Raw genomic sequence first — 71,331 nt, 5'->3', positions numbered from 1 at the left:
GGCACAGCCGGGGGGGTCGGGCTGTGCCCCAGGGAACAGGGACAGGAGCAGAGGGAACGGCCTCAGGCTGGGCCAGGGCAGGCTCAGGGTAAAACTGGAAAAATTCATCCTGGAAAGGGCTGTGCAGGCAGGATAGTGGTGGAGCCCCCATTCCCGGAGTGATTTAAAAGGATGGATGTGGCAGTTGGGGACATGGGTTAGGGGTGGTTTTGTCAGTGCTGGGTTACAGGTTGGATTCCTTGATCTTGGAGGGTCTTTCCAACATTATTGACTCTGTAATTCCATGAAAAATGTCCCTCCCAGCAGCAGGGCTGTAGCCAGGCATTCCTGTAGGGATTGCAGAGCAGGAGCAGATGGAGTCTCCTGGAAAACAAAGCCCTGTGAGGACCCACGGAGAGGACACCCAGGGACAGAGCAGGAGCTCAGCTCCTGCATGGAGGCGGCTGGAACCAGCCCAGGGCTCCAACCCAGCCCAGCTCCGAGCCAGGAACATTTTTAGAGAGCCCTGTGTGAGCTGCTCCCACTCTGTGAGCTGCAGATAAGAGGAGTGAGATGGGCCGTGGTTGTTTGGCTGTGCAAACGCTCCGCTGCCAGCCCTGGCTCCTGTGGGTGCAGCCCATCCCAGCCCTCCCCACAGCCCTGCAGGTCCAGCAGCCTGGAATGCAGCAGGAGCTGGGTCCCACCGGCCTCTCCCCACCCTCACTGCAGTCAGCACTGATAACAAACACTCTCTAAATATTTTTTTTTCCTTCCCTGCACTGCTCTAATCCACAGAGGCCCCTCAGCTTGGATGTGCTGCCTGTTGCTCTCTGCAGCCTCTTCCTCTCTCTCTTTTTTCTCTCTGCAGACAAATTAAACCTTTTCCAGCCACACTGCAGAGGATTATTTCAATAGAGAGACTCAGGGCTGCACTCCCAAAGCAGGAATTACTGCTCACTCTGGGCAGGGGGGCCAGCTCAAGCCCCAGTTTGTAGAATTTCCACCTGTGCCAAGCCAGTCTGGCAGGACCTGATCCCTCAGTCCCTCCCAGAGTCAGTTCCACACTGTCCTGACACCAGGGTCAGAGTTACTGGGGAAAATATCCTGAGTTTTAACTGTTGGCAGAGAGATGAACAAAATCACACAACATTTACAGTGATTTCCCCAGGTTTCAGTTGGTTCATGGAATTGTTTCAGGTTTTGGCCTTTCCCAACCTTGTCATTCTGTGAAAAGCTGCTTAAAACCTAATCCAGATGTTAGCCCCGAACAGTATTGGGGTGTGTATATATCCATAGATATAGACATATAAATATAAGAGAGATATAGATATAGATATAGATATAGATATAGATATAGATATAGATATAGATATAGATATAGATATAGATACAGATATAGATACATTTATAGATAGATATAGATATATAGATCTAGAGACAGATACAGATATAGATGTGTATCTATAGATGTATATCTATATCTATATAGATGATAGATATAGATATAGATATAGATAGATATATAGATATAGATGATATAGATAAACCACTTGCAACAAAAGACTGCTCAACCCACAAGCCCATCCTGAAATATCCATGATGGAAATTCCTCTTTCCCAGCCCCCTGTTCCAGTGTCTGTGAACAAATTGTTTGGTCATGAATTCCCATCCACTGCTGTCTGCTTTGCACAAGATGGACAAAGAGGTGAGATTGTTCCTCCTTCCACAGAGGCCTCTCCAGCTGAAACAGCTCCAGTCCAGCTAATTCCGAGTTTTTCCAGGCCCGGCTGCATCCGTCCCCTCTGTATTCTTTAGTAAGAAAGCAGATTATGTTTCCCAGCACAACAATGAGCGTTTCTGTCACAGTGAGCACTTCCAAAAGGAAAACAAGGCCCGTGCTGACAATGGCTCTGTTTCATTCATCAGCGCTCCCAGTCCAGAGGCTCCCTCCCAACAAAACCCAGGCAGAAACAAAAGGCAGGGCTTGTTTTAGGCCAGGCTGGGCTCAGGCACCCCTCCAGCAGCCCCAGCTCATCACCAGACAACAGACACTGAGACTGGAAAAGGGAATTGAGTGAGGAAAGGAGAGGAGTACAAAGGATTCAGATGAGCAAGGAGAGACAGGAGCATCTGGTGTGTTACAGCTGTTGGAGGGAAAAGTGTTTTCTAACTCCCTAAAAACATCAAAATACATCTAAATGTTGTTGGGTTTTTTTTATTTCTTTCTCCAAACTTGAAATAAGAAAAAAACCCCACAAACCCACCCAGCCAAAAAAAAAAAAAAACCCTGCCTGCTTTTCCCATTGGACTAGAGCCAAGTCGGAGGGAGGCAGCAAATGAGGAGGATATGCGAAGCATCAAAATGTTCAGTGATCAAAATGGGAGATATTTTAACCCAAACAACAGCTTTCTGCTGAAATTCTCACTCTGCCTAAAAAGCTGTTCCATGATCAAAAACACACAGAGCAGGAGAGAGGGATTTTAACTAAAATGACTTGAACCAGCTCAGTGTTTTCTCCTGCTGGTGACTTCCAGGCTTCAAGAATTTGGAGAAAGATTAAAAAAAAAACCCACAACTCCAAAGGAATGTGAGGATCAGATGGAGTGGTTGTTATTTGCTGTTATTTGGTTACTGTGAAAGATCAAGAAATAATCCTGGCTGAGAGCCCCCTGCAGCATGAAATGGCTCCTGAGCCCTCTGTCCAAAGCACCTGCTGGTACCTGAACCCCTTTTGGGGGGAAAAGTCCTTCTTGCAAGCAGAGGAGGTGTTATCGTCCACTACAAATGCATTTCCTGGCACATTTCTACTTCCAAACCTTCCCATTTTCCCACAGGAATAAAGTTCCTCCAACAATTCCCACCAAGTGCCACCTCATTTCCTCCCAGGGCTCCTCCTGCCCAGCACTGCTGGGCACAGGCAGTTCTGACATCTCCCCATTTAATGAGAATTTTCTTGGCTGTCAAACAGAAAGAACCCCCAAAGCATTTCCATCAGCAGTGCTGGGGGTTGCTGTGGGTGCTGCATTGGGGGGAAAAGCAGCAGAAATGGTGAAATTGTTCCCTGCCTGCAGAGCAAGGCATTACCTGGATTTTCCAGGTGTTTATTCAAAGGGCTCTCCAACACTTCCCGGGTGTTTGCTCTCCTTTCTGCATCTCAAGTGTTGTACACGAGCGATGAGAGGCAAGGGCGAGACCTGAATGTTCTACTGGAAAAACCATTTAGCTGGGAATTTGATTTCCTTCAATTTTCTGATTTTTTTTCCCCACTAGGGAGCAACAACCATATTGTAACTGAACTGACAATCACAGTGTCTTACTTCAAATGAAATTGTCAAAATATTGTGTCAGGAATCCTGTATGAAGTGATTTCTTTGGCTGTCACTCACATTTGCCATCCTAAAGAGTCTGGTTTCTATTAACAAAGACACTCAACACATAAATAATCTCAAAACCCAGATACAGCTGAATTAGGAGCACCCAGAAATATTAACAGTAACAATAATCTAACCTCTGAGAAGGTGCTAAGGGGAGAAAAAGCAAGGAAATCCAAATTAAAGAAGAATGAAAAAGCCAAGTCCATTGAAACATCTGAAATTTGATACAATCAGTTAGCAAATGCCATTAACTTACTCCTCACTCCCCACTTAATGATGTGTTTGCTCTGTGCAAATAATGATGACAGTGGAGTGATTCCCATTTATTCCTGTTTTTGTGGGGTATAAAATCATTCCAGGAATCACAGCCTTTGAGCAAAATGAGATCTTTGATGTCTGAGTCAGGGGCTGGGACACACCTGGGAGGGGATTGAGGGGCTGGGACACACCTGGGACACTGAACTGCCCAGGGTGGGATGATAGGGGTGTCTGGGTTGGGCCAGGGTTGGATCCATGATCCCTGGGCGTCCCTTCCAGCTCAGGACATTGTGGGATTCTGTGATCTGTGAGTCTAAGGATGAAAACTCTAAAAGGAGAGAAATTTAGGTACCACTTGGACAGGTGTAGCCCCCTGGGAGGCTGCCCTGGGCTGAGGCTCTGAGAGCCTTTAGGAGCTGCCAGGTTGAGCCTTTGTCCATGCAAAGCAACAGAACCTCAAGCAGCACCAGGGCAGCTCAGGGTGGGCACAGCAGGAATTTCCCCATGCAAAGGGGGCTCAGGCCTTGCCAGGGGCTGCCCAGGGAGCTCTGCAGTGCCCATCCCTGCAGGTGCCCCAGCAATTCCTGGAGGTGGCACTCAGAGCTCTGGGCTGGGGACAAGGTGGGATCAGCTGGGACTCGATGTCCTTGGAGCTCTTTTCCCACCTCATCTCTGCATCCTGAACACCAGAATCCCAAAGGCTTTTCCCACAAGGGAATATCCATCCAATGCAAGCCCAGCAGCAGAGGTGTCCCTGCCCCAGCCCCTTCTGGCAGGGAACATTTCCTGTTCCCCACAGCTCCAAACCCCTCACACCAACAACAGAAAGTCCTTAAAATCCCATTTTTGCATACTGGGGGAAAATTTCTCCATGGAAAGGGTGCTCAGGGCTTGTCAGGGGCTGCCCAGGGAGCTTTGCAGTGCCCATCCCTGCAGGTGCCCAAGGAAGGGCTCATGTGGCACTCAGAGCTCTGGTGGGCATCAGGCACAGCTCAGACTCGATGATCCAGGAGATCTTTTCCAACCTCAGTGAAAATAAAAAAATCCTCCATAATAAAAAACCCCAAAGCACAGCGAGGTGTAACCCACGCCACAGCAGCCCTCCCTTGTCACACAGCTGCCAGGCTGTCCCTGAGGCCAGCAGGGCTCCCCAGCCCTCCCCGTGAGCAGCCAGGGCCCTTCTGCTGCCCAGGCAGTGCCCCAGTCTGCACAGGGCTGGGGAACAAAGGAATCGCTGTTCCTGCTGCGGTGGGAACTGCACAGGCTCGGGTTGCAGACAAGTGCATTAATCTTTTCAGCTTTCCTGGAATGAAACATCAGAGGTTTAACCTGTTCTTTATTGCTATTCCAATGCCCTGGGTGGTACTTTTAAAAATAAACTCCTGAAAGGCAGCAGGAGGGAGAAGGGGAAGGAGCCTGAGAGCTTCTCACTCACTGTGCAAGCGCTAACTGCTGAAAATAGAGAAAATGTAAAAATTCGGACTGTTTGATTAAAAGACTGGTAATATTCAATATTCTGGAAGCTCTGAGTTCCACACTCAGGGGTAAAAGAGATTTCAGCTTCTTATTTTAAAGAAAAAATAAGGGTTTGGACTCTCAGGACTGAGGAATGAGATGAAGCAGCACAGGAAGGCCCAGGAACCTGCTGGAAAGGCAAAACTGAGCCTCACTATTGATTGGTATTTATGAAATCTTACTATTTTTAAAGCACATTTGGGGACCTAAAGGTTCCTGAAGTATCCAGATGGATATTTCCAAGAAAACTCTGCTAGGACAGAAACCTAATACCCAATTTTCTCATTATTTTGGCTGTGTTTACCTCTGCTGCTCCTCCTGTTAGTTCCAATGGAGAGAATATAAAATACATTTGTGGGTACCTACGGGAAAAAGTGATTTATCCGCATGCCTGAATTAATTTTGTGAGTTCTGACAATTTTAGGGTGAATTTTAGGGTCACTAATGAGGTGAAGATGAGGGAAGGGAAGGGAAGGGAAGGGAAGGGAAGGGAAGGGAAGGGAAGGGAAGGGAAGGGAAGGGAAGGGAAGGGAAGGGAAGGGAAGGGAAGGGAAGGGAAGGGAAGGGAAGGGAAGGGAAGGGAAGGGAAGGGAAGGGAAGGGAAGGGAAGGGAAGGGAAGGGAAGGGAAGGGAAGGGAAGGGAAGGGAAGGGAAGGGAAGGGAAGGGAAGGGAAGGGAAGGGAAGGGAAGGGAAGGGAAGGGAAGGGAAGGGAAGGGAAGGGAGGAAGGGAGGAAGGGAGGAAGGGAAGGGAAGGGAGGAAGGGAGGAAGGGAGGAAGGGAGGAAGGGAGGAAGGGAAGGAAGGAAGGAGGGAAGGAAGGAAGGAAAAGCCTCTGAGTAGCTCCTGCAGACCCCTCCCAACAAAGTCTTTCTAAAGCGAGCTGAAAAGAGTTAAATAAGGTAAATCTTTGTTTCAGCATCTCCCAGGAGAAGCCGAGGTCCCCTGGAGCCTGCTGTGATTATGGGGAGGGAAATTTGCACTGCAGTGAGGTAATTGCTTCTCCTGTTCCAGCAGTGTTTTGGGGAAGTTTGGGATAATCAGGGTGATTTTGTGCAAATGGCCGGGAGGATGCAGCAGGATCCAAGTGATGCAGGCAGGGAGCTCGGTGGGTTTGGCTGCAGGCACTACTCAGGTGCCCTGTGAAGCAGGAGAGGCTGGCAGTGCCAGGCAGGGCAGCTCTGCCAGCATTCAGGTGTTTGGTTTCACCACCAGCTCCTGCAGCTGATTTTCTCTGCCCAGACTCAAAGGCTGACAGTTCCTCTGCCTTGGGCCTTCCCATGGCAGGCTCCTGCTCCGGTGTTCCCCTGGAACAACTAAACCCAGCAGGAATGGCGCTTGTGCTGCTGCTGCGGTGAAAGGGACGGGTTGGAAGTGAGGGCAGACTAAAAACAAAGGATTATTCTCATCTCTGAGTCTCTAGGGAGGGTGAATTGTGCTCTCAGTAAGATCCCAGCCTGAACAGAGCCTTCTGTTCCTGCCTGCTGCTCTCTGGGATGTCACCTCACACCCCAGCCCTGGCACCATGGCTGTGCACAGGGAGAAAGGGGTTCCATTTGGGAAAGCCAATGGAATAAAGGGTGGGAGCAAGGATGCGGCTGGGCCAGGACATTCTGTGTTCATAAAAGGCAGAATTCAGCTCCATGCTGTCAGGAAAATGAATCCACAAACACCAGAGCTTTATGTCCAAAAAGGAGACAAAGCAGTCCTGTAACTTTATTCCAGTAAAGGGAGAGGCCATGGGGCATCCCCTGGGGTCTCTCCAGTTTTTAGAGGACGCAGCCTCCATTTATATCCCAATTTCCCAGCTGCATTTCCCTTCTCTCTTTCCCCATTTCTGAGGTACTTGAGAGGTTCAGACTTCCCAGAACACCTGATCCCAAAAATTTCCCTCTAATGTATAACCCTCCCTTTTAATTTTTAATTCTTATGGAATTCAGGGTTTTTCTTCCCCATTGTTTCTTTCATCTTTCAACGTCTAATTTCATTTACCAGCAAACCTACAGTTTATTTGTAAAAGCAAATCTCTTTTTCCATTCATCACCCAGTGGAATCCTTCCCATTTTTTCTTTTATCTCCCAGCAGACCCACAGCTGGTTTGGAAAGACAAATCCACCATTCCTCTCAATGCAGAGAACAAATGAATGCAGAGAGCCTGGAGCTGACACATTCCTGGGAGCTGCTGAGCCAGGACAGGCCAGGGGCCTCCCTGGGAACTCTCTCTTGGTTTCCCTGCATTTCATGGAGTTGACAACATTTCCTTGGCAATGAGATGGAAAAGAGCACCCAGCCAGCTCATTTCTGTGTCTGTCTCGGAGGTCAGGAACTCACTAAGCCATGGCAACTCCAGGATTTGATTCCCAGCCACCATTTCTTGTGCAGGGAATTCAGCCAGTTCCTTCTGTAAAAGCTGGTGAATGAAGCAGTCCTGCAGCCACACTTTGAATATTGGTTGGGTTTCCCATCTGGCAGCATCAAGGTTTCCACAAGCAGGAAAAATGGCTCAGTCACTGCTTTTATAGCAGCTGGAAGAGAAATAAATGAGCAGGGGGGCTGTGGGAGAGGGAGCTGTGCAGCCCTGGCAGCAGGAATGGGCCTGCTGGGCTGCAGGAACATCACACTGCTTTTATAAATCTCTCTCTCACACAGAAACAAACAAAACATCTCTCCCCAAACCCACCAGCTTTGGAAAGATTTTGCTCCCAAGCATTGTTTGACTGTGCTGCAGAGCAGCTGATGCTCAGTCTCAGCTGTTACTGAGCTTGCAAGGGTCTTCAGGGTGAAGAGAGATGAGATTGTTGACCTCATGTTCAGAAGGCTTGATTTATTATTTTATGATATATATATTACATTATGACTATACTAAAAAGAATAGAGAGAGAGTTCTCAGAAGCTAGCTAAGCTGAGAATAGAAAAGGAATTAATAACAAAGATCTGTGTCTCAGCAGAGAGTGAGAGCAGCTCTGCCGTGAGTGGTCAGTAAACCCAAACATCCACAGGAGATCAATCACGGATCCACCTGTTGCATTCCACAGCAGCAGATAACCATTGTTTACATTTTTTTGCTGAGGCCACAGCTTCTCAGAAGGGGGAAAAATCCTAAAGAAAGGATTTTTTATGAAAAGATGTCTGTGACACTCAGCCTCAGAGAGCAGCAGTGCCTTCCTTGGGGCTCTCCCCTCATTCCCAGGGGGTTCCAGCTCACAGACATCTCCCACAGCTCCAGCTCTTCCACTGCTCCCAGTGCTGTCAGCAGGAGCTGGTGCAGGTGGGATCTGAGCTCTGGGCAGGGCCCAGCCCCAGTCATGTCCCAAGGGCTCTGCAGTGTTTAATACAACACCAAATGAATTACACTCACGCTGAGATGTCCAAGGCAAAAAAGGCACGTTTATTTCTGGACTTCAATACTTACAGAATTCTAAAAGTGACCATAGATTGGAGGATGAAATTGCTACCTCTCCAACCACGCTGGTCAAACCAACAGTCTATAATTTTTAATTCTTCCAGAAATGAATAAATCATTATTTACATGAAAAGTGAGTGAGAAACTCCATTACAAAAATGTAAACATCAGAAGGCTTAGAAGAACTTCAGAAGAACAGGGAGACACTGCAGGACTGGCAGCCGCTGTCCCAGCTGGAATTTTTCACTCTTTCCCCATTTCTCAGTGCCCTGCAATCCTTCAGGGCATCCATCCCAAGGGCATTGCTGTGCCAGGGGAAGGACCTGGGCTCCTTCTACAGACACAGATGAATTTGTGTCTTCTGGAGCTTCCTCCTCTCCACAGGCACACGGTGGGAAGGGACAGCTGGCCCAGAGCTGCAGCCAGACCTGCAGTGCTGTATGGAACACCTGCAAGAGTGCATTGAACACCTGCAGGAGTGCATTGAACACCTGCAGGGGTGCATCAAACACCTGCAGCAGTGCATAGAACACCTGCAAGGGTGCATGGAACACCTGCAGTGGTGCATGGAACCCCTGCAATATGCATGGAACACCTGCAGTGGTGCATGGAACACCTGCAGCGGTGCATGGAACACCTGCAAGGGTGCATGGAACCCCTGCAATATGCATGGAACACCTGCAATGCTGCATGGAACACCTGCAGTGGTGCATGGAACACCTGCAGGAATGCATGGAACACCTGCACTGGTGCATGGAACACATGCAGGGGTGCATGGAACGCCTGCACTGGTGCATGGAACACCTGCAGTGGTGCATGGAACACCTGCAGGGGTGCATGGAACACCTGCAGGAATGCATGGAACACCAGCACTGGTGCATGGAACCCCTGCAGTGATGCATAGAACACCTGCAGCAGTGCATGGAACAGCTGCAGGAATGCATTGAACACCTGCAGCGGTGCATGGAATACCTGCAGCAGTGCATGGAACACCTGCAGGAATGCATGGAACACCTGCAGGGGTGCATGGAACACCTGCAGTGGTGCATGGAACACCTGCAGGGGTGCATGGAATGCCTGCAGCGGTGCATGGAACACCTGCAGCGGTGCATGGAACACCTGCAGGAATGCATGGAACACCTGCAGTGGTGCATGGAACACCTGCAGTGCTGTATGGAACACCTGCAGGAGTGCATGGAACACCTGCAGGGGTGCATCAAACAACTGCAGCAGTGCATGGAACACCTGCAGTGCTGTATGGAACACCTGCAGGAGTGCATGGAACACCTGCAGGGGTGCATCAAACAACTGCAGCAGTGCATGGAACACCTGCAATGCTGCATGGAACACCTGCAGTGGTGCATGGAACCCCTGCAATATGCATGGAACACCTGCAATGCTGCATGGAACACCTGCAGTGGTGCATGGAACACATGCAGGAATGCATGGAACACCTGCACTGGTGCATGGAACACCTGCAGCAGTGCATGGAACACATGCAGGAATGCATGGAACACCTACACTGGTGCATGGAACACCTTCAGGGGTGCATGGAATGCCTGCACTGGTGCATGGAACACCTGCAGGAATGCATGGAACAGCTGCACTGGTGCATGGAACACCTGCAGCGGTGCATGGAACACCTGCAGCGGTGCACGGAACGCCTGCAGGAATGCATGTAACACCTGCAGTGGTGCATGGAACACCTGCCGGAATGCATGGAACACCTGCAGTGGTGCATGGAACACCTGCAGGGGTGCATGGAACACCTGCAAGGGTGCATGGAACACCTGCAGGGGTGCATGGAACACCTGCAGAGGCCTGGACACCACTCCAGGGGTGCACAGGGATGGGGTTTTGGGGTGTCTGAGCAGGGCCAGCAGCTGGATCAATGATCCCTCTGGGTCCCTCCCACTCAGGACATTCAGTGATTCCATGAGTTCATGTTCCGCGACCTGAATCTGGGCAGAAGGGCAGAGCTCAGAAGGAAGCCCAGTGGATTTAAGAGAATTTCTGCACTTTGTGTCTTCCTGCAATGCCTAAAATTCCCAAAAATTTTGATATCCCTGCACTCCTCCTTCATGGGTGCAGACAGAGCAGCAGGGGTGGAGCACAAAGGAACCACCCATGTCTGAAACCCAACCTGAGCCCCCTTCCCTGGGCTGTGCCACTGCAGGGAACAGCCCCCAAAGGGCTGCAGCTCATCAAGAGACAGAGACATCTTTTAAGTCAAATATTTGTCATGGCAGTGGGAAATTAATTGCTATTTTACATAATTAGCTCCCTAGCAGCCTGCATAGCTCCAAACAAAATGACCGGAGGGACAGCAGCAAATTCTCAAATTTTAAGCAAATAAGTGATTCCAGTTAAGGAGATCAATGAGATGCAATTATTCATTAAGGATCTCTTTGCCAGGTTTTTGAGGAACACTTGCTGCAGAAACCTGAGTAATTAAGGGGGTTGGGCTAATTTGGAAAGGGTTGGCAGCAAACCCATGCACACCCTGCAGTGGGTCCTACAAATCCATTTTTCCTGTTCATGTGTGGAGCATTAGGAAGAGGTTGGGGAGTAGGAGAGACCACCTGGGCCATGGAAACTTTCCTGCTCCTTGCAGATGGGATCTTGGGAATCAGAGGAGGAACTCCAAGCCCTGGGAGCCAGCACAGGGCACATGCCTTGGGTTGGCAGCTGCAAGAGAATCTTGGATAATAAAGTGAATTTTCTAAATGTCACTTAGGAACTAAACTGTGCAAAACCTTCTGGAAGTCTCACTTACAATCACTGAGTGCTGGCAGTGAGGCCTAGGGCTCAAACTGAGCTTGGACTGGCTCTGAGGAAATAGATTTAAGCGGATGGAGAGCAGGTTACCATTGGATATTGGGGATAAACTCTCCCCTGTGAGGGTGGACAGGCCCTGGCACACGGTGCCCAGAGCAGCTGTGGCTGCCCCTGGAGCCCTGGCAGTGCCCAGGGCCAGACTGGACATTGGGGCTGGCAGCACCTGGCACAGTGGCAGGTGTCCCTGCCATGGCAGGGCTGGCACTGGATGAGCTTTAAGGTCCTTTCTAGCCCAAACCATTCTGGGACACAGTGTTCCTCAAAACCAGATTTTGCAGATGTAATGAAGGAGAATTTGTGGCCCTCGAAATTACAGGTTCAATATTCTCACCTTGAAAGCAGAGCCTGGCTCAGTAATCAGAGAGAGAAAACGAGCAGAGAGCCCACGGGTGCCAAGCTCACGGTCACTTGCTTTGGCTTCATTTGGAAAAGAAATATTCCAAGAATCCTTTAATGAACTGAGCTCAAAGCTTGCAGAGGAACAATCATGTTCCCAGCAGTTCCTTTCCTGTGTCCAGCTGCTGGCAGAGCTCTCCCTCTCCTCATCTCCAACCCCGTGCAGGGTCCCAGAGAACCCCCCTGGTTCCCCCAGTCCATCCTGATTTCCCCATCCCATCCTGATTCCCCCATCCCATCCTGATTTTCCCATCCCATCCTGATTCCCCCATCCCATCCTGATTTTCCCATCCCATCCTGATTCCCCCATCCCATCCTGATCTCCCCATGCCATCCTGATTTCCCTGTCCCATCCTGATTTCCCCATCCCATCCTGATTTCCCCATCCCATCCTGATTTCCCCTGCCCATCCTGATTTCCACAGCCCATCCTGATTTTCCCATCCCATCCTGATTTCCCCAGCCCATCCTGATTCCCCTGTCCCATCCTGATTCCCCCATCCCATCCTGATTCCCCCATCCCATCCTGATTTCCCCAGCCCATCCTGATTTCCAGCAAAGCTCCACCTTCCCAAACACCCTTTTTCCCCCCTGAGAGCCACTGGTGGAGTTCTGCTGCCAGGCTGGCCTGGTCTGGAGCAGGAGGATTGATGGCTGCAGTGAGATGCCCCTCTGTGCTCCTGCAGTGGGGAATAAAGCAGCAACAAATGGGTATGTTCAGATAACCTGGCACTGATGAATTGCTGCTCAGCAGACACCCCAAATAAAATGTGCTTTAGCATCCCTGATTTATCCTGGGAAGGGGAAGCAGCTCCCTCCTTCATGGAACAGAGTTCCAGGGGAGGGAAGCACCAAAAACAAAAGGGAGAAGTGCAGATCTGGGATTGCAGCACCAGCCCTTGCAGAGGGGCACTGAGCTCTGCTGGTGAAGCTGGAGCAGTGGCAGTGCTCCTGCAGGAAAGGTGATCTCAGTTTGCATGGAATCATCCAGGCTGCAAAAGAGCTCCGGGATCACCAAGTCCCAGCTGTGCCCAATCTCTGCATTGTCTCAGTGCCACATCCAGGCCTTCCTTGGGCACCCCCAGGGATGGGCACTCCAGACCTCCCTGGGCACTTCCAAGGCCTGAGCTCCCATCAGGAAGGTACCTGTGAGAAACAGCTGCTCACGTTGAAAATTTCAAAAGGTTTATTAAAGCTTGACAAAAATACAACAAAATTACTGTATAAGGAAAAATTCACAGTGCTGGGAGCTGCCCCTTGTGGATACCACATGGCTGGTTTGTCTTCAAGATGGATGCTCAGGCTTTTATACCCCTGGGGTTGCATCAGCCAGCCCTGGCCCCTCCCAGAGTCTGACAGTCAGCTCTTCTGTGCCATTTATCAGTGCAAACTGCTTTGTAAATGGAATGGAGCTCAGGTTTTGCCATGCCCACCCCCTGAGCACCCCCAAGCTTTTCCATTCCCACCTGCCCCATGCCAGGGACAGCTGTGCAGCTTCTTTGTACCTGTCCTGGACAGCCCAGGCTGTCTGATGGCAACAATACAGGGGAAAAGGGAACTGTGGGGAGAACAGAGGACATCTAAACCACAATAAATAACTATACACCACTAAAGCTTTTCTTAATATCCACACAATAGTCATCCCTTAATTTTGAGAGCAAATCACCTCATTATCCATCTATAACAGCGCCCACAGAGTCGTGGTGAATGCACAAGCCCAGCCCTGTTCACCCTCCTGCACTTCAGGGCAGGATCAGGGCAGGATCATCTCCTACCTCCAGGGAGCTCCTGGTGCACCCTGAGCCACGCTGGGACATGGAATGCACAGCAGCAATAACCTGGGAATGATCATTCCCTGGGAGGTGGCTGAGGAAAATCTGCCAAGAGCTGACACGGTGTGCAAGGGAAACCTGCACCAGAGCCAAGGGAGCTGCCTAATTACAGCAGGCTAATTAGATAGGCAGAGGGATGGCTTTCCTCCCTGCAGCCTTGGACATTCCCCCTGGAAGGCAGCTCGGGGAGAGAGTGAGGCAGGAGCTGCCAGAGGGAGCCCGTCCACCACCCTGGGCCCTCCCAGGCTGCTGCAGCTGCCAGGACACAGCTCCCATGGCCAGGGGCCCGGCTCTGAAACAGATGGATGGGTGCTCAGGAGGCCAGGACTGTCCCTCTCCCAGGACTGTCTCTGTCCCAGGACTGTCCATATCCCATATCCCACATCCCATATCCCACATCCCACATCCCATATCCCATATCCCACATCCCATATCCCAAATCCCATATCCCACATCCCATATCCCATATCCCACATCCCACACCCCACATCTCACATCCCACATCCCACATCCCACATCCCATATCCCACATCCCACATCCCATATCCCATATCCCACATCCCACACCCCACATCTCACATCCCACATCCCACATCCCACATCCCATATCCCACATCCCACATCCCATATCCCATATCCCACATCCCATATCCCAAATCCCATATCCCACATCCCATATCCCATATCCCACATCCCATATCCCACATCCCACATCCCACATCCCACATCCCACATCCCATATCCCATATCCCATATCCTACACCCCACATCCCATATCCCATATCCATATCCCACATCCCATATCCCACATCCCACATCCATATCCCACATCCCATATCCATATCCCACATCCCACATCCCACATACCATATCCCACATCCCATATCCCACATCCCACATCCCACATCCCATATCCCATATCCCACATCCCACATCCCATATCCTCATATCCCACACCCCATATCCCATATCCCACATCCCATACCCCATATTCCACATCCCACATCCCATACCCCACACCCCACACCCCATTTGCTCTGCAGGCAGGCCAGGATCTCCCGCAGCATCAGGCAGGGCTCCCAGTGCTGGGGCTCTCTGGGCAGGGCTGGGTGCATCCCCTGATGGATCCACACATGGACAGGAGCTGGGGAAGGTGCTGGCCATGAAGCCAACCCAGCTCTCCCCTGGACTCACCAGGGCCCCTCTCCAGGCCTGGAGGGTCTGGCTCAGCTGCTCAGAACCCAGGCTGGGCTGAGCTGCTGGACCTGGGGCAGATCCAGCTCCTCTGGAACTCTGTGGCACTTGAAAGCACAGGGAAAGGGAGCGCTGGTGCTCGGGCTCCAGGAGAGGTCAGCTGGGACGGCAGCCTCAAATGAGTTCATCATTTACTGAGCACACAGCAGGGAGGAGAGTCACACCCTCGGAGCTCTGTGCAGGCAGAGCCACAAACCCCTCCTGCTCCAGCTGCTTTCATGTCAGTCCTGGCAGGGAGCAGCAGGTGCTGCCCAGCCCCTCTCTGATCGCCCTCGGGGCAGGCTTCCACCGCCAGCTCTGACAATTTGTCTGTAATAAAGACCCAGCACTTCACATTCCTGCTTTACTGTAGCCTGGTGTGTGGCAGCCTGGAATTCTAATCGCCCTGGCTGTGTTTAAAGCCGGTTCACAATGCAGCTCATTTCCACACTAACAGAGAGGGCTCCCCTTGCCCAGAGCCTGGGGCTCAGCTCTGCAGTTGGGTTCATTGCGCCAGGATCTGGCATCGCTCTCACTCCAGTCGTTTCAGCCTCCCTCCCATGGACCTGGTGCTTCCAAAATGAAACAGAATAGAAAAAGGTAAAAGGAGAGGGACAGGAATCATGAATTTTGCCCAGAAGAATACATCACTAAGCAGTTTGTTCCCTTCCCAAAGCACTCTGCTCTGTGCCAGAGGGATGGTGCTGCTCTCCTGCACCTCCTGTCCCTGCCAGCACCTGCAGCAAAGCCTTGGTGTGGCCATTCCCTCAATTCCTTCTTCCCTCCAGCTGTTCTGTATCCCATAGAAACACAGAACCACGGAATGGTGTGGGCTGAGAGGGACCTCGATCCCCTCCAGTGCCACCCTCAGCCATGGCAGGGACACCTGCCACTGTGCCAGGTGCTGCCAGCCCCAATGTCCAGCCTGGCCTTGGGCACTGCCAGGGCTCCAGGGGCAGCCACAGCTGCTCTGGCAATTCCAGCCCAGCCCCTGCCCACCCTGCCAGGGAACAATTCCCAATTGCCAAGATCCCATCCAGCCCTGCCCTCTGGCACTGGCAGCCATTCCCTGCCTCCTGTCCCTCCATCCTTGTCCCCAGTCCCTCTGCAGCTCTCCTGGAGCCCCTTCAGCCTCTGGAAAGCTGCTCAGCACCTTTCTCTGGCAAGGGCAGTGATTACATCGATATTTCTCCTGTCACTGCTGCCAGTGCTGCTGAGCTGACCCAGCCCCTGGTCCTGACCCAGCCCCAGCCCCTGGTTTGTGTTTAGGCTGCCCAGAGCAGGGAGCAGAGCCCTTGCCCAGCCCCAGGGTGGCTCAGCCCCCTCCCAGCTCAGCATTTCCAGCAGCATCCCCCCAGCAGCTGCATCCCCTCTCCCCATCCTCATCCCTGTCCCCACCCCATCCCATCCCATCCCATCCCATCCCATCCCATCCCATCCCATCTCCATGCCAGCCCACCCTGTGCCCCCCTCGGGCTCAGCCCAGCCTGTGCCACTCTGGGAATCTCCCCCTGCCCGAGCACAGCAGGGATGGGAGGAATAACAATAACTTTTAGTCAGGGTTTAATGGGGACCCGAGACTGCCTCCCTCTCTGAAGGATCCTTTAAACGTTCCCTTGCTCTTTATCTTTTGCTTCCTTTAAACTGTGATTGAATTTAGGGCTAATGAAAATGTGAGTCTGAGAGCATTTCCTGGAAGGCAGCTGCTCACTGTTTCATCTCTCCCTCTCTGCTGCTCTGTCTGATGAGCTCCTTTGCCATGTCCACCCAGACAAACGCATTTCTCCAGGGGAGGTTCTGCATAATCAGGGTTTGAGCAGCTCTGGGTCGTTCATCTTCATGTGGACAAGGTCATCAAGTGGGCACTGCTCCCCTATTTTCCTCCCTAATATCTTTTCTCTGCAGCAAATGGCATCTTAATAAAAGGAAAGCTTTTCTTCCCATCTTTTTCAGAGGGAGAAAGGAGGGGTTAGGAAGGGTTGGTGGGAAATCAGAGCCTCGATGGTTTGCCTTTTCTGCACCTGGCAAATCGACCTTTGGCTTTTCTTCTATCTGTGGATGGAACCTGAGACTAAAGAGGGCTCAGACCTCTCATTGTGGTTTTGATTGCTGGGCCTTTAGAGAGCTGCTCACATGTGGGGAAAACAATGACACAAATCTTCATAACGGAGGGGAAATGGAGCCATTTTTCCTTGGCAATCCATCAGAAATTCACTGTGATGGGGGGAATTCCAGCAGGTTGCCCTGTGTTGGTTGATGGGTTTTGTTTTATTGCCCTTCCACAGGACAGGAGTGTCAGGGTCCCACTCCAGGGGACCCTCCTGGTCCTGATTTACATCACCCCAATGCCCCCTCAGGTGCATTTGGCCCAGCCCTGCAGTGCTCAGCCACTGAGCCCCTCCCCAGCACAGGCCCGTGTTTTCCACAGCCTCCCTGGGGTTCAGAAGAGCTGGGCTTGCAGTCCTGCTGGCAAAGAGCTCCCAAAGCTCTTGGCAAGCCCTGGCACCTGCCAGCCAAAGGATCCTCAAGGCTGCACTGGTTTGATAGACCCAAGTGGCCACCAAAAGCTCTGGGGCCACCAGCCCCATCCCTGATCCCTCAGCCCCATCCCTGACCCACCAGCCCCATCCCTGATCCCTCAGCCTCATCCCTGACCCACCAGCCCCATCCCTGACCCATCAGCTCCATCCCTGACCCATCACCCCCATCCCTGACCCACCAGCCCCATCCCTGACCCACCAGCCCCATCCCTGACCTCTCAGCCCCATTGCTGACCCACCAGCCCTGTTCCTGACCCATCAATCCCATCCCTGACCCCTCAGCCCCATTGCTGACCCACCAGCCCTGTTCCTGACCCATCAATCCCATCCCTGACCCCTCAGCCCCATCCCTGACCCACCAGCCCCATCCCTGGTCTATCAGCCCCGTTCCTGATCCCTCAGCCCCAATCCTGGACCACCAGCCCCATCCCTCATCCCTCACCCCACTGCCTGCTGGCATTCCTGTAGTTTCCAAGGAAACCTGGTGCTTCTGGAGCTTTGCATGGGTGGTGTCTGACACAGGAGTCTGGTGCTGATCCATTTTCCATGGTTATTGTTGCCTCCTTGGCCTCTCTGAGCATTCCTGCCTCACATGAGAACAGCAGGAAGGCCCTGGTGTGCCCTGGCTGCCCTTCCTTCCCTGTCCCTGCAGGGAACCCAACCACAGCCCGAGGAACCGCTGCTGTCTGGGGCTGCTCCTCCAGAGGAGCTTCCTCCTCCCAAAGCACCGCCATGGCCACACGTTCCCCGTTCAGGAGCACTTTTGAGGGAACACACAGTGTCCTCTGAGCCCTGACAGCCTCCCCTGCTCCCAGCACAGAGCAGCAACAGGGATTTAGGAGCTGGGTTCAAATCCTGGATGGCTCAGGAAGCTCCTGCTCATCCCTTCTCAGGGAATTCTCCAGGTCAGGAACCTTTCCTGGGAGAGAAGGGATCCTTTGAGTGCTCTGCCCTCCTGGTTCTGCAGGGGTTAATCCATGACAGACCCAGGGGAGCAGCAGGGAGGGTTCAGGGTGTCTGCACTGAGGCTGGGGCTGCTCCCTGGATGCAGGAAGCACCCTGGTGGCCCGTGCTGTTCCAGCTGCAGGAGGAACATCCAGCCCTGCACAATCCCCATGGAGAGTCACCCCCAGCTGCAGGGAGCTCAGTCCCAGCAAGGCGTGGGGGATTCACTTCCATGCAATGTGGGGTCAGGACACCAGGCAGTGGCCCCAAAGAGCACCTGGGGGGTCACAGGATCAGGGAACGGTTTGGGCTGGGAGGGATTTCTGCCCCCTGATGTGGGCAGGAGTCGGTTTCTCGGCTGTTTCAATGACCTGGGAAGGCCCGGGGTGGCCTTGGGCAGCCCGCGCTCCAAAGGACGAGAAGAGGCTTCAGGTTTTTTCTCGGTCTCGGTGTTTATTAATTGTTTATCTAAAAGATTTTCTCTCGGCCCGACAGAGGTCTGCACAGCAGCCAGCCATGAGCACACTGAGAGCCCCCAGGGCGGTCACCTATCTTTATACCCGCAGTTACGTATACAATATTTATCATTTTTCCCCAATACCTTTTACCCTTATTGACCAGTGCACTTTTAGTAATAACCAATCCCAAAGTGCCAACATCACCACAGAAGATGGAGGCCAAGAAGAAGAAGAAGAAGGACAGGACACGCCCCAATTCCTCCATCTTACTTCTTTAGACCCCCCTGTACAGAAATCCTAAACCCTGTGTCTTACACTCTAATTAACTTATCCCTTCACCATTCACCCAGTGAAATCCTCCCATCCTCATACAGGTGTCGTCTCCTGTGTAGGATCAAAGTGCAGCCACCAGACACTTCTGGCAACATTCCAGGACTCCCGAGCCCCCCAAGGGTGGTCTCGGTCACTCTGCACATCAGTCCTGAGGTGCTGAGATCCCACAGGCAGGGACTTCTGCACCCAGCCCAGGGTGCTCAGTAGCCTGGAAGTGGAAAAGATGTCCCAAAGAATCCCAATTTCCTTGCAGGACACAGGCCTGTCCGTGACCCTAGATGGTCCAAGCAGGCTGGTGGCCCATGGGATGCCATCCCAGCATGTCCTTGTTTTGCACAGAAAGGAAAAGGAATTCGTATAAATCTCACTGTAGCGTCCAATTTTCAGATTTTCCTTTGTTCCTTCTCTTCCTTAAAAAAACGTTTTTCCAAAGTGACTTGGAAGCCTCAATTCTGCCCTTTTTCAGGAACATCAATGGCACAGGAACCATTGCAAATATCTCCAGTTGCAGCTTCAGGGCAACTGTGGGGTCAAGATTTAGGGAATGCAGGCCCTGGATTCCTTTGAGGGGGGATCTTCAGCTCATTTGAAGCCCTGGATCTGGAATGAGAGTGAGCTGTTGGAGGGTGCCTGGGCACCATTAGGGTTTTTATTGTTGGGGTTGGTGGCTGGGGCTGGATTCCAGCAGCATTTCCTGGTCCCCCGTTGCAGCCTCCTCACATTACCTGAACGCAAAATGGGAATTTTATTCTGAAAACAGCAGCTCCAGTGCAGAGCAGGGGTCAGAGCAGGCTGTGGGATCAGAGGGGTCCCTCAGCTGTGAATTCCTGGCTGAGCAGCTGATAACAGCCCTCAGCAGGGCAGGTGAGCCCTGGCCCCACCTGAGGAGGGCCAGGACCTCTTATCTCAGCAGCCCAGCCAGGACAGGGGCATTGAACCTCTGGCCCTTCTCAGGGACAGGGCAGGATTACAGAACACCTCTCTGGAGATGGGATTTTGTCAGATGCAGACCGGAGGGGTGGGTGTGCAAGAAAGGTGTGATCAGATAATGCGAGTCTCAGGTTCAGGAGATACCACCACAAAGGTGTCCTCACAGCAGGTCAGGCACTGACAAAGAGCTTGATAAAGATCCCTGCAAGTGTCCAGGGCCAGGCTGGACAGGGAATAGTTAACCCTGGAATAGTTAAACCCGTGCCAGGGGTTTGCTGGGCTCTGGGATCCATTCCAGCCCAAACCCTTCTGGGGTTCAGTGATACCAAGATGAGGCCTGTGGGCTCCTGGTGATGCCTGACCTTGGCTCTGCCAGGCAGCAGCTCTGGGAGGTTTTGCAGCCCACACCAGGTGAATTTCTCCTCCTCCCCTCAATCCCCGTGGGCTGCTGCAGCTCCCCAGCTCTGTGCTCTGGGGACAGCTTTCCCTGGGATGGAATATCTTCCCTTGGTGCTGGGGGTTCATGTCCTGGGGAAGAGGCGAACACAGAGCGGTCCTGAGTGTGGGAAATGATCCTCACTTCCAAAGATGTAAAAGGTTTATTGAAACCTTATCAAAAACACAACAGCAGACTGAATAGAGAAAATATCCCAGTGCCAGGAGCAGAGGATATTCCCCACCATGTGCTCACCCACACCATGGAGGTTTCCCCTTTTAACCCTTTGGCCCCCCAAAGTTCTGTCCATGGACTCCTCCTTCCCTGCCCAGGGGTGGAGATCCCTGCCTGGCACCTGGATTGGGGGGCAGCTGTTGCCATGGGAACGAGTGACCCTCCCAAATGTCCCAAACCCACCCAGGGCACCCCTGAGAACAACACGAGGGGGTAAAACACAACTATAAATCTATAAAACTGCTCCTGACACAGATACAGGATATTTGCCTTTTAATTGTGAGAGTCAGCCATGGCATTGCTCATCTGTCGCATGAGCTTAGCAGAGGAGATGTGTGGGGATGTGAATTCTGGATGTCACTGAAACGAATGAGGGATTTGTCTTTCCAAACTGTGGGTCTGCTGATAGATAAAGCCAGATACTGAGAGGTGAAAGAAGCAATGGGAGAAACAAAAAATTCCATGGGAAATCCACTGGTTGACACAAGAAAAAGAAAAGAGGGGTTGTCTAGGTTTGGAAAGCCAGGTGCCTGCTAAGGAGGGCAGGAGCCTCCCCTGAAATGAAGAATGCAAACTCCCTCCTTCCAAATTGCTGTAAATTTTAAATTAAGGGGGTTTTAGGCAAAAATATGGGAGCAGGAAATAACAGTTCTTTAATAGGGATGAAAATAAAGAGATAAAATAAACAATGCAGTGAACTAAACCAACACTGGCAGAGTCAGAACCCAACCTGACACCCTGTGGGTCAGGCTGGTGGCAGCAGTGCCATTGGAATTGTGGCTCAGCCCTCCTGCAGTGTCAGGGCTGGTTCTGCTGGAGCAGGGATCCTGGAGAAAGGTGCAGTCTCTGCCTCTGAAGATCCAGGGGCAGAGGCAGCTGCTGTTCCTCTGGGCAATCCAGTGCAGAAGCCGTGCTGGTGTTGCAGAATCTCCAGATTCTATCCGGGTAGGAATGCTTGGCTCCTCCCTCTGGGCTCCCATCTCCCAATGGGATGCTGTAGTTCTTATCAGCCATGCAGGGACATTCAATAGCTGTTATCAGCAGGTGTCTGCCTGGAGGGAGGAGTGGGTGTGGAAGAGATAAGGCAAAACTGCCCATGAACAGAAGGTAACTGCCATGCAGATGGCAAATAGAATACAATTTGCTTGGCAATGCAGGACAGGGGTTATACTTCAGAAGGGAGTCTGTATTAGGTGATTTGGGAATTCTGTACCTCTGAAGTACCTCAGCCAATGGGCAAAGAGAGAGGGAAATGCAGAAGGGAGACAAGATAAAAAGGAGGCTGCATCCTCTAAAAATGTGAGAGACCCCATGGGAAATTCCCCGTGACCTCTCCCTTTATGTGAATAAAGTTCCAGGACTCCTCTGTTTCCCTTTTGGACACAAACCTCTGGTGTTTGTGGATTAATTTTCCTGACATCACTTATCTCCAAACACTCCCTGTTTTCATCTCCCTGTCCCTGGGAGTGCCACAGCACTGGCACGGAGCAGCTCTTCCCTCTGATCCCCTCAAAGGCTGATGGTGCCACAGAGCAGAGGAGCGAGGCAGGAGCCGCCTTCCCAGGCAGGGGCTCTGTCACATCTCCTCCCGACTGACTCTCGTTTCATGTGTCTCATAAATGGTGTTTACCAGAATCAAAGGCCTCAGAGCTTCTGTTCTTGGTGAGGAACACAAGGAATATGAGGCTTTTTTCGCTGTGAAAGGCTGAGCTATGGGGACAGCTTTCTCACCCACGTGGTTATCCTGGGATGGATGCAGGGATCTCTGCAAGGAAAATCAGCATCTGCAGCCAGCACGCGGCTGTCACCAGAGCTGGAGGAGGGGAAGTGCAGTGGGGTCCCAGAGCCCCTTGTGGGATGCTCTGAAAGGTTTTCAGTGCAGCTCAGATGGGGTTTCAGAGGTGCCAGCCCAGGTCTGCCGACTATTTTCTGTTGATTACAGTTGAGTGTTTAATTTAATGATGTCTGGAAATTTCAGTGCCACCCCTTTGGCCCTTGTCCTGTTGCAGTGAGACATCCAAAGCTGAGGAGGGAAGGGACATCAGAGCTCCTGGAGTCTGCTCAGGGTGATGAGAATCTCTAGAAACCCCAATTTTCTTAGTACAGCTCCACCCCTAGCTCAGCTGCAAAACTCAGCCATGTGTCTAAAATGCACTAAACCTCACTGAGGAGAAGGAAAGTTTTAGGCATTCCAGTATTTCTCATTTGCTCCAAAATTAACTTTGGTTCATTTATTCTAAATTTAATTTTACAGCTGTGAAGCGGTTGGGTTTCTCAATAGACAGATGAACACTGGATGGTGTTTTGCAGAACCTTCTCGGTGCATAAATTATTTCCCAGAGAACCAGAATTGGTTTAAAACAAAAAGATTTAAAACAGTTAAAACAAAAAGAAGGAGGTGAAGGATTGGTATTGGCTCCTCTGCAGCTCTTGTTTGTGTTCTTGTGCTGAGGGTTTTGTCTGTTGCTCTTCCCACTGCCTCCAAGCACAAAAGCATTAAGGAGTGAGGCTCCCTCTTAATCACCCTGCAGAATTGTTCTGCAAATAAACCCAAATAACGTTGGCCTGACAGGTTGGGATTGGGCTGGTGATGAAGGCAGAGGATGAGAGTGATTCCTGGGATGTGCCCCAGCTTCAGTCTGAGACAGCAGCTGGAAAAAGAGTCATAAATATCTTCTGGAGTCATAAATATCCCCTCTCCTTTCACACTCTGCAGTTATAAACATGAGCTCCAGACTCTGCATCATGGCCCAATGGAGTCACTGATCCCCGAGCTCTGCCTTGTGGGGCGGCATCACAAATCTCAGCTGGTTTTTACAATTCATTTCTATTGGGGAGTTTCACTCCCCAGCCCATGAGCGCTCTGCTCGTTCCATCCTGGGCTGGTTTTTGTGGCCAGCACTGAAAGGGAGCTTGGCTTGGCCAACCAGGCAGCGTCAGGAGTGAAATGGTCAGAACAGGAGGGAAGGGGGAGGAAAACTCAGCCTGTGGAGGTCAGCACTGCTTGAGAGCTGCTCCCCCAGGCCTGGAGCTGCTCTTCACACTGGCAAGAATCAGGGGAAATGTTTGGAGCAACAACCAGCCGGGGTCTACAGAGCTCCTTCACAGCACAGCCAGCAGAGCTGGCTGGAATCCCAGCCCTGGGAATCCTGGAATGGCTTGGGCTGGAAACTTTAAACATCATCCAGTGCCACCCCTGTCATGGCAGGGACACCTCCCACTGTCCCAGGCTGCTCCAGCCTGGCCTTGGGCACTGCCAGGAATCCAGGGGCAGCCACAGCTGCTCTGGGCACCCTGTGCCAGGGCCTGCCCACCATCACTGTAAAAAAACTTCTCCTTTCCACCTAAATTGACTCTTGTCAGATTAAAACCATCACAGGGGAAATGGAAGCAATTGGAATTCTGGCCCTTCCTGTGGCCAGAATTCATCCAGACAGACCTGCAGGAAAGGCTGGGGCAGGATGGTGCTGACGGGCTGAAGAGAAAGAGATCAGAGCACTAGAATCTCCAGGAGATCCTTCAAAAACAAACAGAGAACAAATCCTCACAAGAACTGTGACACAGACGGCTGCTCCACTGAATATCTCAATTTTTGAGAGCTTCCCTTTCTTCCCAACTCCCTGTTGGCACCTGAAGGAAGGGGAGAAGGAAGGCAGGGAATGTAGGGAAGGATGGAATGCAGGGAACTCAAAGGATGGGAGGGTTGTTCCAGGTTGCAAGGCAGGATGTATTCTATTTGCCATCTGCATGGCAATTGTCCTTTGTCAAGTGGGCAGTTTGCCTTATCTCTCTCTCTGGGTGACCACACCCCCTCCTCCCTCCAGGCAGACACCTGCTGATAACAGCTATTGAATGTCCCTGCATGGCTGATAAGAACTACAGCATCCCATTGGGAGATGGGAGCCCAGAGGGAGGAGCCAAGCATTCCTACCCGGATAGAATCTGGAGATTCTGGAACACCAGCACGGCTTCTGCACTGGATTGCCCAGAGGAACAGCAGCTGCCTCTGCCCCTGGATCTTCAGAGGCAGAGACTGCACCTTTCTCCAGGATCCCTGCTCCAGCAGAACCAGCCCTGACACTGCAGGAGGGCTGAGCCACAATTCCAATGGCACTGCTGCCAACAGCCTGACCCACAGGGTGTCAGGTTGGGTTCTGACTCTGCCAGTGTTGGTTTAGTTCACTGCATTGTTTCTTTTATCTTTTTATTTTCGTCCCTATTAAAGAACTGTTATTTCCTGCTCCCATATTTTTGCCTGAGAGCCCCTCAATTTAAAATTTACAGCAGTTCAGAGGGGTGGGGAGGTTCACATTTTCCATTTCAGGGGAGGCTCCTCCCTTCCTTAGCAAACACCTGGCTTTCCAAACCAAGACAGGGGGTCTGGCCAGGACAGTGCTCGCACACCCAACCTCATCTCTTACTCCCTTGACATCAGATAAATAGAGAGGGACCCTGGAAAAACTTCTGCCAAAACCAATTTTCTGAGTCCTGAGGGTGCGAAGATCAATGGAGAAAGAAAACAGATTTTTCTATAAAAATAGAAAAGAAAAAAAAAATTTAGACAAAGTTGAAGACAAATTTCCTGCCAGGAAAGAAGAATTCTGCCAAAGCAGTGACAGATGTATTTTTTATTTTATCAAATATTTGGCCTGGAATCAGATGTGCTGCGGATCTGTAATTACCTCCACATTTGGAGGAGCCTGGGTGAGGTGAAATGCTCCTCACAACTCCCTGGCATGAGCCCCTGTGGAAACAGAATTTTCTGAATTACTGGGTGTCATGGTTTGACCGGAAATGGGACATCTGGGATATGTTGTTTTGCTGTGGTTACCAATGGGTGTTTGGATTTTAAGATGAGCACCTGGTTTGACCAGTGGGGCATTGGATTCGCCTCTTGAGACTACAAACCCAAGGAGTTAAAAGCAGGGCTCTTGTCTTTCAGAGCCCTCTTTGGATTTCCGGCAGGAAGGAGTTGGGTCTCTCCCCCGGCCCAGTTGCTGGCTGGGCTGGGGGAGGGGAAAGCCACGTGGCCCATCTACGGTAGGCCCGGATTCGGTGGAAGGGTGGGGGAGCATCGAGCGACCTGTTTACCCCCCCCCCCCCCCCTTTTTTGGAGACAAAGAGAATGCAGCCTGTGCTGTTATCTTGAAACTTGATATCATGCGCCGGCAGCAGGGCTGAGAGGAGAAGGGGGAGGCCTGTGAGCAGCCCAGCGGCCTGGGAGAGCTTATAACCCTTGTGGATAATGAGAACTTCACGGAACATTACCTTTCCTAGGAAAAGGATAAGAGTGGAAGATGAAGGAAGAAACAGGCCAGTAAGGGGGTCTGGCAAAGAGAAAGAGAGATGTTGAAGAAATGGGGGAAGATGGAGTGGCAACTTTTCTGGACTCTTTTGTTGTATATCCATGGACTGCTTCCTGGTGATACAGAGGCTGCATTGCAGGGGGAACGGGGGCTCGGAGCCAAGAGAGTTCGGTGTTGAGACCCCTCGGCCCCAGGGGTTGTAGAAGAAATGGGGGGGACAAAGGTCCCAGAGATGAGAGTGTGCTCTGCTTGGAACGAGACGAGGCATCCTTAAAAGGCCTACCCTGAAAGCAGGCCTCTGCCCCATCCCATGCCTGGTGGTGAGAGCACCTTGGCATTGAAAGAAGATGTCACGAGATAGCAGGACTCCGGGCGGTGCTAATTGTGACAAGAAGTCTGTGGTACAAGGAAGGACTCCATCTACTCTTCATAAGCTGAAGATTTGATTTTCTAAAGGGTGGTGCCAGACCGAGTGTGGATAATTTTGGGAGTGTGGATAATTTTGGGAGATGAATTGTACTGGGATCTGGAAGAGGAGGGGGAAGTGTTTCTGTGTAGTTTTCATTCTCCTTGTGATTTCTTTTTTTTTGTGTGTGTGTGTGTAGTTTAGTAATTGTGTGTAGTTTAGTAATGGTGTGTAGTTTAGTTAATAAACTTTTCTTTATGTTTAAGCTGGAGCCTGCTTTGCTTATTCCTGCTCACATCTCACAGCAGATATCAGGTAGAGGGTAGACTCATGGGGGCTCTGGCTTTGCCAGGCCCAAACCATAACACTGGGATGGTCCCAGTCTCCTCAGTTTCCCCCAGCAATGCAGCAACACTTTGTATTAAAAAAAGGTAAAAGTCATCACTTAGAAAAAAAACAGATTTTGGGAGGGCATAAAGGAGGTAAAGAAAGCAAACAATGGCTCAGCCAAACCCTGGAGGCACTGATGATCCCCTGGGTGCTGGAACTGGTATTTTATCCTGGAGGAAATTCAGGCAGTGCCTGGTTGTGGTTCTGGTCTGTGCCAGACCTGCACCTCCATGAAGGAGATGGAACTCAGTCTTGGAAGAAGCAGCTGCTGGCTGGGTCCTTCTGCTGAATTTCACAAGTGTTTTTACGTCTCATATCACAAAGCCCTTGCTCCTGAAGGAATGGGATTACAGGAGAATTTCTTCTCTCATTAAAAGGAAAAAAAAAACAAACAGAAAACACAAAGCTTTCTTGTGAGGATGCAGGGAAAGAGCCTGAATGCTCCACTCAGCCTGATAAAGGCTTAGAAACCAAAAGAAATGCAGAGTGTGTACAATATTTATTGTTTCAAATAATTGATGTCTTTGTGAAGCCCAGGTCTTTGTGCCATTCTCCTGCTGCAGAGCTGCACCCCCTGCCTGGATTTCAGCTGATCAACCCCAGAGCCTCTCCTGGTGCATCCCTGGGGGCCCAGGGCAGGCAGGAGTGGGGCTCAGAGCCAGCAATTACAGACAGATCTGTGTGCTTACAGCTCCAGCCTGCTCTGAAATGGCCCCATAAAGTCACCTGGCTCTAGATATACATCACACCATTTTTCACTTTGCAAATGAGGACTTTTTTAGGAGCTATAACTTTCTGGGAGTTCATGAATTTCCTGGATTCACGGCCCTTTGCTGGATGGAGGAAGGAGCAGGAGAAAGGAGGGAGAGTGGCACAGGCAGCTGAGGCAGAAGGAAAAAATAAATCCTTAGAGATGAGATTTCCAAAAGCTGCTTGGAAATAAAAGCTGGGATAAGTGCATGACACACTCAATAAATATCACTTTGCTTTATCACTTCTTCCGTTTCCCAGCCTTGCCCAGGGATTTTGGGAACCTGAGCTGAAATTTGAGGCCTTTAATGGCCAAGCTCCTTAATCCTGCCCTGTAGCAGGGCTGAAGTCCTTGGCCAGCGCCTGAGAGGTGCTGGGGCAGTCCCAGGGAACAGGGACAGGAGGAGGAAATGACCCCAGGCTCTGTCAGGGGAGGTTCAGGTTGGATATTGGATATTGAATATTGAACTTTGAATATGGGATATTTGATATTGGACATTGGATATTGGATATGGGATATTGGATATTGGATACTGTATATTGGATATTGGACATTGGATATGGGATATTGGATAATGGATATGGGATATTGGATACTGAATATTGGACATTGGATATGGGATATTGGGTATGGGACATTGGATATTGGACATCGGATATTGGACATCGGATATTGGACATTGGATATTGGATATGGAATATGGGATATTGGATATGGGATATTGGACATGGGATATTGGATATGGGATATTGGATATTGGATATGGGATATTGGACATTGGATATGGGATATGGGATATTGGATATGGGACATTGGATATTGGGCATTGGATATTGGATATGGGATATTGGATATTGGATATTGGACATTGGATATGGGATATGGGATATGGGATATTGGATATTGGACATTGGATATTGGATATAGGATATGGGATATTGGATGTGGGATATTGGACATTGGATATGGGATATGGGATATTGGATATTGGACATTGGACATTGGATATTGGATATTGGATATAGGATATGGGATAATGGATATGGGATATTGGATATGGGATATTGGACATTGGATATGGGATATGGGATATTGGATATTTGATATTGGACATTGGACATTGGACATTGGACATTGGATATTGGACATTGGATATTGGATATGGGATATTGGATATTTGATATTGGACATTGGACATTGGACATTGGACATTGGATATTGGATATTGGATATGGGATATTGGATATTAGATATTGGATACATTCTCCATGTCCCCCTGCCCAGCCCTGGCACAGGTGGGGTCCCCATGGCTGGAGGGATTTGAAGCCCTGGAAATGTGGCACTGGGCACAGGGTCAGTGCTGGCCTTGGCAGTGCTGGGGGTGGTTGGACTCCATGATCCCACAGGGCTTTTCCCACCTCAGTGATTCTGCAATTCCATGATTTTTGCCTTTTTATTGTGAAAGAAAACAGCTGTGTGGTGTTTGTGCTGGATTTCCTCCCCCAAGGAGCACTTTCACCTGGGCACTTTTGGCCATTGAGGGAAGCCCCAGAGAGGCCCCTGGCACCTGAGGGGGCAGAGGGGGTGACCCATGCTGGACCAACCCTCTGGGGCTGAGACTTTGTGCTCAACTGCAGCAAAGTGGCCCAAAAACTGAGCACAAGGCCCAGCCCCAGGCCAGGAGGTCAGGACAAGGCTCCCAAAGTGCCTGTGGAGCCTCCCCCACTCAGCAACCTCAGGCTTTTACTGCTGCTGGAAAATCTGCTCAAATTCTCCTCCACCCCTCTGCTTAGAGCAGCAAATCCATCTTCTCATGCACTTAGATCAAGATGAAGGGGGCTTGAGAGGTAATTAATTTTAATAGTAATGCTTTTCTTCTCTCTGAGTTGCAGACATTGCCTGGCTGTTCCCTTCTGGAGCTGGGAGCCAATTTCCCACTGATCTCAGTGAGCAGTACAAGCGTTTCCTATCTGCAAGGAGCAGGTTCTCTTCACAGACACTGAGTGAACCTTTCCTGCTTTCTGAAGGCAGGCCCTGATGAAAACTCCTGCCTGGGAGCTCTCACAGGTGCTCCAGGGAGCCCACCAGGGCTTTCATCTGCAGCAGAGGATTTGGATTTTCCTAAATCCTAATTTGCTTAACTGAGAAGAAAATCTCTCACCTTCTTCTAGGGGCATAATTTGCTCCCTGGGGTTTGTAATACTTTTTTTAAAACATCATTTGGCCATTTTCTTTTGTGAGTTGGCAAATGAAAGGGACAGGGAGAGAAACAGAATGGCACAGAGGGGTAAAGCCAAGATGAACGGTGTGAGCAGGGGAGCTGTGAGGTGTGGTGGGTGCACCTGGAGCTGTGCATTCCCCTGATGGTGGCACTCGGCATCTCCTGCTCCCACAGCTCCTTCTGGCTGTGCCCAAAGCCCCTGGCAGAGCTCTTCTGCCTTTCCTGGAGGCCATGCAATAAAAGAGCCTCATCCTGCTTTAATCAGAACGTGGAGGAGACAATGGGGTCTGAGCCTGGCAGCGTCCCAGTGCCTGTGGATGATGTGACACTGGAGCTCCACTAACGAGCTTTGCAGCCTTATCTTTATCCATTCTGACAAATTAAATTAGCACTGTCTTTCAAATTTCCCCTAGGCAACCAGCAGCAGCAGCACAAAATAAACCACGGGAGGGGATGGCTGTGTTCTCAACACCAGTGCTGGGTTTTCAGCAGCTCCAAGAAATCCCACCTGTCCCTGTGCCTGTGCCTGTGCCTGTTCCTGTCCCTGTGTCTGTCCCTGTCCCTGTGCCTGTGCCTGTGCCTGTCCCTGTCCCTGTCCCTGTCCCTGTCCCTGTGCCTGTCCCTGTCCCTGTGTCTGTTCCTGTCCCTGTGCCTGTCCCTGTCCCTGTGCCTGTCCCTGTCCCTGTCCCTGTGCCTGTCCCTGTCCCTGTCCCTGTCCCTGTCCCTGTGCTGTCCCAGGAGCTGCAGCCCCTGTGCCTGGGCCCTGCCAGCCCTGTCCTCCTGCTGTCCCCAAGCCCAGGCTCTTTGGGCTGTTTCTCCCCCTCCCTTGGTGGTGCTTCCCCTCTGTGGCTCCTCAAGGGGTGGAGGGAGCAGCTCCAGCCATGGCTGTGCTGTGGCTGGGAATTGGGAGCAGGGAGGGCTTTGCTGCAGGAGTTTGGGGTTTGGCTGCTGAGGAAACATTCCTGGGAGGTGCAGGGGGTTTGAGGGGGTTTGTTACTCACAGAAGCCCAGCTGTTTGGGGGCTGTTCAGAGAACCCTTGGTGGAAGGAGCAGGGTGGGTCTGTCAGCAGCCGTAAATCGAGTTCAGTAACCTTGCAAGTGCCAAGCGTTTGGAGCAAGTGGTTTTACATTAACCACTAAATATTGCAGCTATTAAAGCACATTCATCATCCCCCACGAGGTGCCGGAGCAGAAATGAGCTGTAGCACCTCCTGCAATGCTGGGCACATTAAACACCAGCCCCGTGTGTCACTCACTGCCAGCTCAGAGGGGACACCTGGCACTCAGGTGAGGCTCAGCCCAGCCCTTCACAGCATCCAGGGGTGACCTTCAGCTCAGCTTGGAGCCACTGACCTGCTGCTGCCTCCAGATCCATCTCTTTGTGTCCCTCTGATCTTCTGGTGCCCCCAGACCCATCTCCTCATGTGCCTCTGACTTTCTGGTGCCCCCAGACCCATCTCCTCATGTCCCTCTGACCTTCTGGTGCCCCCAGACCCATCTCTTTGTGTCCCTCTGACCCTCTGCTCCTTAGCTGTGCCTCTAGCTGCGCTGTCCCAATACCCAGGGTGCTGGGACACCTCTGTCCCTGCTGGAACCAGAGGTCCCTGGAGGCTGCAGAGGCTCCCTGGTGCTTTGGTTGGTGCTCAGTGACCACCCCACTACTCACAGGTGGGTTCTGCCCCAAGGATACAAACCAAAGGCTCAGCACTGAGTTGTGATGGGGATTTTCTTCCCAAAACCTCGATGGGATTAAATGGAGGAGACTTTATTGCCTCTCCCTGGGCAATGTCCCTGCACTGGGTGCTGTTATCAGCTGTCCCCGGGGGTGGCCCAAGCCTCTGACCCACAGAGTGTCCTCTGCCTTCCCCTTCCCCAGGCCAGCCAGGACTGTGCTGGGCAAGGCCACTCTGGCCAAATCACACCCATATAGGAGCTGGATGATGATGATGATGATGATGGTGATTGTTGGAGCCCTGGTCACTGAGAATTTCAGACTTTCTGTGCTGCCAGGCACTGACCCCCAGAGAACACTGCACTGATCTGAGGCCGTGGAGAAGCTTCCAGAATGGAATGACAGAACTGGGATTGTGGGTGTGGAGTTTGGGTAGAAGTGTGTGAGATCACAGGGAGGGAAACTTAGACTTTAAGGGTTTAGAATGGAGTAATAGGCATAAAGCAAGATGGACGTTTTGGGGTGCAGGCTTCTCCGTCTTCTCCTTCTTCTCCTTCTTCTCCTTCTTCTCCTTCTTCTCCTTCTCCTTCTCCTTCTCCTTCTCCTTCTCCTTCTCCTTCTCCTTCTCCTTCTCCTTCTCCTTCTCCTTCTCCTTCTCCTTCTCCTTCTCCTTCTCCTTCTCCTTCTCCTTCTCCTTCTCCTTCTCCTTCTCCTCCATGGGTTTGGGTGGTTTTGTGTAATTGGATAAAAAGTCCCCATTGCAGATCACAGGTGGTTGGTTATTGGGTTAAAACTGAAATAATTTAGGTGCCATTTCTTAATTGGACAGTTTAGCCTTAAAAGGCCTTGTAGAGAGAGAGATACAGCTCCATGATGATGGTGATGGTGATAGTGGTGATGGTGATGATGAGGATGATGGTGATGATGATGATGATGATGATGATAATGATGATGGTGATGATGAGGATGATGGTGATGATGATGATGGTGTTGATGATGATGACAGTGATGATGGTGATGGTGATGATGTTGATGAACACGGCTGCTTTATTTGTCTCCTGGGTGGGCTGATACAGGGATAGCTGCCCAAGCTTCCCTCCCTCTCTGCCCTGACAAACAAGGACAGCCTGGAATTCTGATGTTGCTGGGAGAGCTCTGGAAGCAGGGTCAGGACAGGCTGGCCGTGCCCCATGGTCACACGAGAAAAAGGGCTCTGGTGCCTCAGGTGGAGAGTGGGGATTCCACCAGGACTGGCCCAGCCCCAGCTTCCAACAGTGAAAACAAACCAACCCTCCCAGTTTGGAGAATCGAGTCCCACCAGCTCACTGAAGGACAGACAGCCTGCAGATCCAGCAGGAACAGTGGCTGCAAATGTCACCAGAAACTGCCACAATCTTTGGTGCAGGTTTTCACCTTTTACCATTCCTTCTGCCTTTCCCTGCCAGGAGCAGGTGAGAGTTTGGGATTTCTCCCACAGGAGCTTCCCTGGTCCTGAGCCCCATTCCAGCCCCACTGCAGGATCCTCAGCCCCAGCTCAGGATCCTCAATCCCAGCTCAGGAACAGCCCCAGCTCAGGATCCCTCAACCCCTGCAGGATCCTCAATCCCAGCTCAGGATCCTTAATCCCAGCTCAGGATCCCTCTATCCCAGCTCAGGATCCTCAATCCCAGCTCAGGATCCTCAACCCCAGCTCAGGATCCTCAATCCCAGCTCAGGATCCCTCAATCCCAGCTCAGGATCCTCAATCCCAGCTCAGGATCCTCAATCCCAGCTCAGGATCCCTCAATCCCTGCAGAATCCTCAATCCCAGCTCAGGATCCCTCAATCCCAGCTCAGGATCCCTCTATCCCTGCAGGATACTCAACCCCAGCTCAGGAACAGCCCTTGCCCCAAGTTTAGGGAGATTTTCTGGCATTTCTGACCCCTGGGCAGCTCTTCAGAGCCCGTCCTGCCAACAAGGGGACACCAAGGGGACACCAACATGCTCTGAGCAGGGCACAGACCTGCAAACTTCTGGCTTCCACCTTGGAAACTCTACTCAGCATTGCTGATCCATCCCATGCATCCCTGCAGTTCTGGGTTGAGCAGTGTCAGAACCCAGGACATTCCTTTAACTGCCCTAGAAGACTTGACACCCTAGCAAGAGGCTCAGAGACCTTAGCACAAAGTCAAAGACACCTGTACCTTCAATTTTAACCCATAGAAACAATTACCAACTTTGTGTGAAGATTTATAAGCCACAAGAGTTTGAATAGTATGATAGTTAATTTGTCACAAGGTGAAAAAGTAGAATTTTGGGGTTTTAGAATGGGGGTTCAAGAAGCAAATAGAAAATCTAAATGTGTCCTGTGTCGTCTTCTTCTTCTTATCCTCCATCTTCTGCTGTAATAGTGACACTTTTAGATTAGAGACAGACTGTCTAACATAAGTGATAGGTATTAGAAAATTATTGTAAATAATAGTATAGTAAATTCTAGTGTAAAAAACTAACACCACCCCAAGGGCAGTCAGTGGGCCACGAACCAGCCTGCCAGACAGACTCAGCATGTCAGAGAAAGAATGTCATAGATAAGAGAAAATAAACAACCTTGAAAAGCAGAGCCGAGGAATCCCAAATTCCTCTTTGGTCACAAAGCTAAGAAAAAAGACTCTTTAATACCTCGGGAGCCATTTCAGCAACACAAAACCCCAGAGAGCAGGTCCCTCCTTGGATCTCAGAAATCCCTGAGAGCTTTGCTGTATGTTGGTCCCTGTGCTGTGTGTTTCTCCCTTTGCTCTGTGTTTCTCCCTGTGCTGTGTGTTGGTCTCTGTGCTGTGTGTTGGTCTCTGTGCTGTGTGTTGGTCCCTGTGCTGTGTTTCTCCCTTTGCTGTGTGTTGGTCCCTGTGCTGTGTGTTGGTCTCTGCTCTGTGTTTCTCCCTGTGCTGTGTGTTGGTCTCAGTTAACTGGTGGCTGTGACTGGCGAGGTCTCTGTGCCAGCTGCTGGACAAATCCGTGTCAGGGAATGTCCCCCCTGCAGTCCCAGGGCTGCTGTTGTCCATCTGCACCAGCAAACCCCAGAGAAGACTGGTGTGAAAAATGCGTATTTTATGATTGGCTTTTCGCAAATATTCAGATGAATATTATATGTGGTATGTTAGAAATTTATGCCGTATTAACTTTCTTAAGTGGTGTGTTAAATTTAGTTTTAGGTTATAACATAATGTTAAAATAGAAATTCTACTATGTGAGATACTTTTTCTAAAGAGAGGAATGAGGTACTGGCACCAGATAGCAGCCACAGGACACCTTAATCTTTCAGAGAAAAGGAATTTATTGTTCCATTATCAGGAGAAAAAAACTTCTTCCAACCTCCTCAGCCCTGAAGATGCCATCAGGATTCAGAGGAAGAAGCTGACACTGTCAGACAGAATCTTGAGTCTGAATGGAATTTATGCATCATGTATGAGGTGTGTGAATATGCAACAGGCTGTTGCTTTTAAGGGTTAATCCTCTGTTAATGTGGGTCTTTTTTGGGCTTATTTTGCACAGAAAAAGTACCCAGACTGTCCCTAACTCTTTGTTTTTATTGTTCCTTATTGTCCTAAATCCTAATGGTCCAAATTTTGATTACTCTAATTATATTACTATTTTTATAACCATTTTATTACTATTAAACTTTTAAAATTTTAAAAGCAAGTGATTGGCATTTTTCACAATTGGAAATGCTGATTATAACTTGTCTGTCTCATTAAAGAGGCTCATTTCATGTAGCCTCTTCCTGCAGAAGTGCCTCTCGTTCCTATTGAATTCTCCTTGTCAGTGCTGGAGGAAATGCTGATCTCCCCAAGGCCCTGGCAGGAGGGTGCAGCCACTGGGGCTTGGCTGTTTCTCTCAGGTAAAATAAAAGAGGGGGCAAGAGGAAACGGCCTCACCTTGTGCCAGGGGAGGTTAAGGGACAATTTCCTGGCTGCAGGGTTGGCTGGGGGCAGCCTGGGATGGTTGAGGCGTCCCTGCCTGGCTGGGCAATGGGAGAAGGGGAAGGCTGAATCCTGGCTGCCATCAGGTCTGGGATCAGCTCAGCTGCCCTCCTTTATTCCAAGGGCTGAGTCTTCCCCCTCAGTCAGGCTTCAGGGGAAGATTAAGTGTTCCAAAGCCCGATTTACACTTCAAAACCAGGCCCAGGCCTGGTGTGAGATCAAAGTGAGAGTGGGCTTTGGGTGTATTGATCAGAGACCCACAATGCTGCCTCTTCCTGCTCCCCGTGTCTCTGACAGGATCAAACAAGAGTTTGGCAATAAAAGAACTCTCAGCATTGTTATTTTTTTTCCAGGTGGGCAGTTTGTAATCCCAAGGATTTCCATGTTTCCCTCAAAGAGAAACCCTTCCTTTGTGCTATCGTGACCCCTTCCCACATGAGGCACTTGTGCCTCCCCATCCCAACCTGCTGCTCATATGCCAAAGGCTCCAGCTCGGGATCCAGGTGTGGATCCTGCCCACACTTTATCCCTGCCTGGACCTCAGCCCCTGCCCTGGCTGCCCCCACACCCAGGTCACACCTGCACCAGAACTGGGTGGGATCTGACACTGCACTAAATGAAGGAATTCTGTTCTGAGTCTCAGGAAGAATTTCTTCCTGGAAAAGGTGGTCAGGTCTTATGACTGCCCAGGGAGGTTTGGAGTGCCCATCCCTGGAGGTGTCCAAGGAAGGATTCAGGATGTGGCACTGGGGGCTCTGGGCTGGGGACAAGGTGGGCATCAGGCACAGGTTGGACCTGATGGTCTGGGAGCTCTTTTCCAACCTGTATGATTCCATGAAAAGAGAAATCACCCTTCCAGAGACTGGATGAGCTTTGAGGTCCCCTCCAAGCCTGCCACTCCATGGCTGTGTGCTGTCCCTCCATGCCCCCACACCAGTGGCCCTTGTCCCCTGCCCAGCTGCAGCCAGAAACCCACAGTTCAGGGGCTGCAGCTCCACCCTGGGCTCCTTCCACAAAAACCCAGGGATCTGCTTAAGCTGCAGGCCCGGAATGGGAACCACAGAGCTGGATCCTCCTGCTCTGGCACCCTCTGCCCTCCCTGTGTGCCTGCCAGGAGCCCTGCAGGGACAGGGGGACAGGGCATCCCTGCAGGGACAGAGGGACAGAGCATCCATATAGGGACAGAGGGACAGAGCATCCATACAGGGACAGAGGGACAGAGCATCCCTGCAGGGACAGGGGGACAGAGCATCCCTACAGGGACACAGCATCCATACAGGGACAGAGCATCCCTGCAGGGACAGAGGGACAGAGCATCCCTGCAGGGACAGAGGGACAGGGCATCCCTGCAGGGACAGGGGGACAGAGCATCCATACAGGGACAGAACATCCATACAGGGACAGGGGCACAGAGCATCCCTGCAGGGACAGAGGGACAGAGCATCCATACAGGGACAGAGGGACAGGGCATCCCTGCAGGGACAGAGGGACAGAACATCCATACAGGGACAGGGGCACAGAGCATCCCTGCAGGGACAGGGGGACAGGGCATCCCTGCAGGGACAGAGGGACAGAGCATCCCTGCAGGGACAGGGGGACAGAGCATCCCTACAGGGACAGAGCATCCATACAGGGACACAGCATCCCTACAGGGACAGGGGGACAGAGCATCCCTGCAGGGACAGGGGGACAGAGCATCCCAGCCTGGTCCGGGCGGGCTTTGGCTGAGCCAGAACTGTCTCACTTCAGCAGCGTGACTATTCTCCTCCCCAGCAAACCCTGCAAGTCCTTTGTGACTGTTCTCCTCCCCAGCAAACTCTGCAAGTGCTTTTCCTTTGTGCCAAGCTCCCCGTGGTTGGGAGTGAATCCCAGGGGCAGGAACAAAGCCCCGCTCGCTCCGAGCTCCCCGCAGGGGATGGGGTGGACCTGCCTCATCCCGGGCACCAGCAGCAGCTCTTGAGAGCGGGCAGAGGGAAGGATTCGAAATCCAGAGAAACCACTGAACCTTGGAGGGCTCTGCCTCCTGCCTGGCTGTGGGGTAAAACACCTGAGAGGAGGCACCTCTTGGGGTATAAAGAGTTCTGGTATAAAACACCTGAGAGGACACCCCTCTTTGGTGGAAAGGAGGAAATGCCCCTGCTGTGCCACTGCTGTGGCTCGGGGTGGGTGGCAGATGGTGCCAGTGATGCAGCAAGGAGGGGATGCAGGATTGGACACAACTTCAGAGCCAGGGCTGATGCTGCTCCCCCCGGTGATGTCTCAGCAGAGGAAAAGTCCTGCTCAGCTCTTGTCAGGGCAGCAGTGACCAGGGGGTGTCCCTGTGACCCAGCACTGCTCCACCAGCCCCACAGCTCCCACCTGGCGAGGTTTTGGCTCTCTCATCCATGGCTGAGGAGGTGACAAGCTGGAGCACTGCTGAAGGCAGGTGCTGGGCTCTGATCCATGCTGGGAATGCCAGTGGGGAGCTCCTGGAGCTGCTCCTTGGAGCTTAAAGCTCCCCAAATCCCAGCCCCAGCCTGGGAAACCTCAGCCTGCTCTGCCCTGCCCCTGGGGAAATCCTGCTGTTCTCCCAGATAAAGGCAAATAAATATTTACTTGTGAAGGGCAGCAGCAGCAGAGCTCAGCACTGCGGGCTTGGGATGAAATTCTGCCTCCAGCTCTGCCCGGGGAGTGCTGCCAGCAGGGCAGGAGGGCAGAGCTGCCAGGGAAGGGCTCTGGAGGCTGCTCCCCTCTGCTGGGCTGGGATCCCTGAGACGGTGTTCACAGGGGTGTGAGGGTGAGGGAAGAGACGAGGATCTGACTCCATGTTTCAGAAGGCTGATTTATTATTTTATTATATATATTACATTAAAACTATACTAAAAGAATAGAAGAAAAGGTTTCATCAGAAGGCTGGCTAAGAATAGAATAACAAAGAATAATAACAAAGGCTTGTGGCTCGGCTCTCTGTCTGTGCCAGCTGGACTGTGATTGGCCATTAATTACAAACATCTAACATGAGACCAATCACAGATGCACCTGTTGCATTCCACAGCAGCAGATAACCATTGTTTGCATTTTGTTCCTGAGGCCTCTTAGCTTCTCAGGAGGAAAAATCCTAAGGAAATGAGTTTTTCATGAAAAGATGTCTGCGACAGATCCCGAGCACAGCACCTCCTCCATCCCAGCAAACAAAAAAGGGATCCAGGCTGGGATGTGGGGCAGGTCACTGGGTCACAGCCAGCTCAGCCTGCATGTTGACAGCAGTTGTTGTTCATGTCCCTGGAGCTGTTAATTCTGTTTATTGGAGTGTGGCTGATCAACTGCTGCTGAGGAGGATCCCACCCCCTATCAGGGAATTACAAACTCCCCCATCTCAAGTGAAGACATCATTCCCCTTCTGCAAAACCCTGGTGGGACCAAACCCAGTCTGGCCCTCCAAGGACTGCCCACATTTTCTCCATCCTGCCCCACCCATGAGTGAGGACTGGCTGGTACCAGACACTGCTGTGTGGCCTCACAGCCAATTCCAGATTTAACCTTGGCCCAGCACTGCCCCTGCCCTGCTGCTGGGCTTCCTCTGCTCTGCCCCAGCCCTGCCCTTCACCTGACTTTGTTTTTGTGCAGATTAACAGACTCTGGGCTTTGAATAATTGATCAAACCCCGCCTGGCCTCACAGGCTCGAACACAACTTCTAGCCAAGTCCCATTCTGGCACAAGGCATTAAACCCAGGCATGCCAGAGCCACACAGCTCCTGGGCGTGTGGGATTTGATCTCCTGGAGCTCCTGAACTCTGCATCATCCCTGGAAATTCTCCCTGTTAGGTTTGTATCTCACAGCGCCGGGGCTGCATTCAGCAAGAGCTCTGCTCATAGATAAACAGGTTTTACATTTGAGTTCCTGTCCAAGAGGCTCTTTGGTCTTTTTCAGGGATATTTCAGGGTTTTGACTTCCCCAGACTCGAGGATTTTTACAGTGGCCTGGCTCTGGAGCTGCAGTCCAGAGGAGCTTAGGGGTTGTGATTTCACACCCATGTTGTGTGTCAGCTTTATAAACAGAGCCCTGGGGGCTTCAGTCAGTCCCTGGAGGGATTTGTCCTCATCTGCCCATAGGGATCAACCAGTCCAGCCCCTGGCCCTGCCCAGAGCCCCCAGCAAGCCCAGCCTGGGCATCCCTGGAGCTCTGGCAGCCTCGGGGCCGTGCCCATTGCCTGGGCAGCCTGGGCAGTGCCAGCATCCTCTGGGGGCAGAGCCTTGCCCTGAGCTCCAGCCTGAGCTGCCCTGGCCCAGCCCCAGCCATCATTAAATAACAAATAACAACATCTACAGCTGCAGTGACCAAGAGAAAGCCCAGTCAGAGGCAGGCAGGAGCAGGGTGTGCTCTGTGTGCCCTGCAGGGGATGTGGGTGTTTCAGAGCTGTGGATTTGCACACTTTGGAATTTCATTCTTGCCGTGCGCCTCAGCCCCACGTCAGCAGTCCGGGGGCTTCGTGCAGGGCTCACGCAGGGTCTGCAGAGGGAGGACTAAGGAAAAGCCCCTGGAGAAGCCAGCCCAGCCTGGCCCCTGCAGCTCCAGCCCAGCTCCTGCACCCCGTGTGCTGCAGCAGCCCCAGCGAGGTCCCTTCATTCCCTGCTAGAGCCGGGGCTGTCTGTGGCACACAGGGCACGGAGCCCTTTGCGAAAAACGCCTTCACTGTCCTGTGAAAATGTAGTAAAGGACAAGAGGAGACAAAGACCACAGAGCAAAGGTTGTTAGGGCCCGGTGTATCTGGGCACTGAGCCAAGAGCACACAGTTATCTTCAGGGATAGCTCCTAAATACCTTTTAATGACATCAGCTTGTTGCATATTCATAGACTCCCATGCATAGTAAACCTTCCTCCAAACTAGTTTACATGTTCCAAGAAGTTTAGCATGGCTCCTTTTTAGAGCATGTGAGTTCCTTGGCTGTGGTTTCAGTCCATTCTCATCCCCTGCAGCTCTGGGCCCTGGCCCTCACTGCCTTCAGCCGGTGAGTGCTGATGGTGGCAGATGTGTCCAGGTGTGCTCATCCTGTGTGCATTGGGTGTTATCCTGTCACACACATCTTTTTATTAAAATCTTTTCTTAGAATTTTTCCTGCTGGAGCTGAGAAGTTTCAGCAACAAATGTAAACAATGGTTATCTGCTGCTGTGGAATGCAACAGGTGCACCTGTGACTGGCCCATCTTAGATGTTTACAATTAATGGCCAATCAAGGACTGAGCTCTCTCGGACAGAGTCGCAGAGAGCTCCTTTGTTATTCATTCTTTTCTATTCTATTCTTAGCTTAGCTAGCCTTCTGAGAACCTTTCTATTCCTTTTAGTATAGTCATAATGTTATATATATATATAAAATAATAAATCAAGCCTTCTGATCATAGAGTCAACATTTTCATCTCTCTCTCATCCTGCAAACCTTTGTGACCACGGTCACATTATCCCATCCCAGCAGGCATTTTAACACAGCACACTGATACCAGCTATTGCACTGAGCTTCATGGACAACAGAAATAAAATCTGTATCTTTATAGCAAAGTTATTTAACACCACACAGACAAAATCCATGTTAATATTTGAGAAAAGCCAATATTATGATGTGTATCTGTAACACCTTGCAGGGGCTGTCCTGGCAGAGCACAGAGTGGCTGTGAGGGACAGGGGCTGTCCCCAGCTGCTGCTCTGAGCAGAACAATTCCCATTCTCATCTCTCCCACCTCCTCCAGGCTGTCTCACTCTCCCCACCTCCAGACACAGAAAGCAGCTCAGAGCAGCGGTGACTCGTTGTTGCTCTTTAATTCATGCAAATGTTCTTTTTAACTAGCTCAGAGTCTCAAACAGCCCTCTGGGGAACCTTCTGCGTTTATGATTATTGAAACAAAAGTCTATTTCCTTTAAGCACAAAACAATTGGGGGAAGAGAGGGAAGGAACTTGTTTTCTTTTCTAGCAAATACAGTAAATTCAAAGGTCAGGTGCAAGCTGACATAGCAGTGGGTGAATCAACACTGGGGAGAATTTTCTGGAATAGCAATAAAAATATGCCTTTGCAGGCACACAGAATCACTGGGGTTTTATGTGTGTCTGATTTCAGAGAGCCTGGGGCAGGCTTGGTCTGGCAGCTTTGATCCCCTCAGGTACCCCCAGCATGTACAGCCAGAGCCCTGGTGCCACTTGACATGTGGAGCACCAAGTTTGGCCAAAATCCCGGGGACAGGCACTGGGATGGCCTCAGACCTGGCCAGGGTTCAGCCTGAGCTGCAGCCCAGCATCAGCCAGGGGGGCTCGGGCTGGCTATCAGGACAGATTCCCTCTCTGGGAGGGTTAAACCCTGGCAATGGAGGAGTTCCCTTCCCTGGAAAACCCAAACTAAGCTCAGGTCCCACTCCATGGCGGCACTCAAAGCTTGGACTTAGTGACCTTGGGAGTCTTTTCCAGCCTTAATGGTTCTGTGATCTTCCCACAACCCCTCCTGATTCCAGAGTGCAGCTCCCACCTCGTCCCCATTGCCTGCCCTTGGAGTGGCAGCAGGAACCCCAGCAATGATCCATGTGCTGCTCACCTGGGCTGTTCCTGCAGGAACCCCAGCAATGATCCATGTGCTGCTCACCTGGGGCTGTTCCTGCAGCAGGAACCCCTGCAATGCTCCATGTGCTGCTCACCTGGGGCTGTTCCTGCAGGAACCCCTGCAATGATCCATGTGCTGCTCACCTGGGGCTGTTCCTGCAGCAGGAACCCCTGCAATGATCCATGTGCTGCTCACCTGGGGCTGTTCCTGCAGCAGGAACCCAGAACCCCTGCAATGATCCATGTGCTGCTCACCTGGGGCTGTTCCTGCAGCAGGAACCCCTGCAATGATCCATGTGCTGCTCACCTGGGGCTGTTCCTGCAGCACAGACCCCTGCAATGATCCATGTGCTGCTCACCTGGGGCTGTTCCTGCAGCAGGAACCCCTGCAATGATCCATGTGCTGCTCACCTGGGGCTGTTCCTGCAGCAGGAAGCCCTGCAATGATCCATGTGCTGCTCACCTGGGGCTGTTCCTGCAGCAGGAACCCCTGCAATGATCCATGTGCTGCTCACCTGGGGCTGTTCCTGCAGGAACCCCTGCAATGATCCATGTGCTGCTCACCTGGGGCTGTTCCTGCAGCAGGAAGCCCTGCAATGATCCATGTGCTGCTCACCTGGGGCTGTTCCTGCAGCAGGAACCCAGAACCCCTGCAATGATCCATGTGCTGCTCACCTGGGGCTGTTCCTGCAGCAGGAACCCCTGCAAGGATCCATGTGCTGCTCACCTGGGGACCCCACAGCACCCCAGGCACAGCCTGACACAGCCCCAGCTCCAGTCACAGCTGCAGATGTTGCTGTGGAGTTACTGAGGCTGAAGGGCCCCGCAAATACACCATGAAGGGTCCTTCACCCTGGGAAGGGGATCTGAGCCCTTCAAGCCCACGCCGTGGGGAGGCGCAAAGCCAGCCCTGTGTCTGTGGGGAGGCGCAAAGCCAGCCCTGTGTCTGTGGGGAGGCGCAAAGCCAGCCCTGTCTCTGTGGGGAGGCACAAAGCCAGCCCTGTGTCTGTGGGGTGGCACAAAGCCAGCCCCGTGTCTGTGGGGAGGCACAAAGCCAGCCCTGTCTCTGTGGGGAGGCGCAAAGCCAGCCCTGTGTCTGTGGGGAGCTGATGCGTGTGCAGGCTGAGCGCTCCCTCCGGGGTTTGTGGTGGCTCTCAGGGTGAGGAGCAGCCTCAGCAGGGCCAGAGCAGGAGCTGCTGCCCCAGGAGCTGCCTCAGGGCTGGGTTAAGGCTGCTGCCAGCCCCAGCTTTGGTTCCCAGCTGTCGCTCAGGGCAGTTCAGAGCAGCTCCCCTGGCTCAGGCTCTTCTCTGCAGCTGCAGGAGGAGAATCCAGGCACCTCCTCCTGAGCTCCCTAAACACCCCCCAGAGATCCACGGGCTCCCTAACCCAGGGTGATTGCTGGGCTGTATGCTCTGGAACCACACAAACCTCCAGCCCCTCCGGGGAGCTCCCCGTCCCTGCTGCACCTTGCAAGGCTGCTAATTGCAATTAACACCCCACAGTTCTCTCACCATGGGCAGCAAGCACTCTTTTCTCCTCTCCATCTCCATTTCACAGCCACCTTTGGGTGCAGATCCTCAGCTGTCTCCTCTCCAACCCTCTCCCAGCAGAAGAATCTGCACAGATCCGGCCCTGAGCTCCCCAAAATGCCACTGGCAGGGGTGACACATCCTCTGCACCAAATGAGCAGGGTTCAGCATCCCTCCCTGTCCCTCCAGGTGCCAAAGGCAGCGACAGGGGCCCTTTGCTCGCTGTCCCTGTGTAACAGATCATCCTGGCACTGAGTCACTTGTTCTCTGTGCAATAAGTGATAATCTGCCTGCTCACACAGACATGTAAAAGGAAAACTAACATGGCCTCTAAAGCCAATGAGCCAGTAAATAGAGGGCTATAAATAATCAGGAGAACAGATTTAATTAGCAGCAGAACTCACTTGCAGGGTTCATGTGGGTGCCTCTCATCTCAGAGTGCCTCACGTGCCCCTGTCACTGCCAGCCCTGCTCCCTTCCCTGCCCATGGCTGGGCTGTGCTCTGGGAGGGTTTGGGGCCCTGGCTGTGCTGGGACAGCTCTGTCCTGCCAGTGCTGCTGGGCAGCACCAGCCTGAGAGCCCCAGAGCACGGCAAAGCACGGGGTTCACACAGCCTGGGATTGCTGGGCTCATGGAATGGGCCAGGCTGGAAAAGCCCGCTGAGATCAGAGTCCAACCTTAACCCAGCCCTGCCAAGGCCAGCACTGCCCCTGTCCCCAAATGCCAAAGGCACATCCAGGGCTGTTAAATCCCTCTGGGATGGGGATCCAACACTGCCCTGCCTGCACAGCCCTTTCCATGGGGAATTCTTCCCAAAAATCCACCCTGAGCCTCCCCTGGAGCAGCCTGAGAGCATCTCCTCTGCTCCTGTCCCTGTTCCCTGGGGCACAGCCCGACCCCCCCGGCTGTGCCCTCCTGGCAGGAGCTGTGCAGAGCCACAAGGGCCCCCTGAGCCTCCTTTGCTCCAGGCTGAGCCCCTGCCCAGCTCCCTCAGCCCCTCCTGGGGCTCCAGCCCTTCCCCAGCCCCGTGTCTCCTGCCCAGGGTCAGGGCTGTGCTGCCCAGCCCTGCTGCTCTCCACCCTTCCCTGCCCTCCTGGGCTGCTCTGGGGATGCAGCAGAGGGGCTGCAGCTCCAACCCAGCCAGTGCAGGAGCTCTGTCCCTGCTCTGCTGCTGCCTCAGCTCACTGACAGCAGATCAGCAGAGAGCCCGCAATGAGATTAAATTGTACCCAGAGTCTCTGGTTTGAGGTGTCTGGGCTGAGTTTAAGGGAGAGTTTGACAGATCTTTGGTCCATCCTGGCAGCCCATCCTGCAGTTCAGGCTGCAAACAGATCCTTTAAAAGGCAGCTTTCCCACAGCTCTGTCTGTCCTTTATTTTGCACCTGTTTGCTCCCCTGGCTGTGGCTCAGCTCTCTCCTCATCGCTCCCTGTTTGTGAATTCAGCCCAGGTTTTCAGATGAAAATGTTCTATTGAGCAGCACCAACCCCAAACCCCTGAATTTTCTGGGAATGGCTCTGTGGATGTGAGGCATGATGCTCTGTCATGTCTGGAAAGAGTAATTTTGCCATGGAAAGAACGATTCCATCAGGCCAAAGAGCCTGTAAAGGTCCCTGTGCTGTGTTTCACTCCTTTCTCCAGGACCCAGCAGATGCCTCTTTAGCACCCACGTGCTGGTGGTTTTATTAATGCTGCATCTGCTGGTGATTTGAGCAAGGGCCAAAGGTGCAGAATTGAAACTCAAGGACCCTCTCCTACTAAAAGATTTTATTAGCCATAAATCTATTATAAAGTGCCTGTGTTGACAATGGGGAATAACACAATCAAAGCCCTCTCCTGCCGGTGACAGCCCAACCCTGCTGCAAGGAGCCTCAGGAATTAATCTGTCTCATTAACTGTCCCGGGGAAGAGCCTTTCAGGAGCACAAAACACTTGGGCAGAACCCAGGGAAACAGCTGTGCCTGTGCAAACACACCCTGCTCCCCATCCCCGAAGGGATGATGCTCCATCCCAGCCCCAGCTCCTGTGCTTTGTGTCAGCCTTGGGAGTTTAGTGACCAACAAATTGTTCCAAAGGAGGAATTGTGGCTTCCTTTGTGCTGCTTGGGGGAGAATATTGATGGCAAATGAGAACTTCCCTTAAGGGAAGGGAGCACTGAAGATTCAGAGATGTTGTGGTCAAAAGGAGCAGAAAATGACAGAGGCTCAGTGAGAGCCCAGGGGGTTTGTGACACACTTGGTGTGGAAATTGGGCTCAGCTTGTCCCTGGCCTTTTCACAGGTTAGCTTAGCTCTCCCTGGAGAGAAGTTTCACACTTTCAATGAGCATGCCCAGTGTTCTGGACCTTTCTGGAAACAGGCTGGGAAACCTCAGGGGTCCTTGGTGGTCTTGGTCGCCATCTCCCATCCCATGTCCACCCCTGGATGCAGGGGCTGTCTGGGCTCACTGGCACCTGGAGGCTGATCACTCTCCTAAAGATCATGGTACTGCTCCTGTCACAGTGGTCACAAGGGTTGCAGGATGAAGAGAGAGACGAGAATGTTGACCTCATGTTCAGAAGCTTGATTTATTATTTTATTATATATATACTACATTATAACTATACTAAAAAGAATAGAAGGAAAAGTTCTCAGAAGGCTAGCTAAGCTAAGAATAGAAAAGAATGAATAACAAAGGAGCTCTCTCTGACTCTGTCCCAGAGAGAGCTCGGTCCTTGATTGGCCATTAATTGTACACATCCAACATGGGCCAATCACAGGTACACCTGTTGCATTTCACAGCAGCAGATAACCATTGTTTACATTCTTTTTCTGGGGCCTCAGCTTCCCAGAAGGGAAAATCCTAAAGAAAGGATTTTTATGAAAAGATGCCAGTGACAGCTCCCACCAGGGAGGCTTCTCCAGTTTGGAGGGTTCCTCCTCTTCCCTGCAAATACCAAAATATTCCATTGCAGCCCCCTGGCAGCCCCTCCCAGCAGCCACCCTGCACTGGCAGGGTCCTCTGTCCCCTCCCTTTGCAGCCTCCCCATCCAGCCGGAGCTGGTGCTCACAGCCCCTGGAATAAACCCAAAATTGCCCTGAAAATTGGGGGAGGAGGCTCCCTGGGAGAGAACAAAAGGAGAGATGCGGAGGGGATGAAGGTGCACAGCATTTCACAGCCTGCTGCAGGAATTCCCTGAACGTTCTGAGGCTCAAGGCCACCAAAACTCACCCAGCCCCATCAGCACCCAGCTGCTGGAGCCTCACAAAGCCGGGCTCTGATGAACTCTAGGCTATGAGGAGCTGCCCCAGGGGCTCTCTGCCCACAGAACCCTTCTGATCGAGGATTTCAGACATTTCTGGTGCTTTCATTCACATCCCAGAACAGCTCTAGAAACCCTGTCCAGGCCAAAAGCAAATGAGGAGAGCATTCCAGGCCCTGGGAGCTGGGGAATGTGGAGGGGAGGGAGCTCCTGCACTGCCAGGGGAGGGTGGGCACAGCAAACCCACATCCTCCCATTCCTGCCAGGGAATGGCTCCCACTGCCACAGGGCAGGGATGGATGGGACCTTGGGAATTGTTCCCTGGCAGGGCAGGCAGGTCTCAGAATCTCTGCTGGTCACAGTAACCCTGAGATGTGCAAAAGTCTCTTTTCCCAGCCCGGCAGGGCAGTCAAAGAAGGGGTCAGGATTCTTCTGTTCTCATTCTCAAGGCTGTTAATTATTTCCTGTCTATTGCATTCTTTCCCTGGCCTGCTGAGCTCTGTTCAGCAGGTCAGACAGAGGCACACTGACTGCCCCGAGAGGCAATGTTATCTTTTTATACTAAAAACTACGTGTACGTTATTTACGATAACTTCCCAATACCTATCACCTGTGTTAGACTGTGAGCTTCTACCTTAAACCATTCCAAAAGTGCCAGCATCATTCAGAACATGGAGGCCAGGGGGAAGAAGGAGGAAGAAGGACAAAACACACCCAAATTCCTCCATCTTGCCTCCTGAACCCTCATTCTAAAAAACCCCAAAATTGTACTTTGCACCCTGTGACAAACAAACTATTATTCTACCTAAACTCTCTCGACTTGTAATTCTTCATGTAAAGGTGGTAATTTGCTCCATGGGTCAAAATCACAGTCACAGGTGTGTCTTGGGCTCTGTGCCAGGGTCTCTGAGCCATCCAGGACAGCCAGAGGGATGTGCTGGGTTCTGACAATCCTGGGCTGGGCTGGAATTGCCAGAGCAGCTGTGGCTGCCCCTGGAGCCCTGGCAGTGCCCAAGGCCAGGCTGGACATTGGGACAGTGTGAGGTGTCCCTGCCATGGCAGGGTGGCACTGGAGGGGGTTTAAGGTCCCTCCCAGCCCAATTCCATGTCCTGAGCTGGTGCAGAGCTCGTCGCTGTTCAGATGTTCCCAAGTTTCAGTTGCACCCCCAGCTCATGCTGTAAATGCCCTTTTGAGGGGCTGGGTGAAACAACTCCTTTGTGTCTGAGAGCCACTTCCCGCTGGGTTTCTCATGCCAACACTGTGGTTGGAAAATAAGTGGATCTTCTTTTCCATTTGCAGAAACTTTCAAGCACTTTCAGCAACCCTAAATGGAAAAAGAGTGTTCAGGCTCACAATACCTTCCCTTTCCACACCTGCTTCTCTGGAATTACTCTCAACAAGCATCTGAAAGGAGAACTAAAAATAAAGTATCAACAGTTCTGTCGATACCTTGGAGTGTGCCATGGGTGGGGGCTGAGCAGTGAGGCTGTGGCTGCCATTGTCAGGGGGCAGCAATTCCAGCCCAGCCTCCCTCCCAGCAGACCCCAAAGTGCTGCTGCAGGGATGCTCCAGGGCTGGGGTTGGGCTCTCAGGCTGATTTCACAAAACTCAGCTCAGGCTCAGAGCAGAGGAGCTGAGGCTGCCCCTGGAGCCCTGGCAGTGCCCAAGGCCAGGCTGGACATTGGGGCTGGCAGCACCTGGCACAGTGGGAGGTGTCCCTGCCATGACTGGGGTGCAGTGAGATTGGATTTCAGGTCCCTCCAACCCAAACCGTTCCAGGATTCCACACAATTTCCAACTGTCTATTCTACTCCAGAAACTCCTGATGTTGTTATCTTGTTGTATTTCATATTTCTAAAGTCTCATACTGTCGCAAACATATTTCTAAAGTGCCGTACCTTCTCGGTGATATTTCTCGGGGGCAGTTCTTCACAGCACAGACTTCTTCTTCTGCTCATTGCTGTTTCTTAGTCAGGACTCCTTCCAGACTCTCCCTGACTGGCCAAGCCCAGCCCCTTTTATCCCAGTTATCTTCATTAGCTACAGCTGCAGCCCAATTAAGGACATCACAGCTGCAGCGCATCAGGGCTTGTCAGGGCAAGGCCTATGTACAGATATTTTACTAGGACTCCTACTATATTTCCCCCTTCTCTTTTTCTTACAGAGACAGGTTTTACATATTCTACTTACAATTATACAATACATATATTTTCCCAGCTCTCAACTGTACAATACAACACAACTAGGACTCCTACTATATTTCCCCCTTTTTACAGAAACCTATTTAGATGGACACAATACACTACATACATTCTACCACAGCTCTTGGCTGCACAACACATATATTTACCATGACTCGAAGGCCACGTTTCCCCACAGCTCCTTGATTCAAAGGCCATAATCTAACACAGTTCCTGGCTTCCACAGCTCCTTGATTCAACAGCCACGCTTCTCCACAACTCTAGGCTGTCCTATAGCTCTTGGCTGTCTTATCTTCCACAGCTCCTCAGGCTGCATACTCCTCCACAGCTCTCAGGCTACATATCTCCATCACATCGGGGTCACCACTTATTGTATTTCATATTTCTTGAATCCCATACTGTCGCAAACATATTTCTAAAGTCCCGTACCTTCTCAGTGATATTTCTTGGGGGCAGTTCTTCACATCACAGACAACTTCTTCTCAGGGCTCCTTCCAGGCTCTCCCTGACTGGCCAAGCCCAGCCCCTTTTATCCCAGTTATCTTCATTAGCCACAGCTGCAGCCCAATGAAGGACATCATAGCTGCAGCCCATCAAGAACAACCGGGGCTTATCAGGGCAAGGCCTATGTACAGATATTCAAATACAATACAGATATTTTACTAGGACTCCTACTATATCCTGAAGCTTGGGTTTGTTCCTTTTCCAAAGGGAAGCTCAAGGCTGGAGCTTCCAGCAGAGCTGGGGAGTTGGGAGCAGGCAGGGAAAAATGGGACATTATTAATGTCACTGCTTCCATCACCAGTGATCCCCCAGACACCCCAGGGCAGCCTCTGCTTCTTCAGGGGAATTCACAACTTGAAAACTTGCTATGCACAAAAAGGAAAAAAAAAAAAAAAAAAACAAAACACCTTAATTTTAGCTTCCCACAAAACCAAGTAAAAATCACCTCACAGGTGCTTTTAGAAGTGCTTCAGTTTTAACTCTTTGTATCAATAAAGTTACAGTTCTTTATGAGAAGGATGTAACATTGGGACATTGCATTTTTGCTGTCAGGTTTTTCTCCTCAAAACCCCAAAGTTCCCATCAGAACCTTTGTTTCAGCATTTTTCATGGAGAGAACTTCCCAGTACCCACCAAAGCAGCTGGGAAAAGATTCCTGGTGCTGAGCTGCAAAAGAAGGGCTTGGCCTGTCCCTGTATTTAAGGGCTGTAAATCCCAATAAGCCTGTGCTTGCAATCCTGCTTTGGGGAATTTGAAAGCCCAGGTCCTTGCAGGTGCCTGTGACACATCCCAAACTGTGCCAAGCCCACAGGGCTGCAGCTCTGGTGCACGGGACCATGGATTTAGGGTTTTTGCAGCCCTTCCCAGGCAGACCTGCCCCCTCTGGTTCTGGGGTCATGTTTCCTGTTCCTCTGCTGCCCTGTGGCTGCTGCTGGGTCAGTGACCCCGAGCTTTGGCACCTTTGGGACCTCTGGGACATTCGGGACCTTTGACAGTGCCTGGAGCTGGCCCCGGAGCTGTGCTGAAATCCTTGGATGCTCCATGTCCCCATGAGCCCTGAGCCCCTGCACTGCTCCTCTCTGGGGCTCCAGGAGGGTCCCCTCGTGTCCCCACAGCCCCTCATGTCCCCCATGTCCCCTCGTGTCCCAACAGCCCCCCACGCACGGCTCACCAGCAGCTCCAGCTCCTCTCTTTTTGGGAGAAGCCTCCCTGAGCTCTGGCTGAGGAATGTGGGATGGAATTGCTGCTCTCTGGAGAGCTCTGGGATGGAGCCAGAGCCTTCCCGTGGGACTGGCAAAGCCAAGCACAGCCCTCATGGCAAATGAGGCCTTTGCTGCAGCAGGACCCCACAGCTGGGAATAACCCATTCCTCTAAAAGCCTCAGGGAGCTGCATGAAACCCTTCAAGCACAGCTCTGCCCCAGCCCCCTGCCCTTGCATTTATTTGTGGGGTTTTTCCTCTCCTGGGCTGGTCTCATGTCACAGACATCTTTTATGGAAAATCCTTTCCTTAGGAATTTTCCTCCTGAGAAGCTGGGAGGCCTCAGGAACAAAATGTAAACATTGATTATCTGCTGCTGTGGAATGCAACAGGTGCATCTGGGATTGGTCTCATGTGGTTGTTTCTAATTAATGGCCAATCACAGTCAGCTGGCTCAGGCTCTCTGTCCAAGCCACAAACCTTTGTTATCATTCCTTCTTTTTCTATTCTTAGCCAGCCTTCTGATGAAATCCTTTCTTCTATTATTTTAGTATAGTTTTATTATATAATTTTCTTTTAATATAATGTATATAATAAAATAATAAATCAGCCTTCTGACACATGGAGTCAGATCCTCGTCTCTTCCCTCAGACCCCTGTGAGCACAGTCACATTCCCTGAGGAGGCTGCAGCTGCAGGATGTGCCCTGGCTCCAAGCTCGGTGCCAACCCCATCCCCTCTGTGCCACGTGCAGCCCCTGGCCCTGTGGCCCTGTCCTGGAGCTGGCAGATGGTTCGTGGTGTTGGGCTGGGCTCCAGGAGCAAACATTTTCTGAGGCATTCATTTTTATAGGGATTATCCACAGCAACTGCTCCATGTGACACTTGGAGATCACTCTGGGGGGTTCTTGTGTCTTTTGGTGAATGGAATTTGGTGTCAAATTCAGGGCTTTTCTTCAGAGGAGTCTGCACAGAGGGAATCAGGGAGGGGTCAGGAACCAGGGGGATGAGGGAGAGGTAGAGGATATTCAGAACTTTGGGGACATTTCTGGTTCCAAGTTAGGATGATTTGGGTTTGTGCACAAAGGGCACGAGGAAAATCCTCTCCAAGGAGGGGCTGCTGCATCCTGCAGGGTTCAGGTACATCTATGAGGAATGCTTGGACCCTCAAGGCCTCTCATTGCAGCAATTTGCCCCAGAATATCCCTTCCCAGTAACCTCTCTGGACTTCCTTACCCAGCAGGATAAAGGCGTAACCAAACCCACAAACTGAATTGCCATGGAATTCACTGCCCATCCCTCCTTTGGTACAGAGAGCAGCCCTGCCCAGCCCAGGTACCTGCACAGGCTCCACCATTCCTTGGCACATTTCCTGCAGAACCATGGGGAAAACCTTTGGCACCACCAGACCCCCTGTTCCCCCCACTGCTGAGGCCAGCCCTGCCCCTGTCCCCAAGTGCCACACGCACATCCAGGGCTGTTAAACCCCTCCAGGGATGGGGTCTCCAAACCCCCCTGGACAGCTGTGCCAGGGCTGGACACCCTTTCCATGGGGAATTCTTCCCAAAAATCCACCCTGAGCCTGCCCTGGCCCAGCCTGAGGCCGTTCCCTCTGCTCCTGTCCCTGTTCCCTGGGGCACAGCCCGACCCCCCCGGCTGTGCCCTCCTGGCAGGAGCTGTGCAGAGCCACAAGGGCCCCCTGAGCCTCCTTTGCTCCAGGCTGAGCCCCTGCCCAGCTCCCTCAGCCTCTCCTGGGGCTCCAGACCCTTCCCTGCTCTGTTCTCATACCCACAGCAACAGGAGCAGCTCCAGCTGTGGGGTGAGGGATTTGGGGTGAGGGATTTAGGGTGAGGAATGAGGGGTGAAGGAATTAGGGATGAGGGATTTGGTGTGAGGGATGGGTGAGAAGTGAGGGATTTGGGATGAGGGATTTGGGATTTGGTATGAGATTTGGGATGAGGGATTTGGGATGAAGGATTTGGGATTTGGTATGAGAGATTTGGGATTTGGGATGAGGGATTTGGGATGGGTGAGGGATGAAGTATTTGGGGTGAGGGATTTGGGATGAGAGATTTGGGATTTGGGATGAGGGATGGGTGAAGGGTGAAGGATTTGGGATGAAGGATTTCAGGTGAGGGATTTGGGGTGAGGGATGGGTGAGGGATTTGGGACAAGGGATTTGGAATGGGTGAGGGATGAGGCATTTGGGGTGAGGGATTTGGGATTTAGGATGAGAGATTTGAGATTTGGGATGAGGGATTTGGGATGGGTGAGGGATGAGGTATTCGGGGTGAGGGATTTGGGATCTGGGATGAGGGATCTGGGATGAGGGATGGGTAAGGGATGAGGTATTTGGGGTGAGGGATTTGGGATGAGAGATTTGGGATTTGGGATGAGGGATGGGTGAGGGATGGGTGAGGGATTTGGGATTTGAGATGGGTGAGGGACGTTCCCAGCCCAGCAGGCCCTGGGCTGGGCAGGAGCTGGAAGGCAAAGGGGGATTTTCCCCAGCCATACTGAAGCAGGCTCTTTGGGAATCCTTTCCTCTCTCTGGCACAGGAAAGGGAGGGATCACAGAAGAAGTGGGAGAAGGATCATCTTATAAGTGGAAACATTAAAGCTGCATTTAGCACCTGTCTAATTTTTAATATGAGCTGAGCTGCAGTCAGATATTGGGCACGGAGCTGAGTGACAATTTATGCAGCAATTCTAAATTAGCTGCAGAACAGAGAGAAAGGCACTTCTTTGGCTCAGCAGCCACAATGGAAACTAAAATCACTTCAATCCCAGCCAAAAAAAATGGTGTGTTTTGGGGGAAGGGGTGGCTGAAAGCTCAGAGTTTTCTTCCTTTGTGTTAAAATGAGGGGAGTTTGGAAGGTCAGGAATCTTAGTCTGTGAAACGTTCCTGTCACTTCTTTGGGCAGGGCTGGATGGGATCTTGGCAATTGGGAATTGTTCCCTGGCAGGGTGGGCAGGGGCTGGGCTGGAGTTGCCAGAGCAGCTGTGGCTGCCCCTGGAGCCCTGGCAGTGCCCAGGGATGGACATTGGGACAGTGGGAGGTGTCCCTGCCATGGCAGGGGTGGCACTAGAGGGGATTTCAGGTCCCTTCCAGCCCAAACCACTCCACGGCTCGATGGCACAGCCTGGCGCTCCTCCCAAGGCATGGGGACATCCCTGTCCCAGGAGAAGGCCCTGGAGCAGAAGGAAAAGCCATGAACAAACCCTGGCAGAGCCGGGCGGCTGCTCAGCCTCACCCCAGGGCCAGGGCAGCCTCTGCTCAGCTCCCAGGACAATTCCACACCCAGCTCATCCTCCGGCCTCTGCTCCAGTTACTTCCACAACCTCTCCTGCCACAGCCCCTCAGTGTCAGGGTCACTCTGGGGACACAGGGTGGGTTCCTCTGCCTCCTCCAGCCCCAGGAGCTGCTTCTCTGCTCTCTGGTCTGTTCTCTGCTCTCTGCTCTGCTCTCTTCTCTCTGTTATCTACTCTCTGTTCCCAGCTGTTGAACACAGAGGGCTCTCAGTGCCCACCCTGCCTGGGGACAGCAGGGGACAGTGGCCAGGTCCCAGCAGCCACCAGTGCATGGGCAATTGTGTGTCCACCTCGATGCAAGGCAGGAGAGATCCCTGATCTGTGCGTGGTGCCTTATCTCAGTGCTCCATGGCTGCAGCTCCTCCTTATCTCAGCAGCCACTGAAAGCCCCAGCAGAGCCTGCTGCACACAGGACTTGGGGGCAGCTCTGGGGCTGTGGACAGGGAATTTTATCTCTGTTCATGGCAGGTTTGGTGCTGTGGAAAGGGGATTTTATCTCTGTATGTGGCAGGTTTGGGGCTGTGGACAGGGGATTTTATCTCTGTTCGTGGCAGCTCTGGGGCTGTGGACTGGGGATTTTATCTCTGTTTTTTCAGCAGGCTCAGGGCTTAAGGCCCAGCCCCAGAGCAGGAGATAAGCAGCAGGACTCCCCTGGCACCTGCACATGCACAGGGTCCAGGTTTCAGCTGGGTGACCTCAAGCCAAGGTGAGCCTGGGTCTGAGCTGGGCAGTGACAGTAATGACAGGGACACAGAGCTCCTGCTGGCTGCCCATGGGACAGGGGTGGGGTTTTACTGCTGACAGGGCTTTTTTTCCACTCCAGGGTACAATGCCCAAGGCAGCTCCTTTGCAAGGCTGCTCCTCAGCTCTGGCACACGAGGCCCTCTGATGATAAAATCCCATTTCCTGCACTCCTGAGCAGGGAATTCACACCATGGTCTGGGGACAGGAAAAATTCCGGCTGAATTCCGCCAGGGCTGGCACAGAGCTCTGGTCCCTCCTGCCCCCAGCAGTGATGCTGGCTGGGGGCTCTGAGGTGTCTGGGTCACTCTGGGCTGCAGCCAGGGCACTGAGGGATCCCTCCCCCTCTGCCCCATTCCCCTGCAGCTCTCAGGCCACACCTGGTTTGGCAATGTGGCATTTCCACCATCTCAGAATGAGCAGCAGGCAGGTTTCACACTGCTGGAGCAGCCCCAGAGAGCAGCCACGAGCTCTGGCAGTGATCACACTCAGTATTTCATTGCCTCTGCGCTGCCATGGGAGTGCTTGTGCATCTCCAAAACCTGCCCCTGCTCCTGGGGGAGAAAGGCACAAAAATGACTCTGAGGGCAGAACCCAGCTGCACCAAGGTACAGAATCATGGAATTGGTGGAGTCACTCCATCTCTGCTGGAGCTCTGATCCCTGTGTTTGGAGGCAGAGGGAACCCTGGTGTTTATTAGGAGCAATTTTAATCCTGCAAGCAGGTTTGGGGTTGGTTTTTTGTTAGGCAAACAACCTCATTTTGTGTAGAAGCAGCCCATCCAGGATTTTTGCTGGATATCAGCAGGTCTGGTGTGGTGCTCTCAGCATCCCAAACCCCTGAGCAGTGCTGGTGTCCCAGGACACAAAGCTGGCAAGGAGCAGACTCAAATCTCCAGGAGTGGGCTGTGTGTGCAGAGACCCTGGCTCCTGACCCCCCTTCCTGATCCTTCCCTGATTCCTGATCCCTCCCTGGTCCCTGATCCCTCCCTGGTTCCTGATCCTTCTGTGGCTCCTGATCCCTCCCTGGTCCCTGATCCCTCCCTGGTTCCTGATTCCTCTCTGGTTCCTGGTCCCTCCCTGGTTCCTCCCTGGTCCCTGATCCCTCCCTGGTTCCTGGTCCCTCCCTGGTTCCTGACCCCTCCCTGGTTCCTGATTCCTCCCTGGTTCCTGATTCCTCCCTGGTTCCTGATTCCTCTCTGGTTCCTGGTTCCTCCCACAGCTCCTGTTCCCTTCCAGAAGCAGCCCAGGGACAGAAGCAGCCAAAGGAGTGACTGTGGTGCAGGGAGGGAGAGGGGACCATCTGGGTTCCATGCCTTGGGATCTCCTGGGACTGGGAGAGGACACTTCCAGAAGCTGCCCTGCCCTGCTGCCTCAGCTTCCAGCTGTTTCCAGCTGTGAGGGTTGGGTAGGACCTGATAAAACACAGGGAGTGTCCAACAGATGGGACACTCTGGGGTGAGTGGTGGGAGATTTTCCAGCCCAAACCATTCCAGGATTCTGTGATCTGTGTGCACTCCCTGAGCTTCCTGCACAGCATCTGCTGCTCCAGCTGCTTCCTTTGCTTGTCCCTCTGCCTGTCCCAGCTGTGTTGTGCCCCCTCCAGGGGGATCATCCATGGGTCCCTGCAGCTCCCAGGGCTGCCCAGGGCTGCCCAGGTGAGCCCAGCCCTGCCTGCTCGAGGTGTTCCATCAGCCTGATGCACATCACAAAGCTCCAGCAGCACGTAGCAGCCAGGGAGCCATCAAAATGATGGAAAGGTTTGGAGAATTGGGCCTGGGAGAGAATTGGGCCCAGGCTGCAGGGGAGATGGCTCTGTGGAGACAGCAGAGCTGTTTGCAGCTGCAGAAGAGGCTGTGCCGGGGCAAGTGGGGAGGAATTATCCCCATCAGTCACTGCCAGCGTGAGCAGGAGCAGGCTGGGGCTGAGCAGGGAAAGTGCAGCTTAACTGCTAAAGAAACATTTTCACTCTGAGCAAAACAGAGAGATTTCAAATGGATCTGGAGCTGGAAGGGACCCGTATATCTGGAATATCTGGAGCTGGAAGGGACCTGTAAGGAACCTCCAGTCCATGCTCCATTTGCTGCATCGTCCACAGGGGATTTTGGTGGAGTTTTGGGCCAGCAGCTGCAAAAGCTGTACTGCAAACCCCAGCCCAGCTGGGCATTAACTCCTGGGTGCAGCTGAGCAAAGCTGACAAATTCCATTTCCAGTTCTCCTGTCAGGCCCTCGCTCTCCATGCACTGGGAAATTGGTGCCATTAGTGAAGCAACAATGGGAGCACTTGGGCCAGTTGGGAAAGCAACTCCTTTAACCCGTGTCCTAAAGGAACATTTCACTCCTGTCTCCAGATCCGAGTGACACCTGAGCTCCCAGAGAGGCAGCACAGCCGCTGTTTCCCCTGGAATAAAGAATTATGCCACGATGAAGTATTTCTGTGAGGGAATGTGCTCCTTGCATAGTTATTAATTCATTACTGGCCGTAGCCAAACTCACTCCTCTACTAAGTCATCTATTAAATGAGCCAAATGAAATTTATTAACACAGCATTGATCATTTAAGTCTTTTAGCATAAAGCATAATGGAACAGAAGCAGAAGTAATAATTCCTTGCTGGCTTCTGGTTCGCGTCTCATGCTCGGGGCCCTGCGTTCGGGCTCCGATCGTCCCGGAGCTCCCTCCCGAGCGGGAATGCCACAGCAGCAGGGCGGGAGGGACCCTCTGCCTTCGGTGAGAGCTTCGCTTTGGGCTCGGCCTGCAGTGACTCTGGAAACCGAGCGGAAAACCAGAAGCGACCCTGAAAAACCAGAAAACCAAAGGCAGCCCCGAGGAGCGCCCGGCCCGGTGGGAGGGCAGGACTCACCCTCGGGCAATGAACTCCGGGCCGGGGCTGCGGTACTGCCCCGGCCCCAGCCCCGGCTCCGGCCCCGGTACTGCCCCGGCCCCAGTACCGCTCCTGCCCCGGCCCCGGCCCCGGCCCCGGCCCCGGCCCCGGCCCCGGCCCCGGTACTGCCCCGGCCCCAGTACCGCTCCTGCCCCGGCCCCGCTCCGGTCCCGGTCCCGGCCCCGGCCCCGCTCCGGCCCCGGTACTGCCCCGGCCCCGGCCCCGGCTCCGGCTCCGGCTCCGGCCCCGCTCCTGCCCCGGCCCCGCTCCTGCCCCGGCCCTGCTCCGGCCCCAGCCCCAGTACCGCTCCTGCCCCGGCCCCAGTACCGCTCCTGCTCCTGCCCCGGCCCTGCTCCTGCTCCGGCCCCAGTACCGCTCCTGCTCCTGCCCCGGCCCTGCTCCTGCTCCGGCCCCGCTCCGGCCCCGGTCCCGGTCCCGGTCCCGGCCCCGGCCCCGGCCCCGCTCCTGCCCCGGCCCCGGCCCCGGCCCCGCTCCTGCTCCGGCCCCGCTCCGGCCCCGGTCCCGGCCCCGGCCCCGGCCCCGGCCCCGCTCCTGCCCCGGCTCCGGCTCCGGCTCCGGCCCCGCTCCTGCCCCGGCCCCGCTCCTGCCCCGGCCCCGCTCCTGCCCCGGCTCCGGCTCCGGCTCCGGCCCCGCTCCTGCCCCGGCCCTGCTCCTGCCCAGGCCCCGCTCCTGCCCCTACCGTGGGACTCAGCCGGGGCTGCCTGCGGAGAGCTGGGCAGGGCAGGGCACGGAGCCGGGCTGTCCTTGTCCCTGTCCCTGCCACTGCCCAGGGCAGCTCCTGCCGCCTCTAGAGGTGTGCCAGGGTCACTTCTTGGAAGGAAACCTCGTCCCACTGGAAACTGTGCAATCACCGGTTTGCACAGGCAGACTCGGCCTTTACAAAGCTCTGGTCATTTATGGTCACCAAGCCCAATTTGTTCCTGCTGGGGATAATTTGGCTTTCAGGCAGACAGGGATTTCTGAGGGGTTTCTAATTCTGAAACTGGATGGGGAAGTGCTGCTCCATGTCCCTCCTGCTGCCCCCTAAATTCAGCAGAAATTGGGAATCTCTCTTTGAGGTGAGGCAGGAGCTGTGCAGACCAAAGGCTCTCTCCTTTGAGAGCCCTGTGGACCTGGATGCTTGTGAGAATCCCAGCAGCATCCAGAGCTTCCCCATTTCTCATTTCTCAACAGCATCCAAACCTCACCCATTTCCTGCCCCAAACGACAGATAGGGCTCAATGTGCTGACCCAGGCCACAGATACACCAAGTTGCACATGAAATTAAATAAGAGTTAAGCTCTGAGTGTCTAAACTACATAAGGAGGGACTCCCAAGGTGCAGGCAGCAGAGAGGGGAGCACAGACAGGATCCTGGCTGTCCTGCTGTCTTCAATTCAGGATGGGGACAGGGAGCAAAGAGGGGACACTGCAGAGCTGGGGCTGCACCATCCGAGCTGGTCTTGAATCTGAGCTGGAGGGGGAAGAGGAGGGACAAACCCTGAGCACTCAAGGACAAAGCCACCAAGGAATGCCCTGGTTCTGCCAGCACGGCCCAGGAGCCTCCCCTGCCCTCCACAACCCAGAGCATCATCAGCCACCCCCGGAGTTCGATTCCAAAGGACTCCCAGCCCCAGCTGAGAAGGGTTTGCGTTCCCTGAGAAGGGGTTTGCCTTTCCTGGTGTGTTCCTGGAGTGAAACGAAGCCAAGCTGCGATTTCTATGCCAGGAGCTCTGAGCCCTGTGTGGGATCCCACCCCAACCCCAGCCCCTCTGCTGCCCTGTGCTCCAGTGCCATTTACTGGCATTCCACAGGGCACAGAGCACTGAGAAGAGCTCCTTTAAACAGAGCCCATCTGCTGATCTCCATCAGGAGGGATCAGCGCTGCTCAGGCCGTCCACTGTTCCTGCTGGGGACACTGCACCGGTGCCTCCCTGTCCCCTCAGGTCCCACTGTCACACGGTGCTGCTGTCCCAAGCTGTGCCTGTGACACTCAAACCAGCTCCTCATAGCAGCAGCTGCTGGAGGATTTTGCATTTGCTGCAGGAAAGGGCTGTCAGAGCTCGCCACGGGCAGGCACGGGTTTCCATTTCACCTCAGTGCAGCTCATGAAAGTCTGGAGCCTGAAACAGGCATTGATTTTTTTCATGGCGTGTCTGGCTTTGCTTTTGCTATGGGATTGTGTCTTGCAAAAGTTGACTAGAAATTGAAATATTTCTTGTAAGTGGATTTATAAATCCAAGCCTTTTAGGAGTTGGCTGCTGTTATTGCTGCTGGATTTACTGATGACTTTGTTTTTAAAACTAAGATGTTTAAACATTGACCCTTTTTTTTTTTTTTTTGAAATTTTAATCATGGCACAGCTTTTCTACTTTTACAGTCAAACTTTTCAGTGAAGACATTTGATTAATAAATCAAAAAGGTCTGCAAGTGTGGATACATGTGGAGTATCCCAGGTTTCACTAAAATTTGCAAAAGTTAACAGGGGAAAAGGTCTCTTTGGCTAAATCTCCATTTAGCCACCAAGATAAATGACAGATTTCAGCTGTGCAGGGGCTGAGCTCTCCCAGACTCCAAAGCCAAGGCCTGAAGTCACTCCCTCATCCTCTCCCTGTGCCTTTCTGCTCTAAACACCAAATCTTCTGCCTTTGTCACTGCACCTGTGACAGGAGAATTGCGGGAGGCTTTTCTTGAAAATGCTGCCAAGCCACACAATAATCAGGAAATCAGTTCTGAGAGTGAAAGTTCCTTCTCCTGAGCAGTGGGCTCTGGAGTAGGAAAGCTTCTCTGGTGTTTTTGGGGTGAAATAAAAACACATTGACAGTGTTTCTTTGCAGTTACAAAGTGACAGAGATTGTCCATCACCTGGAAAACCTGCTTTGCCACCCAGCTGCTGAAAGCAGCTCCTGTGGTTTATTCCAAGGTCAGGAATTCACCAGCGAGTGCAGAGAGGTTTGTGTTCACCCTCAGAGGGAAAAGATTGGATGTGAACAATTCCAGAGCATTCCCTGAGCTCCACACAGGCAGATTTAGGCAAAGAGCAGCTTCCTGAGCCACAACTGCTGCAGGAAAGCAGGATGGATGGGATCGGGATCCTCTGCCTCCCTGCATGCGTTCAGAAATCCCAAATTCCAGCCGGGTGTTGTGCAAGACAGGCGGGGCTGGGGCAGCGTGGGAGGGATGGCAGCTTGTGCTCAACCACCAGCTGAGAGCATCTGGGGTGGGATCAGCAGGGCTGGAATTGGCAGGGCTGGATGGAATAAGGGCTGGGAAGCTCCTTGACCTCCAAGCCTTGATCTCCAGGTGAGTGGTTCATCCTCAACCCCTCCCTGTCCGGGCTCTGCTCAGAGCAGGATGAAGTTGGTTTTGCAGTGATACAGAATTGTCAGGAGCTGCTGAGTCCCCCAAAGGCAGGACAAGCTAAAAGGCTGGGCACAGATCCCTGGGACAGGGAGAGCACCCAGGGCACGGCTGGGGCTGGGCCAGGGCAGCTCAGGCTGGAGCTCAGGGCAAGGCTCTTCCCCCAGAGGGTGCTGGCACTGCCCAGGCTGCCCAGGCAATGGGCACAGCCCCGAGGCTGCCAGAGCTCCAGGGATGCCCAGGCTGGGCTTGCTGGGGGCTCTGGGCAGGGTTTGGCTTTGGGATTGATCATCCCTGTGGGTCCCTTCCAGCTCAGCACATTCCATGATTGTGTGAGAGTGAGGGATGGGGGAGATGAAGGATGGGGGAGAAATTTGGGCAGCGCTGCAGGGATGGCCAGGGTGGGGCTGGTGGGAGCTCTGGGCAGGGCCAGGGTTGGATCCATGATCCTGTGGGTCCCTCCCCACTCAGGATATTCCATAATTCTGTCATTGCTGGGGAACTGTTGGTGGCTCCCAGGCACAGGCCCAGAACGTCCCTCCAGGTCTCAGTGACTCTGGGCAGAGCTGATGATTTCTCCCAGCAGACTCTGCCCCTGGGGAAGGTTTGGGATGGCAGCCCTGATCTGCAGGACTTGTCCCCCCATCCTGAAGGAGGGAACTCTGTCCCTTCCCCATCCTGGCTGCTGGGATTGTGAATCCTTCAGGGTGTCACACTGCAAACTGCAGCTTTGGACATACAGAACTAAAGGTGCTTCTGGCCTCCAGCGCATTCCCCTTGGATCCCCCAGTTAAACTGTCCCACCTAGCAATTAACACTGCAATCAGAGCAGTTTCCATGCAGAGCTGTGTTAAATGCATGGAGCTTTTTTTCCCTTTATGGATGTCTTCTGCCTGATCCTTTCTTTCCATCTTGAGAATGGATTAAAAGACTCCTCTTAAGAAGCTGGAACAAGTTTCCCAGGCTAATGCAGCCCCAGCCAAGTTGTGCTTTCATCAAGGCATTTTAGTCATCGCTGCAACATCTCTTAGGCCTATTAAATCAGCCTCGTCTCCTGAGGGAGGTTTTAAATGGGGTAAAATACCATATTAAGCAGTCCAGGAACTCATTTGATTTAATTTCATTAGTATTTAGTTTTTTCCTTTGTCTCCTCTTCAAGAAAGCAGAAAGAACAATTTGGAGGTACTGGAAAGATGCCTCCTTTTTAACCTTTTGGTGATACAATAATTCAGTAAAGCTGTAATAATCTGCCTCTTGCAGTACTCATAATAATCCATCCTCCCTTCTACCTTTTTCCTTCTGCCTTTACCCCACCAGTGGAGCAGCCCAGAGCTGGGGGGTGACTCTCATTCCTAAACATTCCTGAATTTGTGCAGAGGACAGTGGGGAACACTCAACAAAATGCTGTGGCTGCCCCTGGATCCCTGGCAGTGCCCAAGGCCAGGCTGAACGCCCTGGGACAGTGGGAGGTGTCCCTGCCCATGGCAGGGGTGGCACTGGATGGGCTTTCTGCCAACCCAAACCACTCCAGGACTCCAGTTCCACCAGGCACGTTTTGGGTCCTGTCTGCAAGAAAAGCACTCTGGGAGGGATCAGAGCCTGCTGACCTGGAAATGACAAATGAGGGACATTCCTGAGGATGGGTCAGCACAGCCTGACCAGTGGAAAACTCAGAACTGGGGACATCAGTCCCTGGGGACCTCCTGCTGCCTCCTCCCTGCAGCCCTTGAGTTGCCATCCAGCTGCTCGAGTGAGTGCCTCATCAGAATTAAAAGGGGTTGATGGTGCTTATCTGCATTTCATGCAAATCAGCCCAAAGCCCGGCCCTGGCAGCTTTCCAGCTCCCATCAGGAGTCTCTGCCTCTCTGCAGGCTCACAGCAGCCCCGTGGTGGGCTCAGAGATCTGTCATCTGCACACGTGGCTCTGATGGTTCCTGGCTTTTTGGCTCCAGAGTGCCTGAACTCGGCTCAGGGGGCAGGATCCTGAAGAAGAATGAGCTGAACTGCACTGCTGTGCCCTGGACAGGACTCAGCTTCTCTGAAGGACCAGAAGCTTCTGTTCCTGGCCCACGAGGCCCTGGACGAGCAGTCTGTCCTCAATCCCAAACCTCAGCATCTCCCTGCTCCGCTCCCTGGCCCGTCCTGCAGTGGCACCTGTGGGTGTCCCTCGTGCCGTGGGGTCCCCATGATCCTCCCAGCCTGTTCCAGCCCTTCTGAGGAGCAAGACAAACAAATTGATGGGAAAAAAAAAAAAGCAGGAAAAAGCACATGCTGCTCCAAAATCCCCGCCCACATCACCTGCTGCCCCGTGCCTCGGTTTCCCCAGGTTTTGCCGATTTAAGCTCTTTGTTTGCTCTCCCCCCTTCCTGGTCCATGCGGTGCCAAGTACAGAAGGTGCCCGACTCTGCTCCAAGCCCTGAGCTGTCTTCAGGAGCAGCAGCAGCTCCTCCGTGCCAGGATTTAATTGCCAGATCCCGGCGGTTTCTCCGCACGCCCCGGCAGAAGGCGGCGGACGGCGCTGACCCCTCCCGCTCCCTCGTTCTGCCTGGCAGACTCTTTTCAATTACCTTCTCCCCATGTTGCTGTTTACATTCTGCACTCACATCTTCCACCGTGTTCCCCATCACCTTCCCGCAGCCCGAGCGCCTCCTAATCTGAAGTGTATTTCGGTATTTCAGCCTTATCTCTATCAAAGCAGAAGGGTGGGGGAGTCATCCTCATTCCCGGATCCTGGAGGAGCCGCAGCCAGCAGCGCTCAGCTCAGCTTTCACTGCACTTCGAGTAACTCGCAGACGATTCTCCTGTCAAGAGCACTGAGGACAAAATGAAACGTTCTCTTTTTTTTTTTTTTTTTTTTTTTTTTTTTTTTTTTTTTTCCCTCCCCAAGGCTGCCCGTTAATCTCTTCTCGACAATGATTGTGTGTCATGTTTCATTCTGGCTGTCACTGAGTTCACTCTGTCCCCATCCCAGAGCCAACCTGCAGGATTTGAGAGCTGGGATGTGGCTGATGGTGGGAGCAGGACCCTGGGCCGGCAGGGTTTGCTGAACAAAGTGGGCTGGTCTCCAGCTGGACCAGTGCAAACTGGGGTTGGGGTTGCTCTGCTCTCACAGGGAGGAAGTATTTTGGAATTCTGTAGGAAGGAGCAGCAGTGCAGTTGGTGTTGAGCAAACTGTGCTGGCTGAGGGTTCAGGAGGGACCTCAGGGAGCCATGAAAATCAGGTGGGCTCCTCTCTTCTTCCTGGCTGGCCTGGGAAACTCCCCAGATTCAGCCATTCTCCCCTTGGCCGAATGGTTTGTGAGCAATAAATCCCTGAGGCCCTCAGTGCCTCCCCCTGGACACAGCCAGGACAGGGGACTGGGGTCAGAGCAGCCATTTCTGCTGGAGAGCAGAGCCAGGCTTTAAGTCCTTTTCTTCCATCCTCAGGTTTTGTTGTTTTTCCCCAGATCCACAGGGTTCTGTTTATTGTCACCTGGAACATTTGCCGAGTTTGATATTGATCAGAGTCAGAGTGGAGAAAGGCACTGCAAACAAAGCCCCGCTGACAGTGAGGTCTCACTTCTCTCCCAGCAATAAAAGAGAGGTGCCAGAGAGCCTGGAGAGGCAGAACACACACCCCAGCTGGAATTACTGCTATTGAAGTGATCACTGCACAGACCCAGTTAGCACTGGAGCAGCAACATTTGCATAAAAACTACAAGCACAAAAATGCTCAGAAATGACAAATACAAGGGAACTGTATCGGATTTGCATTAAATTAGTGACTGTGTGCGAGATGCCATTTAAATGGCAGGTGACTCGAAAATTTCTCTCCCTTTTAGTGGAAGAGACTGAAATGTTCATTTTCATGGTAAACAGTAGCTGCACATTGATTTGGAGCTTGAAAGCATCTCCACAAATAGCTTTCTCAGGGAGTGGGGTTGGAGCAGAGAAATCACAGCACTGCCTTGCCCTGCACGGCTCTGAAACCCGGCAGCACAGCTTGAGTTTGTGTCATACACTTGGTAAAAAACCTGCAGAGACAACAACAAGAAACACAAAGCCCCCTGAACCTGGGCGGGGGGCAAACAATGCCCTGCAATTATCAGGGAGAAGGATCTGATGGATTATTGCACAGCAGGGCTGTGGGTGAGGAGGAGCAGCAGGGCCTGCAGGGAGCTGGAGGTGCCCACTGGCTGCTCCCTGGCAGCACCTGGCAGTGCCAGGGCAGAGGGGTGGGATCGGGGTTTGCCCTGCAGCTTCTGAGTCCCATTTTTGATGGGCAGCCAAGTGAGATCCCAGGCTTGGATTGGTGTTGTCCATCAGCCCCTGGCTGTAGGAGGAAGCCCCCGGCCTGTTGGGGTTCTCAGTGGCCCCAAACTCAGCACAGAGCCTGGGTTCAGCCCTTTTGCCCTCTCCCATCCCACTGGAGTGCCTGGGTGGGACTGAGCTGCTGGCTGGGGTTAAACCTCACAGGGAGGCTTGAAGTGAGAGCTTTTCAGAGTTACCCTCTGGCTGAAAGAATTCTTCTCCTAACACATCTGAATGGGGCTATTTGGGGATGAAAAATGTCAGTTCTTTCCCAAAACAGGCCCATTTGGAGCTGTCACTTGGCAGTGCCAGAGCAGAAGAAAGACTTTTCTCCCCAGGTTTTGCTGTGGTCACGGGTTGATAACTTGCTCAGGTTCAGTCCAGCAGTATCATTTTCAAGGAATTGTTTGAATGGCTTTAATGTTCTGTGAATCAAAAGAAGAAATTCCACTCCTGGTAATTAAGATGGAATGGGTAATTATTTCTGTCTGTCTCCAAATTCCCTTTCTGGAGGAGGAAGGAGAAAACTGAGCTTTCCAATGCCTTTGTTCTCTCCAGCACAGGAGGAGCCCCAGGTTGTACCCACCAATGCTTGCACATATTTATTGGTGTCCCCCCAGCAGAACCCCTTGGAAAACTGAGCCCACCTAAGGAGAGGAGGGAAACAGGAGCTGGTGTGAGCAGAGAACCCTCAGCTGCTCTGCTCTGCCCCACTCCCACACCTTGCTCCAAGTGCTTGACCATTTTAAAATCAACAAGAAGGAACACCCAAGGCATTGGAGCCGTTTGGAAACGTGGCACTGACACCTGCCAGGGTCCCTTGGCTGGGCATCAGAGGGTATTGGAAAAAGGCTCCCAATATTCCCAGTTAGATTGTGCCTGGGCCAGTCTGACCCTCGCTGCTGGGCCAAAGGCACCAACTGTGGTGTATCACCCCAGAGATACCTTGGCTTCCTGGAGGTTGCAGCTGGGCACTGAACAAATCCAGGCTTGTTAGGAACCCCGTTTACCTCAGGAGGAATGGCTTCAGGCGATGGTGAAGAGAAAAAGGAGAGGATTCTGCTGGAGGGTTTAATGTCCAGAGGTTTATTCCATGGTTACAGAGGTCTGAACGTGAGCAACTGCTCCAACAGAATCCAGACCGCATGGTCTGATCACCTTTTAAGCTCAGGGACAGGGGGAGGGGAGGTACAGGTGAGCCACCAACCAGGTGAGAGGGGCAGGGTCTCAGGGGAAGATGACACCCAGACAGGCCAATGACCCCTGGGCATAGGGGCATCCTTTGAACTTGACCAACCACACGACGCCTTGCTGGAATGTTCAGCCTGATTGACAGGACTCACTCAGCATGGGGGCAAGGGGGAAGGGAGAGAGGCACAGGCACACCTGGGGGAATGACCTGGAAGGCCAAAATGGGACATTACAGCACACCACAACAAGAGGGTGCCAATGGAACCTGAAATCCCCAGGAGCTTTCCCAGCTGCTGTTCCCGACTGAGGGACGCGAGGGGCAGGGCCGGGCTGTGCCTCACTCGCTCCTGTCTGTGCCCCCAGGCTGCCAGCCCTGCCCCTGCTGTCAGTCACACATCAGCCACTCGTCAATCACACCTCAGTCCCCGCTGACTGGGCTCACATCAGAGCCGCGTTTGGACAAAAGGTGGGGAGGGAGCGGCTGTCAAAGCCCTGAAAGCGAGGGGAAAGGCAGGGAGCTGAGCTGGGGGATTTATTATCCAGGGAAGTGATGGGACCTTGTGGGACAGGCAGAGCTGGGAGCTGCAGCCACAGGGGTGTGGGGAGATTTGGGGTGGAGCTGGTGCTGCTTCAGAGGGTTTGGGGTGCCTTCAGAATAAAGCAGAGCATAAGGTCTGAGCAGGGGGGAAGGAAGGAAGAAAAATCCCAGAAATATGGAATATCCTGAGTGGGGAGGGACTCACAGGATCATTGAGTCCAGCCCTGTCCCTGCCCAGACCCCCCAGCTGATGCCTCAGGTTTAGCTTTTCTATTTTTCAGACTTTGTTCTGCTTTAGTGTGTAAGTCTAGGCTTCATATTATGGGATGGTGAGCTCTCTACACAGAGTAGGGAGACAAAACAATTCCTGCTCCAGCTGGGGACTGAGGAGAAATGATCCAAATCTCAGGCCCAAGAGCACAAACAATGTGGGCTGGAGAGAGAAAAACAACCAGGATGGGACTGCATGGGCTAAAGCTGGAATGGGACAATGAACTGCAAGATGCAAATGGAGCAGAACTGATAAAAGTGAGAGACCCCGTGACTGGTTGTGCATTTTGGAACCATTTTGGGTTGTGCTGCCCCAGGTGGATCCATTGAGGCCTCTTAATAAATCCCTGCTTTATTCTTTAGTTCTGTCTAGTCTCTGGTCTAGGTCAGCCTGTGTCACCGACATCTTTTCATTAAAATTCTTTCTTTAGGATTTTCCCTTCTGGGAAGCTGAGGCCCCAGAAAAAGAATGTAAACAATGGTTATCTGCTGCTGTGGAATGCAACAGGTGCACCTGTGATTGGCCCATGTTGGATGTGTACAGTTAATGGCCAATCAAGGACCGAGCTCTCTCTGGGACAGAGTCAGAGAGAGCTCCTTTGTTATTCATTCCTTTTCTATTCTTAGCTTAGCTAGCCTTCTGAGAACTTTCCTTCTATTTCTTTTTAGTATAGTTATAAGGTAATATATATATCATAAAATAATAAATCAAGCCTTCTGAACATGAGGTCAACATTCTCTCCTCTCTCTCACCCTGAAGACCCTTGTGACCACTGTGACAAGCCTGCACATGGCATCAGTTTTTGGTGACCACGAAGGGACAAAAGACCCCCAAAAACCCCCCCAGCCTGGCCATCCCTGGAGCTCTGGCAGCCTCAGGGCCGTGCCCATTGCCTGGGCAGCCTGGGCAGTGCCAGCACCCTCTGGGGGAAGAGCCTTGCCCTGATCTCCAGCCTGAGCTGCCCTGGTTGAGCTCAGCCATTCCCTGCTGAAAGGGGCAGGAAATTCCCCCACCCCACTCCCCCTGCAGGCTCTGCGCCCAGGGCATGGGAGAGTGCTGTGCCCCAGCCCAGGGCTGCTGTGTCAGCCCCCCTCAGGCACTGGGGACCCCACAGAGAGCCCCACCTGCGGGGCACAGGATGGAAGGTGAGGTGTTTGTGGGATCCCCAAAGCTCTGATCCACCCCAGCATGGGGATCCCTGAGCTGCTGGAAGTCTCTCATTTAACTTGGATATCACCAGAGCCCCAGATCCACCTGGGAAATGAGAGCTCCCAAAACACTTTATATAAACTAGAAGAACCCAATACACATCTTATATCGAGTTTGGAGTAAGGATTTTCCTCCTCCAAGGGAATTTTTTAAGCCTTTGTAGGAATTATTTTGCCCAATCTTCAAGGCCAGGTGAAGCTGTCCCTGCCCAGGGCAGGGGGGAGGGACTGGATGCCCCTTAAGGTCCCTTCCAACCCAGCCCATTCTGTGATCTTATAATTCTCCTGAGAGATTTCACAATTTCTCATTCATTTTCTTTGATTCTGGGATGGGATTTTTCCCCCCTGTAAAATTCTGAGCAGATGGAAAAGCTTTGGGAATCACGTAAACCTCTTGGGTTTAATGACTGAAATGTCTCCCACCTGTTCTACTTTCTAAAACTGAATAGAATTTTAATACCAATGGGGGGGGGGGGAAGCTAAAATGAAAAATAACTTCAAAAGGAAAATCAAAACAGTTCCACTCTGTGGCTTTTTTTTTTTTTTTTCCGTCAAATAAAACATGATTGAAGTCAACATGTTCCTGAGCAACATCTCACTCATCAAAAGTGGCATTTACTGACAGAACAACGTTTTCTCCCTGAAATGAGCTCTCAGTTTGGGATCCCGGGGTAATGACATTAAATGTGAGTCCTTGGTGGCTCTGAGTGTGGAGAGGAGACACAAATGATAGTGTGGGCCAGTGATTATTCTCCTCTCCTCCACTACAACAAAATAACCCACAATCATCCAGTGGAGCTTCTGCTCCACATCCTCCCCAGCACAGAGGCACAATTAGAGAGCTGGGGCTGCCTCCTGAAAACAGGGGCAATGAACCACAGCATTGAACAAAGAGAGGTGCCAGCAAGAGCTAAGACACAACACTTTTCTTGGTTCAATGGCCAAATGGAAGAAAAAATACATTTTGAGTTAACCTGAATTGAAATTTTTTCAATTTTTCCAGTCAAGCAAAAAGTTGAAAAAAAAATTAATGGCAGATTGCTTTTTGTTTCAGCCTCTTTTTATTTTCTGTTCCATTACTTTTCCTGCTCCTTTCAGTGGAAGTTTCAGAGCCTGTTTCATCACTCCCAGCCTACAGGTTTGTAGTGGGGGAAAAACAAGTTTTGCCCAAAGTGATTTTGCCAGGTGGTGGAGATTTGGCTGGGCCTCACAGAGGTGGGAATGGTCTGTGCTCAGAGGACAGGGGGGTCCATCTCAGCTGAGAGCCGGTCCCACATCCCTGCTGGGACCCCATTTGCTCCTGACTTGGCACTGCTGCTCCCAGGGGGATCCTGTGGGAACTCAGCACATCACTCTGGATGTCCAGAGTTACCGAGACAACCCTTGGGGGAGCTCGGAAATCCTGGAATGTTGCCAGGAGTGCCTGGTGGATGGATTTTGACCCTGCACGGGATGTGCCACCTGTTTGAGGACAAAAGAGTCACTTGGGAATAAATGGTGTAAGAATTAAGTATTCACAGGGTGGAAATATAGATTTTAGGATTTTGGTACAGGGGGCTTATGGAGACAAGATGGAGGAATCAGGGCATGTCTTGTCCTTCTCTCTTCTTCTTGTCATCCATTTTCTGTGGTGATGTTGGCACTTTGGGATTGGTCCATGGTGAAGGTGCGCTTGCTAATATGGGTGAAAGGTATTGGGAAATAAAGGTAAATATGATGTACGTAGTTTTTAGTATAAAAATAGAGGATTGCCCAGTGGGAGGTCAGAGTGCCCTTGGCTGCCTTGCTGGTCAGACCTCTGTCAGGCTGAAAGAAAATTTTGTAGATAAGAAATAATAAACAATATCAAAGACTGAAAATCTGAAGAGTCCAGACTCGTCCTTTGGAGCACGGGCTGTCCCAAGGCCATCCTACGCGTGACCGGGCAGAGATGAAGAGTCGGACTGGTCAGGAGCCCTGCAGACAAATAATTGAGGAAAAATCTCTCAGTTCTGATTATTGGAGCTCTCCATGAGGTTGTTTGGTTTGGAAACATCTCCCAACGGGAGCAGACCAGAGCAGGCCTCAGGGAATTCTTTCCCACTTCCGTGTTTGGTTTGTTCTTGTGCCAAAACTGCAGATTTCCTTACACCAAAATGTTTGGTCAATCCATATTGATGTCCCTGAGTCTGCCACTTTAAAATATTCCAGAGCATTTAGGAATTCAGTGTTCTCAGAGCTTCGCTTCTTCCAGTTTCCTTTCAGAAATTGCTTCACATTTCCCTAATCTGTCATCAAAAGACAAGGATGCAAAACAAAACATCTCATTTCCAGATCTCCATGAACCACATTAAATTCAGGATTTTGAGAGCACCATGTGTGGTGCAAAAAAAAAAAAAAGAGGATGAAACCCTTCTTAGATTCTGCTTCTGCTTTTCCTGAAGTTACGGGACACCCACTCAGCCCAAAGCAAAACCTGTTTTGCACCCAGACACAGCTGTGGGCATGGGCAGAGGGAGGTGGATTTGGGTTGCTCTCTTTAATCCTGGTTCCTATATCTGCTCCCATAAACCTGCTGCCAGGAGAAAACCAAAAAACCAACCCCAAACCACCTGGACTTGCCTATCAGTAAATCTATCTTTTCAAACTCTCCTCAGCACCCTCCCTCCCAAATCTTCCCAGCCCTCCCCTTTCTGAACCTCGTGTTCCTCAGGGTGCAGAATTATCCGAGTTCCATCCAGAATTTAAATCAAGACCTGCTGCAGGTGTGCCTTGATGGGCTGGTGACATTTCCAGGGGAAACTCAGCTGCAGAGCAGGGCAGAGCTCCCACTGCTCCCTGCCAGGCTCAGTGAGGTCCTCACTGCTTCCAGAACAGCCTGACCTGAGCCTTACCTGCCCACTGAGGGGAAGGGGAGGGACAC

Source organism: Melospiza georgiana, chromosome 24, assembly GCF_028018845.1.
Source record: "Melospiza georgiana isolate bMelGeo1 chromosome 24, bMelGeo1.pri, whole genome shotgun sequence".
Lineage (NCBI taxonomy): Eukaryota > Metazoa > Chordata > Aves > Passeriformes > Passerellidae > Melospiza > Melospiza georgiana.
The sequence above is the reverse complement of the archived record's forward strand: the minus strand, read 5'-3'. Positions refer to the sequence as shown.